General features: G+C 38.0%; 1 protein-coding gene and 1 long non-coding RNA gene across 4 annotated transcripts; one reads left to right on the top strand and one right to left on the bottom strand.

Moving 5' to 3' along the window:
* The first annotated feature begins 18,288 nt into the window (after positions 1 to 18,288).
* On the top strand, positions 18,289 to 18,877 carry LOC119243805 (CDGSH iron-sulfur domain-containing protein 3, mitochondrial-like). The gene has a single exon (XM_037509722.2). The coding sequence runs from the start codon at positions 18,290 to 18,292 to the stop codon at positions 18,662 to 18,664; it is 375 nt and encodes a 124-aa protein (XP_037365619.1). The 5' UTR covers position 18,289; the 3' UTR covers positions 18,665 to 18,877.
* A 1,144-nt stretch (positions 18,878 to 20,021) lies between these two features.
* LOC129145596 (uncharacterized) lies at positions 20,022 to 51,310 on the bottom strand. 3 transcript variants are annotated; one of them, XR_008551378.1, is made up of 6 exons: positions 51,122 to 51,310; positions 50,060 to 50,289; positions 28,811 to 29,010; positions 22,796 to 22,923; positions 22,013 to 22,034; positions 20,022 to 20,283 (listed from the first exon to the last, which is right to left on the bottom strand). It is a non-coding gene; the product is annotated as an uncharacterized LOC129145596 (long non-coding RNA). The 3 variants fall into 3 exon arrangements; XR_008551377.1 differs by lacking the exon at positions 20,022 to 20,283 and having other exon boundaries at positions 21,916 to 22,034; XR_008551376.1 differs by lacking the exons at positions 20,022 to 20,283; positions 22,013 to 22,034; positions 22,796 to 22,923 and having other exon boundaries at positions 28,621 to 29,010.
* Between the last annotated feature and the right edge of the window lie 20,779 nt (positions 51,311 to 72,089).

Below are 72,089 nucleotides of genomic sequence, written 5' to 3' on the forward strand. Positions count from 1 at the left end.
TTCTTGTATAAATAAATAAATAATCTTAATTAAAAAAAAAGGATCATTTTCAAATATGGCACTAAATCTTGTCATAGTTGCATAGTTAGTTAATTATACTAGTGCATTTTTGTAGGAAAGAAAGATTCTCATTGAATAAATGTAGATAAACATATTTTCTTCAAAAGGAAAGAGACCTCCTAAAAGCATTTGAATTCTGAGGCTTAGTGAGTAGCAGAGATAACTTACCAAATGTTTCATTTCTACCTACTAAGGCAAATCTAATTTAAAAGTTATAGATAAATTAAAAAAAAAGAGCTTTCTCATATACCAATTAGAAAATAGAACACAGGGCCTCTCCTGGTGGCCCAGCGGTTGAGCGCTGGGCTGCGAGGCTGCCCGCAGCCTCTGCAGCGCCGGTTTGTTCCCCAGCCACCAGCGAGGGTCCCACCAAAAAAAAAAAAAAATAACACAAAAATACTAAATATATTCCAAATGAACTACAGCTAAATTTCTCTCATTGGGGCATCTAGTCCTTTGTGTTATTAATTTTTGTTTCACTTTCATGAAATTATCTGCTTCTAGAGCAAATTCTGACTGCAGGAATAATTACCTAAGTGATGTCAATGTTAAGCTCTAAAGCCTGTGAGTCTGTCTCTGCTTTGAAATCTCTAATGTAGACATTTCCATGAGTCACTGAGACTTTCCTCTCTGGAAGATACAAATTCATTTCTGTAGCTTATTGCAGTCTTCAGGTAAGCATCAGGGTTGAGTCAAAATCTGTGATAATTAGGCTAATGGCTATGATTAAGTTATTAAATTAATAATATAAAGATTTAGGAGCAGCAAATTCTCTAATGCAATAAGATACATAAATCTTTGATGATTCTGATCAATAGTTCTCCTGAGGGTAAGACATTGAGCTCACTAACAAATATTTAGATCCTTTCTTTCATTTCTGGAAGGTAATGATTTTCAAACTTCATCAGGCACTAGTATGTAGAGGGTTTATTTAAAAGTTGGATTTCTGGGCCTACTGGGAAAATTCAGAGGATTTGCATAGGAGCTCTAAAATTTGTATTTCCAACGAGGTCCCAGGTAAGTTTGATGCTGCTGATCTCAGGACCACACTGGAAAAAGACTGTTGTAGAGGGTATAATCTCTGATTCAATTTGGTTAATAGTGCTTAATAGGTACACATCCTTTGACAGCTTACAACAGGGTTGAGCTAACTGAGAAATATTGAACCATCCAAACATGTCAATCATTTCTAGCTTCTACTTTTATTAGGCAAACACTGGGAACATCCAGAGGCTGAGTGGGAAACCACAAAGTTAATTTTAAATGATAAAAATTGTCTTGAAATTTCTGTTTTCCTCATGTGGCTTCTGATCTTGATAATGCAAAGTCAAGATTTGTTAGAAGAGATTTTTCATTGGGCTAAAATAGGATCCCTGGATTCCTGAGATTAAATGCTTCCCTACTTCTCTCACACCTTCCCTCTCTCTCTGGCTATGTGCTCTTGCCTCCTTCTAGCTAGGTGTTCTCATGGGACATTTATGATCCTGCAATTCCTAGCCAAGAAACAAAAACAGAATTGTCCAATTCCACAGTGGGTTCAGATGAAAACTGGTAATAAAGTTAGATGCAGTTTGGGGAGGAGACAGTGTGGGGGAGCCAAGCTGGGTCTGGTTTGTAGGGGATCACATGCAAGATGGCATATTCATGCTGTGCTGAGGTCAGTAGCATGTACCATGTCATGCTGTGGGCATTACTGCTTTGTGGACACATCATCTCTTGGTCTGCTTCTGTACCTGCCTGGTGATAAATATGTGAGCTCTAGGAATGAATAAATGAATGAATGAAAATGAATGAATGAATGCTTTGCTGCTATTTAATGAAGGTAACAATACAACATTTCAAAATGAACATAGTAGAAAGTAACATCACCTTAGGGGATTGTGGTGAACATAGAGATAAGCTTCCCAGGATACTGTTCATGAAGGACTTGTTGCCCAGCTATCAGCATGCAGCTTCAAGCTGTTAGATCTTTGTGGAATTTTCTCAGCTCCAGTGACTACCTTATCGAAGTGTATTCCTTTTCCAGGGTGGCACATATCTAGTGATCCCAGGTGTAAAGGCCTGGCCATTTTGGCTCAACTCCGCACTCGTCTGTTTTCCTGAACTCTCCGTGCACTGGTCAAAGCCTTCTGTGGCCTGCAGAACTGTTCTCTGCCATTGCGGTATTCTGCAGCTGCCCAATCCTTTCTTAGAGGGGGATCCCTAAATGCCTAATTGTCTCATTAAGTGCTCTTGAAGAACCCAGCCTCTTCAACAAGTGAATAAATTTTGCCTCCCCCCACCCAACTCTGAAAACATAATAAGCACATCATTAAGCAGCACAAAGCACAGACTGTTCCTTGTGAGTATGGAATTCTCACAAGATTATATAGGGGTAAGGAGTACCATTTACTACAAATTGTTAAGAATATTTCAAGATTGGTTGTCATCTTAATAGAGAGAAAGTCAAGTTCTAGTTTGTAGTAATACAATATTTGACAGTAAAGGGTTTTCAAACTCTTTTTACAAATTAATTCAAGAATAAGCTCATTAGAACTAAGCAAACTTTGTCAAAATTCTAACACATTTCATTACTTTTTTTCAGACTCAGGTATTATAAACCAAGAAAATAAAATCGAGTTCCCTTAAAATATCTATACCTTGCTATACAACCCCCAAATTTGTTTTCCATTATGTTTCACATTTTGGAACAAACCAACACTTTCCTTTAGGACAATTTTATTCTTGTTTTCCATGAAAAACAAAATCACATTCCATGACTTTGCATAGTCAATTGTATTTCTCTAGTGTCCATGCTCCTGGTATAGTCTCAGTTTCTCATATTAAACCTTTCCTAAATAAACTAACTTCTATTTTGCTAAGAGGAAGGTAATTGATGATTGGCAATCACATAATCACTTTAACAAACAAAGAAGCAAAACTCAGTCCCTTTATTCACACAATTAAGTTTTGTGTGTTCTTTTTTTTTAATTTTTTATTTATTTTTTAATAGAGGCATGTTTTTATTTGTTTATTTGTTTGTTTTGTTTATTTGTACATGCACGGGGTACAGTCAGAAGCGCGGGAGGGTGAGAGAATTCACCAGAGCCAGAGCGGGGAGCAGAGCAGACAGAAGGACCGAAGTACACTGCTGAGGGGAGCAGCGGGCGGCAGGAGAGGTCTGCGCGCCATGTGGGACCCTCCTCTGGTGGCCGGGGAGCAGCCGGGGATCGAACTGGCGCTGCAGGGGCTGCGGGCAGCTTCTCAACCCAGCGCTCAACCGCTGCGCCACTGGGGAGGCCCAGTTTTGTGTGTTCTTAAAGTGACAAGAATGAACACATTTTATCATTATCCAAAATTATAACCACTCTATGGAATCTTCCAGGAAGTTGAAACAGAGCTGCACCAAGAAGAGAATCCGTTGCTTTGTTCATAGGCTCCAGAGACCTCCAAGGGAGGTGGGGAAGCTGCCTCCATGGGCAGGACTGGAAAACCTGGAAAAAGAAAAAGCCCTAGTACCCTCGAGAAGAGGAAGCCCAGGTGGAGTCTGATGAGACCAACTTTGTTCTTGAAGCCTACGTGGACCAGATGTCAAAAGTTGGCTCTGATCCTTTATGGAGTATTCCAACAAAGCAACTCAAATTGCTGTTTAGTTTTTCTGCCCTGTGATTTTATGCAAAAATAGGTAATATGGTTTAAAAGTAGGTTTGGTTTGCAAACTTTTGCTATGCTGTTGAAACAATTTGGGATCAAGGTTGAGAGAACCTGTTTATGCATAAGTTGAATCAATTTTAATATTTTTCCTGTGATTTGATACCTTTGCTGTTTTGTTTTGGCTAATGTCTCCATTTTTTTTTTTTTTTTTTTTTTTTGCTTGAACTGATAAACTATTTCCCAGGAATGGAGGACTTTTGCTTTCCACAATGGACAATACCTGGAGAGACTGGTTTGCTTTCCAATGGGAACCCTGAGAAAAATTTTCATCTGAGACTGTACCCCAGCATCCATATATTTGATCTTCAACACCATGGAAATGATGGCAAAAAGTGAAGCTAAATCCATACAGGCTTTGTGGATGCCACCCCCACTCCATCAAACACCAGGAACTACAAATCCCAGGATCCCTAAAGGGAAGTGGCGAGGACCTAAGGGTGGAGTTAAGCAGCCATTTTTTTCTGCTTGTAAATAAAAACCAGCGGCGTTAGTGGGGTCGGGCACACTTGGCTCGTGCTCTTGGCCCTTTGGGATTCCAGGCTGGCAGAACAGGTAGGACACACTTAAGAATTTATCTTCCTCTTTTCTCCCTGAGTTGTACATTACCTCATTCCCCTTCCCTTGTAAATAAACCTTTTGTTAACCTTAAAAAAAAAAATAATAAAAAATCAAAAAAACAGAATTATAACCATTCTAACATTAAAAAAAAAAAAAACAGGGTACATATATTAAACTTGTTCCTGTGCTGGGGTTTCAGTGTTCTCTTTTATTTAGAAATTTTCGAAGTATCAAAAGATTATCCAATAATTAATTCTAAGATTTTTAAACTAAGGAACTAGGAAATTACGTTTAAATAAAAACTCTATAGAACATAATTATGATAAGTATCAAAAGCTTATCAGAATTATAATCATTTAGTTGATGGTAATTTTATGTATTTTATCATCTTAAAAATATAGGCTTAGTATCAATTTATTAGATCAACAAGTGTAAGATGTTTTGTAAATTCATGAAAACAAAGTCTAACAAATTATTATATAATACTAAACTAATATAAACATGGGAAAGATATATCTTTTTTTTAAAACTACTATTACAAAGCTTATTTGCCCAGTGGTTTAGCTTGATTATGTAAACTTGGATTCTTAAATAAACGCAGTTTTGGACTAGTAGTTTGTTTTGTATTAAAAGATTCAGTTTCTTTATTTTCTGGGAGAATTTCAGGAAACTTCCATTTATGTAAGCACATGTTAATCTCTATAAACCAACACAAATTAGAGCCCTCTATTTTGAGACTTTGTCATCTAATTTATTAATACCCTTTGGAGTCAGGACAACATTTCCAATTTACACAGTGAGAGGTTAAAGCTTGTCTCAATTACAGACACAGAAAGGTGTTCACTTATTATCTGAGCTGCAGGTCTAAGTAAACAGAGGAACACAAAAACTCACCATTTTCTTTTAAGTGCTATTTTCTTTTTAATGCACACAAAATATTTTCTTAATTGATGTGAGTGCATAAAGGAACAAATAAAAAATTTTCATCTCTTCCCCTGACAGGGCAGATGATGTTCATAATTTTAATACAGACAACCACACTGTCAAACCATAAAACCAGATTGCCATTGCTGTCACTGATGGGAAATAATGTATTGGCTGTGACAAACTAGAATCAGAACCAAATGTGATGGAGAACCAGAAACAAAACAATATCAGGCAGGAAACAAAAAATGAGACAGAGTCAGCACGAGTCTCTGGCTGCTTTAAGATTCTCTCTGGGAGCCAAGTGTAGATGAGCCTGGGCTTAAGCAGCACAAGAAATTGTACTTCTTGACCAGCAAGGTTTAATTGGCTCTGGCACGTAGTGCATCTAAGCATCTCAGAGGAATCTCCGAAACTGCCAAAGTGAAATTCTCAAAAAAAATTAAAAACATGACTCTCAAACAAATATAAAATGAATATATGTAATGCTTTTATTCAACCTGTTGCTTAATGAAAGCACCTATAAAACAAATTTAAAAGAAAATTTGAGAAATGGAAAATCATGTGGTGTCAAGTAACATTCATCAGAAGAGGTGTGATCCTATACCTCTGAATCATACACAGCATTCTAAACCAATGTACCCCAATAAAAAAAAGCACAATAAATTTGCTCGTTGATGTAAAGTTGGCTAATTCCTTACAGGCGACACAACTTTAACTTTTAGAACTCTCTTTATAATGGATAGAAATCTATAAATTTACATGTAACTTTACAATGTCTAGCTTCTAACTATTAAATAACAGATACTTTTCCTTATTTAATATTAAAAGATTTCTTGGGCCAGCCTATTAAACAATAGGGTTGAAATCATCTATACTCTAAATTTGGGTTTAACTAGCAAAAAGTTTCTGATAAAGAGATGATGGATCTGAATTTTCTTTGACAACTTTAGTTATGTTAAATCAATTTACACAATACTTATTTGTGAAGTCTTATTTTTTCTGCTGTAATGCTTTGGTTATAAAAATAGAAAGAACTCAAATTGGCAGTAAGGATTAGTCAAACTAGCCAATAATTAAAACATGCCATTAAATTTTGTGTTTTAATTGAAAATCCTTCCTTGCAATCCCCCAGATGCTTGCACAAAAAATCAGATTCCTGGTAAGATCTCAGGTTTACTAAATCAAAATGTTTATGGATATGGCCTTCAAATATGCATTCTAAGGTTATTCTACATGATTCTTAAATCACATCTTTTTTTTAATTTTAATTTTTTTATTCAAGCACTGGGTACAGTCAGAAGTGTGGGAGGGTGAGAGAATTCACCAGAGCCAGAGCAGGGAACAGAACAGGTAGATTGACTGAAATACACTGCTGAGGAGAATAACAGGCACAGCAGGAGAGGTCTGCGCGCCATGTGGATCTCTCGCCGGTGGCAGGGGATTGAATCAGCGCTGCAGAAGCTGCGGGCAGTTTCGCAGCGCAGCACTTAACCACTGCGCTACCAAGGGAGGCCCCTTAAATCACCTCTTAAACCTATATCCACCTGTCTAGGGGTGATGGAAAGATGCCTGCCTAAGTTAATACCAAGAAAGGCTCAGGAAAAACAGACCTAAGTCATTTTTTTCTCTAGGGATTAAGTCACTGTTTGAGTAAAAGGGTTATTGTTGACAGACTATTCTAGGGTTAAAATCTTTTTTTTTAAAGACTTGTTTATTTATACAAGAGCCAGGGTACAGACCAGATGTGCGGGAGGGTGAGAGGATTCACCAAAGACAGATAGACTGACTGAAATACACTGCTGAGGGGAGCAGCGGGCGAGACAGGACAGGTCTGCCATGCCATGTGGGTATCTCCACTGCCGGCCGGCAGGGATTGAACTGGCACTGCAGGGGCTGCAGACAGCTTCACAGCGCTGCGCTCAACCACCTGCACCACCAGGGAGGCTCTCTTTTTTTGTTGTTTAATAAGATTTATTTATTTACTCATACAAGAACTGGGGTATAGGTCAGAGGTGCGGGGGTGGTAGTGAGAGGATTCACCAGAGAAAGAGTAGGGAACAGAACAGGCAGATCGAAATATACTGCTGAGGGAAGCAGCTGGCAAGTCAGGAGAAGTCGGCTGTGCCATGTGGGTAGCTCCCTGGCCAGAGATTGAATTCATGCTGCAGTGGCTGCAGATAATTTCATAGTTTGCATCTTAACCCCTTGCGCCACCAGGGAGGCCCCCTCCAGGGTTAAAATCTTATATATAATTAAGGGACCTTGTATTTCACTAAGGTGTTGGTGTAACTGAACATTATTTATGTAATTTTAAGTATGATATTGAAAACTCTTGTTGGTTTACAACCATTAATTTAACAGTCATATAAAGTTGATGGTAATCCTTTGCCAATGGAAAAAACCCAGTCTTCAAAGAAAAGAGGGCTAATTTGTCACAAAATATGTGTGCATCCTGGGACAGATTGAGAGGAATTTTCTTTAGGAAAGGTATTGGAAGATTTCTCCTTTTGCTTTACCTTCTTTGATGCTAGTCTATGTAAAATATGAACCATTACATTTTGTGTTTCAATAGAAAAATTCTAGAATCTGTACAAGAATTGACAAGATTAATTGTAGGGCCTGGTAGAGCAAGTGGTTAAGTCGCAACCTATGAAGCTATCTGAAGCCACTGCAGCATGAGTTCGAACCCTGGCTGGCCAGGGAGCAACACACATGGCCCAGCAGACCTCTCCTGGCTCACCCACTGCTCCCCTCAGCAGTGTATTTCAGTAAATATGTCTGTTCTGTTCCCCACTCTGTCTCTGGTGAATCCTTTCACCACTTGCACCTCTGGCCTGTACCCCAGTTCTTGTATGCAAAAAATAAATAAATCTTTAAAAAAAATTAATTGTGACTAGACATTGATTACTTTAAAACATAATCTCTTAGTATATAGTCTGCATCAAAATAGACATTGTGTAAATTCTTAATAGTTAAATATTATTTTTAAAGGACTACAATTTTCATCTACTGCTAGTTAATGGGTGTGGGTGTACATTTTTTAAAGGGAATATGAAAAGGAGGAATGTGCAAAATGGGAAGAATATACATGCTAAAGATTGAACGAATAGAATTATGAAGTGAAAAAAAAACATAGTGGAAAGTCTTAATCCCTAGCCCAAATCATTTTAAAAACAATTTATTCTTGGTCAAAACCTCTAGGCAATACCTTCAAGGTGATTGTAAGTAGTATTCTGAGTTATTCTGCTTTACTCTTGAAAAATTATTATTTTTTAAACATCTCAAATTCCTTTCCTTTCCTTCCAAATCCTTTATCAGCAGGCATAGGAACAACAACAAACAGGTTAGGGAACGTGTCTTCAGTAGGACTTGAAGTTTGAGGCAAGGAAAAACACAGAAAATCTAAAATCTTTCCATGGAACTATTAAAGTAATGCTGATTTCATAGAAACTGAGTTTTATTGACTTTGACCTGATTTTCCTGCTAGAGGTAATCAGTAGAATGCTGGTAGCAGGAGTTCTAGAGGCTTAGTGGGTTTCCCATTAGCCACTTATTAGCTATGCATCTGCTTATTGTCATGTGGGATCCCCAAAGACCACACACTTTACAGCAGGGTTTACTTTCACAGTTCAGGCAGCTTCTTATGACTGCAAAGGCCCAATGATATGCAGATCTTTAAAGAAAGATTTAAAGAACTAAAAAAGGTATTGTGATTGTCAGAACTGCCCTGAGACCTGGATAAGAGAAATCCTTTTTTTGAAGCCCCTGCTTTAAAGGGCCTTGCTCAGGCCTCCTTAGACCTTTCCTCCTCCGCTCCATGAGAATGAGTCTTTAGCCAAAGGGATATATATACACCAGCTTACCTCCCATCCCCACCCCCATTCCAGACAGAGCTTTTCTATCCATTTACAGTTAAAATCCCTTCCCCCTTTTTAATTTCCATTTTTTTTTGCTGACCAGTACTTTTGTAAAATACAAATTTCTGCATTTAAATGTTGCAGTGCTGTCAAATTGCTATCAAAAGCTCTAAATGCTTACTTTCACTGTCTGCATTCATTGATGGTGCAGAATACAACAATTCAAAGATCAGCACAAGTCCAAAGACTATACTTTGAATACCTTCTAGACACTTGTGGGTCCCCAGAATTCTCTATGTTAAGTGACCTGAGCTTGCTTCCAGGATCTGTGTGGAACTTTTCCCTAAATTCATACTCTGGAGGCAGACCACACTGGCCAGTGACCAAAGGGACAGCTGTGTGGGGGCTGTAGATGGAGCTTGGATATGTGGGATGACATGACCACATATGTGTATGCCAGTCCCTTTGCAGTGTGGGATGAAACCAGGGCTTAATAGGGTATGTACAGAAGGAGAGGTGGGGAAGAGGCAGGATGCTATGCGGAGGGATTCTAAATTTGAAGCTGGCCTTCCAGTCATTATAGAGTATATATATATCAAGGCACGAGTATAGAACATATTTTATTTAACAGCTTGCTAGATTGATTTATTACTCTTAATATTTAGACACATGGTATGTGGATTTTCATTTGTATTCTTGTCCAGGACCCTACAAAAATGTTAAAGGCAGTCCTGGTTATGGGCCAGAATGCCTACTTGCCAGATAACACAGGCCCTTTTTATGGCTATTAATAAATGTCATCATTTAAAAGTGCTTGGGGGAGCTCCATTTTTCTATTTTTAAGACTATGAGCTTTAGAATCAATAAGTGGATTCAAGTGAGATATCTTCTTAGTTTCACTCATTGTTGTGTACGAAAAATATAGGCAAGTTGCTTTACATCCTGGTTCTTAGCCTATTCATCTGTAAAATGGGCATGATAATTTACAGTATCACATAAGGTTGTGTTAAGATTAAACAAGTCATGTTTTTTAAGTGCTTGGTACATAGCACAGAAATTTTACCTGACATTTTTAAGAGGAAGTCATCTAGCAACATTGGTTAAAATCTCATTTTCCAGATGTAAAGTTAGGGTAGGCTGGGAACCTTTATGCCAACAAGTGGTGTTTGGAACAATAACTCTTCTTTCCAAGACTGATGAATCTAGCTCAATGTTCAATACGGCAACCTATCACAAGAAGAGATGGCCTTCTGTCAATTTAAGAATTTGCTAATTCTGGGAAAATGGTAACTTCAATTGTTTGAGTTTGAGGATTTTTTTTTCAGAACTTTTCCTTGACTAGATTACTCCAGATAAATCACTTGCTTATTCTGGTCTTAGCCCTCTTTTGGCTAGCTTCTAAATTGGGGTTAAATTTTAACAAACCCTCAATTGTGTGTGTTTATTGCATAATGTTATATCAGACCTTATAAATAATTTCTAGGCAATATTTAAAATGGCTTCAAGCCATTTTTATACTGGCTGAGAATTATTTACAATACCCTACTCAAATACTTTGCTTGTCATTTATTTTTATTAAAATCCTCAAAAGCAGTGAGGATACCTGCTACTCAGGCATTTATTTCTATATTGAGTTAAGGTATTAGAGGAATGAGTCACCCCTTGACATTTTTACAGAATCCACTTCCATCTCCACACCACAGAGATCTCAGAATTATAACTCCCAGCATGTTATGAACCTGACTTCCTCTTTGGGGGGCTTCTAGGAACAAGAGGTGGAATAAAGTGACCACACTTGGTTTGCAACTAAACACATGTCATGCTTGGTCTTACTCTCTTCTTTTACTGGCTTCATCTTGCACCCCAGCACTGACGGAGGCTTAAAGTAGAAAATTTGGAGGGGGGGGGGGAGGCTTTACAAGGCCAGAAAGGAGGTGGTGTAGAAATGATTAATATAGTCATTAAACTACCTATAGAATGAACAATCCTCAGGTGCAGACTGCTCTAGAACATATCCCTAGGCTTGGACCAGAGGTGGGGATATGGAGATTGAGGGCCATTAGAGAAACACTAGTCTTTAAAAATTAACCCAGTCACATCCTAGAAGTGATTGATTTAATAATAACAACAATTTCACAATGGAATGAACCTGTTCCCACAAAAGAAACACTGTATCAGAACAATTTCTGCCCTGGTAATTTTCGGGTCTCATCTCTAGACTGCCTGCTATGTCAATGCAGACACCTCTCTTTTTCCCTTCTTTTCCTAAAAACCTGCCCTTTTTAAAATGTAGCCTTTGCCTGCCTGTGTCTGTGCAAGCGTCTTTATCTCCTGGGTAAACTTACCATGTGCTGCTGAAAGGGGAATTCTGTGAACACTTTCTCAGAGTTAACACAAGAACACCCTCACCGAACCCTGCCATCTCATTAGAACCCCATCATCAACTGATTAGCGGCGATACCTGGAAGTAAGACAAGGGGTGAGAGACATGTGGAGAGGCTGCTCCTGGCCCTTGGCAGAGACAATGGCAGCCATTATTTTGGTGGATTATGTGACATATTTTGTATTGTGAATCTCTCCTTCTGTCTCAGCTCTCTGAGACCTGCCTACCCCCATTTTTGTGGTCTCTTGCCAGAAGGTAACTTGGACATGTGGCAAGTTTTTGGGCCCCAGTGGTCCTGCTTTTGTCCAAGCCTATTTGACTGGGCATTTGCCTATGAGGGAATAGGTAATTTTTGAAAGTTACTGTTATTCGAAATCCTTTCTTCCCTCTTTCTTCCCTCTCTTTCTATTAATATTGCCATACTGTCAGTCTGTTTCCCTTGACTTTTTGCGTGCAAGATAACTGGATCCCTTTTTAAAGTGTGTACCCCTTAATAGTTAGGGTCCCTTGCTACTCTTCAATTGTACTCTAACTAAGGGCAGTGGTCTTCATTCCAAAACTTAAATGAACTTGCAGTTTCTTGAACTCACTCTTATCTAATTTGCCTCCAGATTTTTTTTTTTTTAAAGATTTATTTATGCATACAAGAAGTGCCGGGGGTGAGGGGTGAGAAGATTCACCAGAGACAGAGCCGGGAGCAGAGCAGGCGGATCTACTGAAATACACTCCTGAGGGGAGCAGCAGGTGAGACAGGAGAGGTCTGCTGCACCATGTGGGTCAGCTCCTTGGCCGGCGGGGGATCGAACTCGTGCTGTGGAGGCTGTGGCTTGCTTCACAGTGCTGCGTTTAATCCCTTGTGCCACTAGAGAGGCTCCTAGTTTGCCTCTAGATTATATAGCTCAAGCCATGTCATCTTTCTTCCTTTTGTTTTCTTCATTGCCATCTTTTCCAGTCTTTTTTTTTTTTTTTAAAGATTTATTTATTTATTTATACAAGAACCGGGGTACAGGCCAGATGCACGGGAGGGTAAGAGGATTCACCAGAGACAGAGCGGGGAACAGAACAGCAGACTGACTGAAATACACTGCTGACGGGAACAGGGGGTGAGACAGGAGAGGTCTGCCGCGCCATGTGGGACCCCAGCCGGTTGGGATCCAATCAGTGCTGCAGAGGCTGCGGACAGCTTCACAGCGCTGCCCTCAACAGCCTGTGCCATCAGGGGAGGCCCTCCTAGTCTTTTTTGCTAATTCATACTGCTGTTCCATAGAGCCTTCCTTGACCTTAAAATTTAGTTTACTGTTTCTTACAAGCAGGTTAGGTTTATCTCTATCATATTTACTGCTCTGTCTTACCATTAGAAGAGAAGCTTATCAAGGACAGATAAGCTCCTATTGTGTACAGGAGTGATAGTAAGAATATTAAACAAGTCATGGTAAATATTAACAAGCCTGACAAGCTGATAGACTAGGATCCTGGAGGAGGCCTGCTGCTGTGGTAGAGTGAAGGAGATATTGTGAAAGACTTTTAAATAGATCAAAAGATTGGTAGGTGTGTCCCATGGAACACTACACAGGGTATAGAACACATTCTTCTATCTGATTCTGAGGAGTTTGGACCTTTCATTTTCACTGGACTATCCTATAACCTGTAGAGAGAAATTAACCAGCAGAAAACTGATAGCAATCCAAATCATTCTTTATTTTAACATGCAAAATATTCAATGGACTTCTCTTCCCCACTGTGAGAGAAGCCAGTCTTGCACATATTAAGCAAATCAAACATATCTTAGGGGCTTCCATGTTTGTCTGATCCTTGAATTCTCCTTTGAACTGGATGTAACACCTTTTTCAGTTCCTTCATTAACTAACGAGTTAAATAAAATATTTGAAAGGTGTTTGTTTTATGTTGTTTGAGAGTCATTTCACCTCGTCTCTCTTTTTTTAAAGCACCCTTAAATAATTGTGGCGATCTTCTGTTAGATTATTTAAAGAAAAAAAATGCCTATCAAAAACAAAGCCTCCTCTCATGAAAGAACTAGTTTTTTTTTTTTTTTAAGCTGTGGTATTCTTATATTTACTTTTAATACTTTATTGTCACTGATTAAATGTGTAATTAAGCATTATTTCTCTCAGATATCTATTAGAGGTACTATAATACCTGATTTCTAAATGTCCTCTGACTTTTAATTTTTGTCTTCAAAATCAAATTTTAAATAAGGAAATTTTAGTGGGCAGAATGAGGGGCACCCTGGGACCCCCAAATCTACATGCTCTAAATGGATTTTGCCATCCACTGCAAAAAGACAAAGCATGTTCTCTGTATGCAAGGCCTTTAACAGAAAAGAACTTTAATAGAATTGATATGCAATAGAGAGAACAGAAGAAAGGATAATAGTTTTCAATAAAGCACCTAACATTACCCATTCCATTGTGGGTAAATGCCCAGCAAAGCAGGGTTGGAGCTAAGTGTGGCCAGTGAGACGCGAAAGCTTGCCACGCGTGTCTAAGGCAACTTCTGGTGGGGACCCATCAGAATGGGGCAGAAAGGGCCAGGCAAGTCTGGAAGGAAAAGAGCAAAATCAAAGAATAAAATCCTTTCAGAACATATTCTCTTATTCTGATATACCTGAAACTATCTTTGAGATTTCCCAGAAGATCTCTGAAAAATTACAATTATTTGTTCTTATAAAACAATGATAGAAATAATTAATTTGTTTAATGAGCTATTGAATCAGAAGACATGCTTAGATTTCCCTAGGTTATATTTGAATACATAAAATGTATTAATATAAATATACCTGAAAATTCCTGAAGATTGGTCATGGCCCTCATTGTCTATAATATATTCCCATTGCTCAGAATTCAGTAGTAGTTTGACAGATATTAGGCAACAACAATGTAGTGTTGCCAGTCAATTTCAGTTATTATTTATAAACCACCATTCCCCTACCTCAGTTTTATAGAAATAGAAATGACATGATACTGTAAAATAGAGGTGTATAATATGATACGATGTACTGTCAGGGGAACAGTGAGAAGCAAACTCCAAGCCAGTGAATGATGCTCTGAATGGGCTCCACCCCCATCTCCTTGCCCAAGATCACAGGTGCCAAGGATTACAACTCCCAGAATGCTGTGAATCTGACTTCCTGAACAGGCTTCCACTGGGAACTAGGGATAGAGTTAAGTGGCCATACTTGATTTAAAACTGAACAGCATGCATACTTTCACTCACACTATGTTGCTGGTGGGAAATGTCATTGGATTAATCCTCTCTCTCATTACCCCCTATTCTCTCCCTCCCTCTTCTCATTTCCTTGGAAATAAAATAAACCTTTTTAAAAATTTCTCTCTGTATGTCTGCTTTTGGGTCTTGTTCTGAGTTCTTAATTATGCAGGTTGAGAACTCACAACTTGGGTCACCCTATTTCTCCAGAGGAGGCTGTTTAACATAAATTAGTTAACATTTCCATTACCTAACATGACTATCTTTTTTGAAATGAGAAAATTTATGATCTACTCTCTTAGCACTTTTCAAGAGTCCAATATAGTGTTGTTAACTATAGTCATCATGTTGTACATTAGATTCCCAGAACTTATTCATCTTTTAACTGGAAGTTTGTACCCTTTTTGACCAACATTTCATCCATTACAGAGGCGTTGCAAAACACCATTCTATTTCTATGAGTTTGACATATTTTAAACCTCCATATCTGTGAGATCATATAGTGTTTGTTTTTTCTTTAATTTATTTCATGTAATGTAACACTTTCAAGATTCATGCATATTATTGCAAGTGGCATTATTTCCATCTTCTTTTTGGCTGAATATTATTCCATTATATTTCACTCATTCATCTGTCTATGTATATATTAGTTGTTTCCATATCTTTGCTACTGTGAACAATGCTGCAGTAAACATGGGAGTATAGGTATCTTTTGAGATATATGCCTAAAAGTGGGATTGATGGGTGATATGGCAGTTATATTTTTAGTTTTTAGAGGAAATTTCATACTGTTATCCATAAGGGCTGCATCAATTTACTTTCCCACCTACACAAGTGCTCAAGGGTTTCATTTTTCCCACATGCTCACCAATCCTTTAAGTCTTGTCTTTTTGATAATAAGCTTCTTTCATTTGAATCTAACATCTTTTAGGACAGTTGTTCTAAATAAGAGATGCACATTAGCATTACCCATAGAATTTTGTAAAAAAATGCAGATGTCTAAGCCCTACTCCAGAGTTACTGAATGTTTTCGTATTCTTATATATATATCTCAAGATTATTGTATATACATCAATTTTTTCTCTACATAATTAAATTCATGATTTTATAAATCAAATGTAACATTTGATAATAGACTCAATTATTACCCATAGGAAGTCTGTCTAAAAAGTTATTTTTGGAATCACTTTATCATCTTGTTTTGTATGCAGAGAAATGACCACATTTCCTCATCAGCCACTTTATCCTGAACTTTCATCAGATCTTTCACATGTGAAAATATCAGTAATAAACAATCACACTTTCTTTCATCTGTCATCTATAGGTAGTTTTTGTTTTTCTAATTCTTACCTGTATGGGGCCTCACTGGTGGTGCAAGGGGTTAAGACGCAACCTATGAAGCTATCCGCAGCCACTGCCGCACAAGTTCGATACCCAGCCAGTTCGATACCCATGGCGCAGCAGACCTCTCCTGACTTGCCCGCTGCTCCCCTCAGCAATGTATTTCAGTCAGTCTACCTGTTCTGTTCCCCACTCTGTCTCTGATGAATCCTCTCACGGCCCCCACACCTCTGGCCTGTACCCCAGTTCTTGTATGCATAAATAAATAAATATTTTAAAAAATAATAATAATTCTTACTTGTATGAACTGAGTTTGTATCACAGTTTGTATCTTCAACAAACAAGCATTGTTTCAGCCCTTTCGTATACTGAGCACTTCAAACTATTGACTTTTCTAAGAATAGACTTCTGGGTACAGATGGCATTGTTTGTCAGTGGGCTAAGTCAGGATTTCCAAACTCTCTTAAGTCAAGAAGACAGTGTTCTAAGGCTGTTAATGTATGCATGGTCTAGTAGAACACAATTTAATTACATAGGACTGAATGAACTGATCAGCAAATGGTATTGTGAATATTTGTTTGAAACTTTATTGATGCTCATTTACTGTTCTCTATTCTAGATATATAAGCAAGCTCCTTTGCTTTTTGTAAAGCGCTCTGTAACCAAGAGCAACTTAGTAGCTGCTGCTATTGTAAGTAAAAATGCAGCATTTTCAAACAGTATCTGATTCCCACTAACTCCGTCTCCCTTACCCCCAATGGAAATCAGAAACTCTTACTAAATCTTTTTACTGTTCATGACATTATATATTTACATAAGCTCAATAAAATATGTCCTCCTTTGTGCCATGAGATAATAGGAAATATTGGGGTATACAGTCAAAGCTTTGCCTAGAATGTTTTATTTAAGAATGATTCTCATTTAACCAGGTATGATATCACTTGTAAGGAAATAAAATAGACTTACTTTACTTACTTAGGATTTCCTTATGGGGCCAATGCTTACAAAAGCCTCTCAGGGAGACTAGTCTGGAAGCTGGCTTAAAAGGCCCAGCGTTCCAGGTGATGAGGAAAGCCACTCCTGAGAGATAATGGAACATAGGAGGAGAGAAGTGTTCACCCACGGGGTTTGGTGATACAGGTGAAATTTGATGAAGAGAACTGGGTTTGGTTTTCTAGCCAAAGACAGCAAAGACTATAAACTTTTTTTTTAAAGATTTTTTTATTTATGCATATAAGAGTTGGGGTACAGGCCAGAGGTGGAGGGGGAGTGAGAGGCTTCACCAGAGACAGAGTGGGGAACAGAACAGGCAGAGTGACTAAAATACACTGCTGAGGGGAGCAGCAGGTGAGTCGGGAGAGGTCTGCTGCACCATGTGGGTTGCTCCCTGGCCAGGGGATCGATATCGTGCTGCAGAGGCTGCGGACAGCTTCATAGGTTGTGTCTTAACCCCTTGTACCACCAGGGAGGTCCAAGACTATAAACTTTTAAAGGTTCAATCTAAAAATCCTCATGAAAATTTCCCAACTGAAGTTTATTTTGTGATTGTTCAATAATGTGCAGCTCTAGATTTCCAAAGCAATTCTAAGCAATTGGAAATCCAGCTCTAGATTTCCAAAGCAGTTCCAAAAGGAGCTTTTTAGAAAGGCTCCTATTACACCTTTGCAAATAATGAGGCCAAATCGAATGGACCAACCTTACAGGAATGTTTTTTCTTTGGAACTATTCTTGACCAAATGGGGAAGGTGGCATCAAAAAAATTCTTGAGAGATTTTTCATTGAATAAAAAGATTGCCAGGTAACTCCAAATGAAAAGGATATATTCTTTAGAGCATATCTTTCAGTTTTCTGATTCTGTGGAGTTTGTGCTTTGAGTTTTTTACAATGCTATAGAGATTATGAGTTAACATTAGCAATCTCTAAATAGATAGAAATTCAACTTGTACAACATTGACATAACGCAAATAATTCTTGTCTATAGACTTGCAAAAAGTTTTTGTGCCATGGTGGCTCAATTAACTTTCCTCTTCATTGTGGAAGAAACCAGTTTTGCATTCCTTAAGCAAATTGGCTTCAACAATCCTGATGGATTTATAAATTTGTCCAAACTTACCTTTGGAGTCTCAGGACACCGATGTGTTCAGGACAGTTCTTCTAGTTCCATCAATAATTACTGAGTTAGGGGGGAAGCGGGAAGGTGACCCCGCGCGGGGCGGAGCCGGCCTGGCGACGCGGTGGGGCCGGCATGGGCGGCGCGGGGCTGCTCCTGCGGCCGGCGGCCTGGATGCTGAACCAGAGGCGGGGCATCGCCTCCTGGCTGGCTCGGTGGTTCCCCAAATCCCCAGCTAAGTCTGTGGTGTCCCTGAAGACACCCATCAAAGTGGAGCTGGTAGCTGGAAAAACCTACAGGTGGTGTGTGTGCGGCCGGAGCAAGAAGCAGCCCTTCTGTGATGGGTCCCACTTCTTCCAACGCACTGGCTTATCTCCACTCAAGTTCAAGGCCCAGGAGACCCGCACAGTGGCCCTCTGTACCTGCAAGGCCACCCAGAAGCCCCCATATTGCGACGGCACCCACAGGAGTGAGCGGGTACAAAAGGCAGAAGTGGGCTCCCCACTCTGAGGTAGCTGCTGCCTGGCCCCAGGGGCCTTAGCACCTCCTTTGTGGGGAGGGAAATGGAATGCTGAGCCCAAAAAGGGGTCCTCCAGGGACCCAGTACTGGCAGCTGGCTTGTCTAGGGCTTGTTCTCCAGAACCTGAGGTCTTGGACCTGGGCATGTGCAAACAGAGCCTGGTTTAAGGCTGGCTGGTGTGATGATGGCATTAAAGGCTTGTCCCCGCGAAAAAAAAAAAAAAAAAAAAAAAATTACTGAGTTAAATAAATATTTGACATATAAATAAATGTTTGTAATATATCTGCATAAGAGTAGTGATTCTACCTTGTTTAAAAAAAAATATTCTTTAAAGGTAAACCTTTGTGCTTCTGGATAACAGTGTATCCTCAGGTATTCAAAGAAGGAGGTCACAGGGAAGCTCAAGGGAGTTGCTATTTATCAACTGTTGAGGTAACTGAAGTTTGTTGCTAAATAGATCAAAGATAATGCCCTTTTATCTCCATTTTAGGTGGAAAAAATGAGGCACAGAGCTGCTAACTTGCTCATTTATATTGCCACCTATATTTAAATATATCACATTTCTCCTGGTACTTAGATTCAGTTTATTGAGTTGGTCTTATCAAAAAAATTTTTTTTGTGCCTTTCTTGCAGCAGCATTGTATGGCAGGTGTCATTATCTCCATTTTACAGATAGGAAAACCAAGGTTATATGACCAAAAATTTTAAATATATCCCGACACAGTGTAACTTTCATTGTACAGTGATTTTGGCTGAAATAGCCTGTTTTTTTATTCTGTCAGCATATACATACTCTGCTTGTTAATCTGTCTGAATGGCTGATCCTGCTTTTCCTATGCAATGGGTATGTGATTTCAGATACTTGACATTTCCATTTCTTAACCTTGCAGTGCTAAGCTCCATCCTGGCAGAGTTCTCTTCCTAAGAGAAGCTGTTATAAACTCTTGAGGGTACTTAGGAAAACTGCTGTTTTAAGAGGTCATTTTCCCCTAGTCATGGAAGACACCGAAAATACAACTGACCAAATAAAATTGTCACAGGGGTAAGCCCAGAGATGAGTATTTTAGAGCAGAGTGACCCCTCCTTTTCTTTGCTCACCATGCAATATATAAACTAGTTTCACATGAGTGCTTGTCATTTCCCCTCCCTTCCCCCTTATTACCAGTTGCCAGCACACTCTGTCCACCCCCTCTGCTCTGGCCTTCTGGCAGAATAAGAACCTCAGCTCTGCTGCTCCTGAGCCAATCTTGGTATCGCTCAGTAATGACTTCAGCGGTGTGTTCTTGGCTGCCTCTAGCTTGATTTCAGCTGGTTTTTGTTCACTCAGTGGCAGATTGTTAAATAACATGTGTTTCTTATGCACCAAGTTCCTCATCCATGTGGCATCTGACATTTTCATTACTGTTCATCACAAACTTCACAGCATCTACAGTTGCAGTCTTTAGTTATTAGTTCAGCATTTACTTAGGCTGAATATTCGCTCTCTAACACACGGAGACAATGCCAACCCTTGGGGAGTTAGATCAGTCAATGTGAAAAGTAGGTTTGTTTTATTTCTTGTAGCCACTGTGTGTGTGCTGAAGCTGAGGCTTAGTTCTTCTTCCTGGCACTGGAACACAGAAAACCCAGTCGCTATAGGAGTGGGTGGGAAAGAGAATCCACACTCCCTTTCTTCAGCTTTGGGCTCTTTTCCCTAGCATTTGTGAATGCAATTCAGGCACCCTTGTTGCTGCACGTTTAATATCAAAATCACCTGTCTCTGAATCTCCCCTCATCCTTCCTGCTTCTATTAATGTTAAGACCATTTCCCTTATCCACTTCTTCTCAAACCCTGTAACTGAGTTTTCTACATCCATTTTCCTGCTTGTTATCTGCATGATCATAAGCCCTGCCAATTTATCTCAGCTTAATTCTCGCATCTATCCTCATCTAACCATTCCTTTGCCAATTTTCTATGTTCAGTGCATCGGTGTTGATAACTTTTTAAGAATTACATATAGGCACGACCCCATAGCTCCACACTGTCCTGCATGTAGCTGCTTACCACCATATTAGGATCTAGAGTGATATTTCCATGTGTGTTTGGGAAGGAGTTGGGTGGTCCCCAGATAACTATCTTCTTTATTACTAATAGGGTGTGAATTTCAAAACACTGGCAGCTCTGTTCTGGTGAAGTGAGTTGAGCCATATATGAGTTTCCAATCCCTCTCACTCCTGCTCTTTGTTCTTGCAGCAGAGAATATATGTAGCTTAAGCCATGTATCCCAACTTTTCATACCCGAAACTTAGTCATCTATTTTGCTATTCAACGGGAAGTTTGTCTCCTAAGCAGGAGGATTTCCAGACATTGCTCTGCTGATCAGGTGAATTAGAGTATCTGTCAAATTGCTTAAAAAAATAATTTTAAATGCTTCATGACTCCCACCAATTCTTCATCACTAATAAAGCAGCCCCTTTGTTCTGGATTCTATTTTGTACTTGACAACCCTCTGTAACTGGTAATGATAGGATGCTCAGGGGGAGGGAAGGGCACACACCTGAATAGGAATTGACACACACCCAGCACAGAATGCACGGTATGGGGTAAGGAAAAATGTCAGGCTTTTCTGCCCTCCCGCCATCAGGATAGATGATGGATCCTTGCGGTCCTGAATGCATGTCTGATGGCGGGCACCTGGAGTAGGGTGTGGGCATGGGTAGATGGGATTCACCTGGGCTAAGACTGCTTTTAAGGGCGGCGTCACAGGGACGCCAGCAGAAGCCAAAGGAGAAGCCAAAAGAGAAGCTGAGAAAGAAGTAGCAGAAGCCGAGAGAGAAGCAGAGATCACCGGAGAGCCCAGATAGAGTAAAGACTTGCTGGGGACTGGGAGGCCTGCCAGCCTCCCGGCCCCCCAGGACCCTTGCCTGCTGTGTACTGGGTAAATCCCAATAAAAGATCTGCAAAAACCACTGAGGACTCTGACTCCTCCTTTACCTAGTCTGCATGGGATCCTAGAAAACCTGCACAGTGTCCATTCCTGACTCTACACACGGACACACTATATGACTAATGATCTGTTTTCTTTAAACTAAAACTCTTTAAAACTCTGAGATTTCTGCCCCGCTAATACCCAAAAGAATATGGGGCATGGACACCATCTGATGCACCAGGGTCAAAATAACTGGGGAAGCTGACAATAAGTTCTGGGGGCTAAACATGACAAATACCAGAAACATCAATTGCGATGGGCTGTTCTGAAGGGCTATTTGCTTATGAAAAATGTCTTTGTTTAATCCAATATAAAAAGGCCAGCTTGAGATGAGATGTGAGACCACTTTCTTCAGGGTATTATACTTACCGATCTCTCAGTCACTGGTGATCTGAAAAATAAAAATGCAACTTCTAGTTTCAATTTCTGTTTCTGCTTATTGGCTTTCTGCATGTTATGATCAGGTAGATTATTGTAGGGTAAGGAAAAAGTATCAGGCTTTTCTGCCCTCCCGCCGTTAGGACAGATGAGGGAACCCTGTGGTCCTGAATGCATGCCTGATGGTGGGCACCTGAAGTGGGTACACCTGGCCTGAGAGACTGAGTTTATAAGGGCGGCATCATGGGGACACCAGCAGAAGCTGAGAACCAGCAGAAGCCGAGAAAGAAGCAGAGAGAACGCCAGAGAGCCCCGATAGAGTGAAGACTTGCTGGAGGCTGGGAGTCCGGCGTCTCAGACCAGCCTCCCAGCCCCCCAGCACCATTGTCTGCTGTATACCCAGTAAATCCCAATAAAAGACTGAAAAGCCACTGAGGGCTCCTGGACTCCTCCTTTACCCTGTCTGCTGGATCAGTAAATCTGCACCATGTCCATGTGCGGCCCCTACAATTATCAAGCAGCCCGAGCGCCAAGAACCTGGCCTATTCCAGTAAGAGAAAACTGGGAGAGCAACAAAGAACTAAATGACTCAGCTTGCATTCCATCTTTCTGCCTTGTGCTTCCTCTTGGTTCATGTTATACCCACTGTCAGAGCTAGCTTCTTAAAATGTCAAGTCACTACCTCAACTTCAGTAGCTTTGGAGGCAGCTTGCTACATTCAGAATCATGACAACACTTCCTGGTGTTTCCCCTGAGCCTCTTGCCACTAGTTACCTTGATTAATCCAGGTTGGGCTGAACTGCAGAACACTGCTCCTCATTACTGGAGATTGGCCACTGCATTATTAAGTAGCTTCTCTCTCCAAACCTCTACCTTTGTGTTCTGTGAAGTGGCTCTGCACTCTGTGGGGTGTAAACATGAAAAGGTTTTATTTTTATTTAATCATTGCTTTAAACCATACTTTGTTGACTCACTGTTTTGTCTCTTGATAGCTGAGCACCACTTCATTCATGTTTAGTTATTAAAATCTGGGTCAATCTGATATAGAACTCAACTATCTCACTTCTTGCAGGTCAAGCGTGATTGGTAATCCCAGGGATCCCGGTCTGAAGTGGAAAAGGGATGATCTTCTCTGTCACCCCCTTCCTCACACTCATTGGGGTCTCAAGCACCTTTGGGGTTGTGTTCTGGAATGAGAAAAGGGGAGTGGCAGTGATGGTTTCATGTCACTTAGCCACCTGTGCCTGATCCTCTCTTGTCTGGTGCTTCCCCGTATATTCTCTGTGAAGTGTCATTCACATGCTGTCTTCTTCAATAGGGACCCCCGTGCTGCATAAGTTCTTCAGAAGGGCAGGGGGCGTGTCCAGATCTGCCATGAAAATTGAAGAAGGATTCACCTCTCAGGTAAACTTCAAAGCCGCTTCAAAGTCCTGGAAATCACACCTCAAAGACAGTCAGCAATGCCAAAACTGGCAAGCAGAAGTTTAAGTATATTCTGGGAATTATTTGATGATTATTGGGGTCATCTTTCTATTTAAAATAGCAACTGAAAAAGTTTTTTTTTAAATTACAAAGATTCCAGAGATATACTTTGGGGTGCACAGCTAGCAACACAGTTGATGGCTTTGCTTTAATCTTTGGCTAAGGTAAGTTAGCTGAGAGGACTAAGGGGATGACTTGGCACAGAGTAACTCTTGCTCTGTGTGTGGGAGAAAATTATCCTTTTTTTCTGCTTTACTGTGCTCAAATAGGGAAGACCAAGAACTGGATTTCAGACTGCCCCCTTATGTTTCAAATCCCTGTTTTGTTTTGTTTTTTTTTCCTGTTCCATTCTCTCTTTCCCCAAAAGCTAGTCTCACCATTTTCTTGTATGGAAACTATTTTTTCCCCATATTGAAGACTGCTGAAGCTTGTTCAAGGTGGGCTGATGTCCCAATAGAGTAGAATCAATCAACCTTTGTGCCTTTGGGCCCCTCCAAATCTTGCTGGAACTTTTAGTTGTCATTTTATTCCTAGTTTTCAAGAAGCTTACCTTAAAGATTAACCTATAGTAAAACTGTCCTTTTTTAAAAAAGATTTATTTATATATACATACAAGAACTGGGATTCAGGCCAGAGGTGCGGGGGTGGGGGGAAAGTGAGAGGATTCACCATATACAGAGTGGGGAGCACAACAGGCGGATTGACTGAAATACACTGCTGAGGGGAGCAGCGGCGAGATAGAAGAGGTCTGCTGCACCATGTGGGTAGCTCCCTGGGCTACTGGGGATGGAACTCATGCTGCAGAGGCTGGAGATAGCTTCATAATGCTGACCCTTAACCACTAGCACCACAGGGGAGGTCCCAAATTACTTTTATGAAGTAAATTCTTTGAATTTTCATATATGGATATATTCATATAACCACCTGATAATAAGAACACAGTATAGTTCTACCACCCAAATATTTCCTGTGTGTTCTCCGTTTGTAATCACATCTTCCTCACCCTTACCTCTTGGCAAATACTGGTATGTCATCAGTCACCATAGTTTCATCTTTCACACAAATGCAATCATATAGTCTGATACAGTGACATACAGTATGAACATTTTGAGACAGATATTTTTCACTCAGCCTAATGCCTCTGAGAATCATAAATTATGGAAATGGAAACACTTCCTTTTTATGACAGAATAATATTCCATTGTGAGTGTGTAAGTATGTGTATATGTAATTAAATCTAACATCACATACTTGTATCCATTCATCCATTGTTTCCTTGCTTTGCTTATTGTAAATAATGCTGCATTGAACATGGGATGCAGATATCTTTTTAAGTTAATGTTTTCATTTCCTCAAGATAAATACCCAGAAGTGAAATTGCTGATCACATGGTATTTCTGTTTCTAATTGCTCAAGGAACCCCCTACAGTTTTCCATAATGATTGCATGTGCCAACAATTTTTTCCTATTTGTTGCCAATAGAATTCCATGGTATGGGTGTAATACCATTTCCCAGTGGTGTTTTAGCACTGCAGCTGATTTCTCTGGGGCTCATTCCTGGTTTTCTTCTGAACTCAGTATGGTTTCTCCTCAGACGCAGTTACTATTGATCCCTGTGGAGACATCTTATACCAACTGCTAGTTCTGTCTTGTCTTCATTGAAACAGAATGTATAGCCAGTGGGTGTTTTGTCCTTTCTGTTTCTCAGCTTTCCAACTGGATGTGATTTTCTTCTTGCAAGGGTAATTCTTTTCTTGTTCAGGGCATGTTCTCAAGGAACTGCTGTGAAATGTTTGTGAGGTTGCCCTCTGAGGCTTGATGGGAATTTTTTGAACTCTGAAGGGGATTATATATTTCATTGCATCTTAGAGCAAGAGTTTGGATCCCACTGAACTGATCTCCAAAACCATTCCAGACACTGATTTCAGGATCTTAACTACTGTCTCTCAGAGGGGGCTCTTGTGGGTCTTCCGTGGCATGTCCAAGTCGTGGATGATGTTAGAATAACAAAATATATATTTGTACCTACAGTAAAAGCACTTAATGTATTTATGTATTTAGTCCCATTTAATCTTTATTACAACATGGTAAGGGAGACCCAGTGCCTAATATGTGCCAGACACTTTAGAAATATATATGCATCATCTCATTTAATCTTGCCGGGAATTTTAGAGAAAATTATTCTCATTTTGAGATGTGCAGTTCAGAAGTTAAGTTTACTGCCTAAAGATAGCTAGTAAATGGTGGTATAAGGATTCAAACTCAGGTATTTCAAACACCTTCTACCACGGCTGTTGCAACATATCACGAACCTGATCACTTAAAACAGAAATTTCTTGTCTCACTGTTCTGGAGGCTGGAGATCCAAATTCAAGGTGTTAGCAGGGCCATGTTCCTTCTGAACTGGGTAGTGACAGCGTTCCTTGCCTCTTCCTAGCTTGTGATTTGCTACCAGTCTTTGGCATTCAGTGATTGGCAGATGCATATCATCAATCTCTGCCTTTGTTGGCAGATGGCATTTTCCCTATGTGTCTGGCTTCACATGGTCAGCTAATAAGGGCACTCAGTCAGGTTAGATTAGGATCCCACCCTTGCCCAGTATGATCTCATCTCAATCACTTACATCTGCAACAATCCTATTTCCAAATTAGGTCACATTCTGAGATATTGAGGTCTGGAACTTACACTTATCTTTTTTTTAGCGTACACAATTCACACATAATAGTGCCTGTTGTGTTACAGAACTCTGCTAGGCACAAGCATGGTAATGTAACTATTGTTCTTAACCCCCCCACCAAAAAAATCCTTTACCCTCAAATTTGGCTCCCTCTCCCTCTTTAGAGCACATTATTTTAGAGTGATAATTTCATGTTCAAAATGCTTTCCCACAAGAGTCCTGGTAGGAATTGTAATGTTCATATTTTGGTACAAACTTTATAATTCAGAAAACAGTTGAATTGATCAGTTCTTTCCCTTTGTAAACAATCATATGGATAGCAGAGTAAACTTAGGCTTAGATTTTGTAGTATAAGATTTTATTGTTTACTCTCTGTACTACTTTATCTAATTTTTGCTGTTTATTTTTTTGAGGAGACATCCTTTTTTTGAGCATAAGTTTTGTGATTCTAAATCAGTGAGGCTCAAAATGGCCACTAGTAAATTATGTCTGCTATTCTTTTACTTTATTTTTCTATGACATCCATATTGAAGCAATTTAGCGTTTTCTCAATTTGTAAATGAGAATGCAGAGTGGAGAAGAGGGACCTTCCTATCACATATCTTAATATTTGTCCATTGAGATTTTCTTCTTCAATGTTACAAAGCTATTTTAAAAAACTTTTTTTTTCTTTACAAATCATATTATGGGCATTCTCTGTGCAATAGAAAGTTAATTGGTTATTGCATTTTAAAATTCTGCTTTCCTCTAAGCATATTTTACAAACTCTCCCATGTGACTTGTTGCCATGTTGCATTTGAAATGCCAGCTCACTAGACAAAGATCATGTCTAATACATTTGGTTTACTTGTCAGTCTCACTAAATATTTAATAAATACACACAACTATCAATTTTATTCCTACAGTGCCTAAGCACTTATTCCCATTTCTGTACAGAACCAGCTGCAAATCATCCTAATGATACTGAGGAAGAATATGCTCCAGTCCATTTAGAGCCCATGTGATATTTAACAGAAAATACAAGATGTAAAGATGTCTCCAAAAGCTGTGCATGAAATGCGTAAAGTTTTTTTGTTTTATTTTTAATTGATGGAACTACTTTAAAATAGCTAGTTATCTAGCCCTTTCTACTTCTAGATGTGCACTGTTTGTCTTGCTTCCTCTTGTCCAGAAAGCAGAATCATTGAAAGCAGATATAGGATATTTTACATCAAGCTACTTTTATGAATATTCTCTTTTCTCTCTGATTTTGACCAAATATTCTTTGATGTGTTGATGGAACATCATTTTGCATTACAATATGCTCTCTAGAAATTTCTTAGAGAGGAAAATATTGCCATTTCTAAAATATTTTAGGGTAATTTGAGTCAAGAAAGACAGCCAGTTTTCAAAGGTGAAGTCAAGAGTATGACATAGAAATAAGAATTTAACACCTCAAGGTTTTATTTATTTTTTCACTTTGAGAACATGTAGAAGTTCAGTCTTTTTCACTAATGCCACTCTTGTTATTTGGCTGTTTTTGTACCGTGCAAAACTAAGCTAGAATCCCAATACATTACACTTCTATATTTCCCTTATTCAACCTGAAGCTCCTAGAGATGGCACAGAAAGTAGTAGGGGAGAGGTGACTGGGAATCCCTCTGGAACCTCACTGTCAAGCACTAATCATGTGATCTTGGACCTTGGTTTCCCTTCCTGGGGATTAAATTAAGTGAGTCAAGTTTGAAGAGCAATGACTAATACACAGTAAATCCTATACAAGTTTTATTATTCTCCCAGCATTAGTTTGGTCCTATATTAGCTGTGTGGTCTAGGGAAAATCTTTTAAACTTTCATATGTGAAATGTGAATAATAAAACCTAACTCAAAAGCTTTTCATGGGGATTAAACTAGATCTTTTATGTAAGAAACCCAGTGCTCATTGCTCATTGCCTGTAACTGGGCCAGGACAGCTATATACACAATTCATTGTGTTTGATTGAAGACATTCCAGTGGCCAAAATCATTAGCATGTCTTCAAAGGCTCTTAAAACTCACTGCACCCTGAGAGCTGTTTAGACATTGGGAGTGATCTAGATTATTACTAGTCATTTAACATGGTGTTTGATACTGTATATGTAATACTGAAGTTTATAGAACTATTTTTTGGTCATTATTCAAGCCATTTTTGTTGAGTAGTAGTTCATTACACCACAAAGTGTCAATGTCTATTGAGTAAAAATAGCCAAGTAGGATAAAGAATTATTGTTGCCTCCTACATCATCATTCCAAGACCCATGTTTCATTGAAACCAGTTACTGTTGGTAAAATAACAATTTCTTCTATAAATCCCACCATGACTATGTCTAAAAGTTTAGGGCTTTCAACTTAAAAATAACATTGCACATCATTATGCTTTCACAGTGGGTAGGAAATTAATAGAGTGAGTCCAAAGCACAGCTTACAGTTTTATTGAAAATGGGCAGGTTTAAAATATTTTGTAGTTTCCTTTGAAGTTCATGAGAACTGCCTATATACTTAGGAATAACTTGGGACAATCCAAGATTTACTGAGTTGAGGTGATAATATTAAGTTTGGAGGGTTATGTTCTTTATCATTTGTCCGTGAAACAGTTTTAAGAGTATGATCACCTTGTTTTGCGTTTCTAAGCAGTCTGACTTATTCAGTTTTTGGTTTCCTGGTTCATTACGTGATCATCATTCCATATGGTGCTGTTATCTTCCAGCTCATATTTTCATCAACCAGTCCTAGCTTGTTGCCCATTTAATGATGCAGAAATTCAAATTCAGGGATGGGAGTTTCAGATGTTAAAACACCATTGCAAATTTACCTAAAGAAAATGAGTAAAAGAGCATTTTTATATTCAAAGTAAAATGAGTCTTTATGCTAAGGAAGAATTCTCGATCTCCTCAGTTCTCATACCTTATAAAAACATAATCCAATTATAGAATGACTAAAAAAGAAATTTAGGCTCCTTAGCCTACTCTGAATCAAACTGAAATAAGGATGAATGTATTTTAACTCCAATCATGTGTGTTAGGTTTACCAAACTGCCATAATCCTCTTACTTGTCAAAATGATTCATTTCAGAGAACAAACACATTTCCTCATGTATCCCAGAGCCTACCCCAATTTTTTAAAACTCAAAACTGATTTCTATTAAATCCATCCATGATTTCCATACTTTAAACATCTGGGACATACTAGATGATTGATCTCCTTAAATGGAGATGGCAGAATCTCACACATGATTTCAGTTATTTCTGAGGGGTAATGACAACGACCAACCCAGAGTGGTCCAGACTTTGACACTCAGTCACTCAGGTGAATTCTAAACCTGGTGTGAGGTCATGAATTTTGACATAAGCAGCCTAGAGGGAAACCTGGAGCAATGTGACTCATTGTCTGACACAATTACCAGGCAGGCTGCAGGTAGCATCCTTCCAGGATAGAAGAAGGTTACCCAATATATTTTTAAAAGATTTATTTATTTATGCGTACAAGAGATGGAATGCAGGCCAGAAGTGTGTGGGGGGCAGTGAGAGGATTCACCAGAGACAGAGTGGGGAGCAGTACAGGCAGATTGACCCAGTATTTTGCTTTGGCAGGCAGGTGAGATTTTCTGATGACTTTCAGCCAGTGCCTTTCAGAAACAGGTGACTGGTTTCTGTAAATTGGCCTCCTAGCTTAGCTTTCTCATCACTGCTACCCAGGAATTGGTCTTAGTAGGTTGTATACCTTGCATATTTTAATATTCGCTGTTCATGATATTAAAAATAGATTTCAATCACTTCATTGAATCTCAGCTCCAAGCAATATCTAAGATGGCTAGAACAAGTTGTTAGCAATTGATAGAGAAGACACAGAGTAAATATCTTGTTTCTTCTGAAATGAACATCCTGCCTTGTTTACCTAATTAGATGTTTTATAAATGATTATTTTTAAAAGTAAGCTAATGGTAAAGTATAAAGGCTCATCTATCCTCATTTGAATCGCCTATAGGGGTCATTCTTGATTCTTTTTCTTTTTTTATAGCATATTTTGAATGTTATAATAAGCATTCCATTTTTATTCATAATACAAAACTATGCTTTTAGGTCTTTCTAGATGCTTAAATGTTTTGCAGCACAGAAAGCATTATGTGCTGTAGGGTAAGGAAAAATGTCAGGCTTTTCTGCCCTCCCACCATCAGGATAGATGATGGATTCTTGCGGTCCTGAATGCATGCCTGATGGTGGGCACCTGGAGTAGGGTGTGGGCATAGGTAGATGGGATTCACCTGGGCTAAGACTGCTTTTTAAGGGCAGTGTCATAGGGATTCCAGTAGAAGCTGAAAGAGAAGCCGAGAGAGAAGCTGAGATAAGGCCAGAGAGCCCAGAGTGAAGACCTGCTGGGGGGCTGGGAGGCTGGCAGGATCCAGCATCCCTGCCTGCTCTGTACTGGGTAAATCCCAATAAAAACCTGCAAAACCACTGAGGACTCTGACTCCTCCTTTACCCGGTCTGCATGGGATCAGATAACCTGCTCAGAGTCCTATTCCTGTCCTCTACAGTGCTTATTTGTCAAAAAATGTAAAAAATCTGTATATTTTCACCTGGAGCATATACATATATATGGAGGAAAATTATCACTGGTCCTCACTGGCCAGCTGCTACATCATTTGAGACTAAAATTAAATTTAGTGGGTGGGAAAAAGAACTGGGTGAAACAGTTCTTAATTTCTGCCTTTAGCACCAACTTGCTGAAATATCTGATAATGATCACTAAACTTCTGTGTCTCTATTTTTTTTTTTTTATTTCTAGATGGCAAACATGTATCCCTTTTCTTGCAGATTTGCTGAAGACTTAATTTGGCCCAGCAAAGTGACTGGGTATTGCTCTACAGTCAGTAGACAAGTAAGTACTTCGATTTTACCCATCACATACACCAGCCAGAAAGTCAAGAGGCATTACTTTGCTCTTTCTCCTCTTTGCCTCATTGTTCTCCCATATAAATTTCAAAGACTTTTATTGAAAGGGAAACAATGAAAATAATTCTTTCTTTATAACATCAACAAAAGAGTTATTTGTATATAAATCTATAATTTGTTCCCTAAGGTCATGGTCCAACATTTTGGAGACAATGTCTACAGAACAAGAGGGACAGACATAGATGGTGTGTTAGTTTGGAATATAAGAAAATGATGGGAAGGGTAGCAAAGGATTGTGAACTCTTGAGTGTGTGTATTTCACTGGGCTGAATAAAGTGATATGGATCACATAGCAATTAATGATAATTTCTTTGTGCATCGGTCAAGTGTTCTACCAGCTTTGGGATCTTTGGAGTGCTAGCTTCCACAAAGTAAGAAGGTTTCACTTATGACTCAAGTCAAATGTATTCAATATATGACCACACAATATGAATTTATTGAAGGGAATAAATGTGACAATAATACAAGCATACAATTCAATTGGCTGCAAGGGGGAGAAGTCCATAAATCTCTTAACAAAGCCCAGAGACTGGCAGGCAGAATGGATAGGAGCTGGCATGTAGAGTTCCTGATATCCATCCATCGACATGGAGGGGAGTGCTACTTCTCAGGGTGAGAGCCCCTGGAGGCTCTTGCCAAATGCTGGAGAACGTTTCTGGGCTAAGGGTGTGATGTCCATAAGCTACTCTAATGGGCTTAATTGTGGTATTCCTATGTGTGCCACTTTTCTGAGGTATATTTTCAGGACCACTTGATAATTTTTATTTTGGCAGGGCCTTTCTGCATAATTGGGTTTTTATCTGTCCTTACTTTTCCTATGTCTGTTTATCAGTGTCTTCATAAATAAGTGGTTGCTTTTTAATTGATAACTTAAGTCACTCTATCTCCACTGCCCTGCTTTCCCATCAGTCAGGGTCTTTATAATGCCAACCCATATGACACCTTGATCAATCAGGATTATTACAATAGCAATGGATGTGACATCAAGAACATTTCATTTCATGCATCATTTATAAACTCTGTGCTATGATATCACAATCATTCCCAAACACAAATTAAGCATGAACCCAAGGAGACAAGTCACTTTCTTTTCTGTGGACTACTGATGCCCTGGCATCAGTGTATAGTATCTAGTTGTAATGAGACAGACAACAGAGGAGAGAATGACTCAGTAGATGGTTTTGAATGTCCCACTGTGTAATTGTTGCATTTTACGGTTCTAACCCAAGACATGTTCAGAATAGTTCCCCCTCATTTGGAAGAAAAAAGCAAGCAGAAGATTTTGAATTTCCAAAAATATGTATGGGTGAATTCTGCTTCATTTTCATCTTTTTAGATAACTGTGTAACCTTAATTCAATAACCTTTTCTCGAATGTCTTTTTTTGTGTCATGTAGGAATTTTTATCTGAAATATCTCTACTGAGGTAGACTTATTTCAGGACTGAAGATCATTGCATAGGTTTCCCCCAAATGTCAGAACTTTATACTCATCTTCTCATCCATTCTCAGTTATTCCCTTTGAAAGAGTCATGATGCTTTTCTGCTTTCTTCCAAGGTTTATAACTGATTTATTTTAAAAAAAATTATCATTTTTTTGATCTTTGAAGCTCACCTTTCTAGATCATCTTATGTTATCTCTAACACTATGAATTACTTTCTAGTCTGTAGATTTCTTTAAAAAAAGATTTATTTATGCATACAAGAACTGGGGTACAGGCCAGAGGTGTTGTGGGTGAGAGGATTCATCAGAGACAGAGTGGGGAACAGAACAGGCGGATTGACTGAGATACACTGCTGAGGGGAACAGCGGGCGAGTCAGGAGAGGTCTGCTGGGCCATGTGGGTAGCTCTCTGGTTGGGGATCAAACTTGGGCTGCAGAGGCTGCAGACAGCTTCATAGGCTGCATCTTAACCCTTGGGACTACCAGGGAGGCCCCAAGTCTGTAGATTTCTTTTTATTATTATTTATTTATTTATACAAGAACTGGAGTACAGGCCAGGTTCGTGGGAGGGTGAGAGTATTTACCAGAGACAGATCGGGGAACAGAACAGGCAGACTGACTGAAATACACTTCTGAGGGGAGCAGTGGGTGAGACAGGAGAGGTCTGCTGCACCATGTGGAACCCTCGCAAGCCGGCTGGGATCGAACCGGCACTGCAGAGGCTGCAGACAGCTTTACAGCGCTGCGCTCAACCGCCTGCACCACCAGGGGAGACCCACTCTATAGATTTCTTAATGAAATCTTTGGTTCAATGATGGTTATTCATACCCAGAGATCAAGCATTTCTTTCTGTTATTTCTGCCACAGCTAAACAGCTTATGGGCAAGCATGTAGGATGAAGTAGCTTTGAAAGGAGTAAGAAAGAATGTGGTCAGATGAAGGCTACATGGCTTTCTCCCAAGGAATCACCCAAGAAGCCACTATGTTGTGATGTTACCATAGCCCATGATTTATCCCATTTATCATGCTGGTCAGCATTTTATAGACTGGAAAGTCTGACTCATGCTAATCGAAATTACATGACACTAAAGTATGTAAACCACAATAAGCAATTAGAATTGGGATAAAATTTTCTTATGATGAAGATGAGTACAGTGTATTGGAACTCCTGGGGACCGGAATTAGCCAGAGCTGCTCGCTGAGTGCAATAAATTGGGTAACCTTGAAGAATATTTTACCATGGCTTTTCTGAACCTGTTGAACTGTCAATTGTTATAGATTATATCACTATAAGAATGAAAACTGTGTATCTTTTATAGGATTTTATAAACAAGGTCAACTTCAGAACCTTCTATCCCATTCTTGAGGCTGATTGTCGTCCTTTTGTTCATGTCACTCATCTTTAAACTGGGTACAGTTATGTTGCTGTTTTAATAATGATAAGCAGCATCTAAAGCCCCTGTTCTTTTGTTATTTTCAAGTCTTTCAAGTTTCTGAAGACATGAATTTAAAGATAACCTCCTTGGTTACTCCCACAAAGACAACTCTTATAAAACATACATGGAATTTTCTAGTTTATTAATATTCTATTCCTGGGTAGGTGACTGATCTTTGCTTGGTGACATCATGGTTTCTCATGGTTTCTCAACATATAAATAAAATACAAGCTATAATCCTTTATCACTTTCAGATTGGCAAAGCATTCGTACCTTTCAAACAATTCCTGCATATATAGTACATGGCAAAACAGAAAAATTCAAGTATTTAATGCATATGCATAACAGAGTAATATTAGAGAGTGTATAAGTGCAGTTATATAATTTATTATTGATCATTAATCAAAGAAACTTGCATTTGTAATGAAATTTCCTTTAGCATGTCCCAATTGCAAACCATACTGTGGAAATCTACACTGACAAGGAACCCACAGTTTCATGGAATAATTTAGCATATTTTGGAATGACTGTAGATAATTAGATAATCCTCTATTTTTGATGTTATTGGTAAAAGTCAAAAATTCTTGGGCCTCCCCGGTGGCGCAGCGGTTGAGCGCTGGGTTGCGAAGCTGCCCGCAGCCTCGGCGGCACCGGTACGATCCCCGGCTGCTCCCCGGCCACCGGAGGAGGGTCCCACATGGTGCGCAGACCTCTCCTGCCACCTGCTGCTCCCCTCAGCAGTGTACTTCGGTCCTTCTGCCTGCTCTGTTCCCCGCTCTGGCTCTGGTGAGTTCTCTCACCCTCCCGCTGTATGCATAAACAAAACAAATAAATAAATAAAACATGCCTCTATAAAAAAAAAAAGTCAAAAATTCTTTTATTAAAAGAGAAATTTTCTATCATCTTATAAGCAATGTACTCTTCCATTCAACCTCCATTAGTTTTTTCAGTGTTTTTCTTTTTTCCTTTATTTTTATTCATTCATTTGTTCTTTATTTGCTTGTGAATTTATTGATTGGTTGATTTATTTTTCTCTGCCACCTTCCCTTATACTCCATTGACTGTTTCTCTCTCCCCCTTCCCTCTATTTTTGAATCTGCTTTTGCAATCTTTTTAAAATTATTTTTATTGAGGCAATGTTAGTTTACAACATTGTGTGTGATTTAGAGGTAAAAGTTCACACTTTTTCAGATGTATGTCACCACACTACACCCACCACCAAAGAACCAATAATTCTCTACCAGCCCATAGGGCCCCCTCTTCCCTGTGCTCCTATCTCCTCCCCCTCTGACAGCAAATTCTACAGTCAAATTTCTGGGGTTCCTTTATAATTTTATCTGTTCCTTTGTTTTGTCTATCTATATTTCACATATGAGTTTTAAAAACTCAATGTGTGGAATTGAACAAGTATACAATTTAGTCTGAAGGTACCATGTTTTGATTTTAAGACTAGTACTTTTTAATGCTCATATCACACAGCTGGCTCACAACAAACCTGCTCATGGGTTGAAAGAATAAAAATTATTAAAATGGCCATCCTACCAAAAGCAATATACAGATTCAACGCTATTCCAATAAAAATTTCAATGTCATTCTTCAAAGAAATAGAACAATTATTGATGAAATAGCCTGAATAGCCCTGAATAGCCAAAGCTCTCCTGAAAAAAAAAGAAGGGAATGGAGGCATCACACTCCCAGACTTCAAACTATACTGCAAAGCCATAATCATCAAAACTGCATGATATTGGAACAAGAACTGACACACAGACCAATGGAATCAAATAGAAAATCCAGAAATAAGCCCACAGATTTATAGCCAAATAATCTTTGACCAAGGAGCAAAGAATATGCATTGGAGCAAAGAAAGTTTGTTCAATAAATGGTGCTGGGAAAACTGGGTCGCTACATGCAAAAGAATGAAGCTTGACTACTACCTAACACCATGCACAAAAACCAACTCAAAATGGATTAAAGAACTAGACATAAGACCTGAAACCATAAAATATATAGAAGGAAATATAGGTGAAACACTACATGATATGCACATCAAAGACATCTTTACAGACACATCACCCAAAGTGGTGATAGTGAAGGCAAAGGTAAACAGCTGGGACTACATCAAATTAAAGAGCTTCCACACAGCAAGAGAGACAATAACCAAAACAAAGAGAAACCCCACCGATTGGGAGAACATTTTTGCACACAACACTAATGATAAAGGACTGATCACAAAAATCTCCAAAGAGCTGATGAGACTCAACAAAAACAAAGAAAATAATCCAGTCAAAAAATGGGCAGCAGAGCTAAAAAGAAACTTCCCTGAAGAGGAAATGCAAATGGCCAACAGGCATATGCAAAAATGTTCAACATCACTTGTAATCAGGGAAATGCAAATCAAAACTACAATGAGATACCATCTTATACCAGTGAGAATGGCACATATTAAAAAAAAAAAATAGCAACAACAAATGTTGGCGAGGTTGTAGAGAAAAAGGAACTCTCCTGCACTGTTGGTGGGAGTGCAAACTTGTCCAACCACTATGGAGAGCTGTGTGGAGATTTCTTGACCTACTAAACATAGAGCTTCCATATGATCCAGCAATTCCACTCCTAGGTATTTACCCAAAGGTCACAGAAACATCAATTCCGAAGAGCACCTGCACCCCTGTGTTTATAGCAGCACTATTTATAATAGCTAAGCTTTGGAAACAACCCAAATGCCCAAAAATAGATGACTGGATCAAGAAGATGTGGTCCATATACACCATGGAATATTACTCAGCATTCAAAAAAGAAACACATGCAATTTGCAGCAACATGGATGGCGCTGGAAGGGCTCATGCTCAGCAAAATAAGCCAGAAAGAAAAAGAAAAATACCAGATGGTCTCACTCATAGCAGGAATCTAGAAAACTTATATAAGGGACCAGGAAAAAGAATAACTATAAGAAAGAAAATATCAAAATCAACAAATAACTATGAACCAGAGACACTCTATGGGGGGTGGGGGACGGGGAAAGGAGGGATTGGGGTCAAAATAAGGGGGTTGTAATTGTATGGGAATATAAAAAAAATTTAAAAAAAACTGTGATTAACAAAACCAAGGTACTTTTTATAAATCCAGTGTCAAACCAGGTTTCTTATCCTGTGATAATACCAAAAATTCCTTTTATTCTAAATGCAAAAATCTCTAAGTATAGAAATCTCGATGTGCTCTTGTTATATGTCATTTTATTATGTGGGTCTGACCTTTTATTCCTTCAAGTTCTTTTTAATTCTTATTTCTTCCTTCACTATATTTATCCAGAATATGTAACCTTATACTGGATAACTTGAAAGAACACACACACAAGACACAACAACAAAAACCAAAACACTCGAAGTCTTCTTTATCTCTATATAAGACATCAATAAATATATGTTCTAAAAGGCCAAAGAAAGCATATTGTATCACAACATAGACATAGAGTGTATCAATATTTTGTTAACTAATTCATCCAGATATCCATGGACACCTACTATATCCAAGCATTGTGCTAGATTTTGTAGATACTTGGTGAATAAACAAATGAGGTCTTAGCTTTTATGCTGCTGATACTTTAGTGGAAGAGAGAGAGAATAAACAGTGTGGTGGGAAATAATCAGGAATAAGATAGAGAATGATAGAGCTGGGTAGATGGTCATCTAATTTAGGGAGAGGTTGTGCGTAGGTGGCATTTAAACAAATCCCTTCATATTGAGAAGGACTCAACTACTCAAAGAACTAAGAACATTCCAGCCTGAAGGGAACAGCAAATGCAGGCAGGAAGGAATGAGCTTTGGTTAAGAATAGAAAGTCACCAGTGTGACTGAATCTTAGTAGAACAGGAGAGAAGTAGGTGGGGCAGATCCTGTAGGACATTGTAGATCAAGGTGACAGTTTAGCTTTCTTTTTTTCTTCTTCTTCTTCCTGGATTGTCAATAACTTTTGAGTTTGTTTAATTAGTAAACAATCCATCCAATTATACTTTTATTTAATCCATATTTGTCCATGGTTCATGAGGATAACATGTTAAACTGGAAATATAGTGGCTGCATTCTCATTTTTTGTTTCTTCTGATGTACAATTCAAAACAAACTAACAAATACTTTTAGGATTTGTTCCTAGTTAGGTTTTTCAGTTCTTCTAAACCACTGTTGATGATTCCATTATAGACTTTTATAAGGAATTACCATCAGGTTTGAACAGTAAAAATTTCTATAGTTTATGTTTTTGAAATATAAACTAAGAGTTTTGCATCTTCATTTTATTCAAATTTCTTCTGTTCTCCTGGATTGCACAGAGGTGACCACAAATATTTCTTGATTGAACTTACTTACATGATATCTCAATATTTGGCAATATAATTCACTCTACTTAGGGTAGCTAGACTCCTTCTTTCTCACTACAAATATATCAGACTTTTTTCTTGCTCATCATGGTTCTAAGTTGAGGCACTTTTTCTTAATAAAGAAGAGAGAACTAGAATTGTACTTAACTGTTCTGTGCCCTTCACACACCTAGCAACTTTACTTGATGTGTTTCAATAGCTTATTTCAGGACCACCAGCCCAGGCCAACATTACCTTACTTTAATTTAAGCATAATTAACAACTGGTACTAAACTAAGATCCTTTTACAGATAACAGTTTTCTTTTCACAGAAATATTTTATTTGTGCAGATAAGATGCTTAAATCCCAGAATGTTTTTCATCAGAAAAAACACCGGAAAAACATATATAATATTTTACTTCTCGAAACAGAGAAAAGGGCAGACAATGATATAAATGTGTTGAATTCATCTCACATATAACCATGAAAGTTGGAACCTACTTGGCTGTAAATATGAACTTTCTAGTTGTGGGCACTGTGCAAATTGTACTTACCTTTGTGGTTTGCTATACTGAACAAAGCAAATCTGCAATAGAAATCATAGAAATTTTGATGTCTAAGCTATCTCATTAAAGAGCTAAAAATGAAAATGTCTACAAATCAGTTAAATTATCTGGGGCCCAGTTTTCTCATTTGTAAAATGGAAAAGTCATCTCTGAGACTCCTAGCTGTGATACTCCATGATTGTAAAAAAAATTGTCTTTCTCTTGAATAGGAAGTTAGATCAACTTTGTGGATATTGAAGCTGAGCAATGATTCTTTCTTTTTTATCTTTCAGCAGTTTCATGTGCAACTTTTATATAAAGTGCTAGAAAATTAGATCTTTTTTTCTGGAATTTTTGAAGAACTTTCAAAGTATGTACCATTTATCTGTTAGTATCCCCTCTATACCATGTGAACCATCGATGCTGATTACTAAATATGACCAAATATCTCTCTTTTTTAAAAAGATTTATCTATGCATTCAAGAACTGGGGTGCAAGCCAGAGGCTCAGGGGGTGAGAGGATTCACCAGAGAGAGTGGGGAGCAAAACGGGCAGATCTACTGAAATACACTGCTGAGAGAAGCAGTGGGCGAGACAAGAGAGGTCTGCTGCGCCATGTGGGTAGCTCCCTGGCAGGGGATTGAACTTGTGCTACAGTGGCTGGCAATAGCTTGATAGCACTATCTTTAACCCCTGCACCACCAGGGAAGCCTTAAATATGACCAAATTTTAGGGAATTACTCCTAAGTCATTTCTCCATTGAACAATTTTTTTGCTACCATATTCATAGTTTCTTGTAGTCAAGTACTGTGTTTGTAAATGTTTATTCAATCTTTAGAATCTTTTTGTGTTGTCTAGTTTCATTCATAGCAATTTATCTGTGTATGATTGGCTGAATAATAAGTGTTTTTAAGCCTTGTAAAATTTTAGAAATGTCTTTGAACAAATAGTGCTAAACTCTTTTATGGATATTGGTTCTTCTTTAAGTTGAAATATTCTCATTTTACCCAAAGGAAAAACAAATTACCACCAACATAAATTCCAGTGGAACCTCATGTTTATTTTTTACACCAGAGTCTGAGAAACAAATACAGTCATAGAATGTATCCCAGTGGCACAAGGGGTTAAGACACAACCTATGAGGGTATCCGCAGCCACTGCAGCACAAGTTCGATCCCCAGCCAGGGAGCTACCCACATGGCGCAGCAGACCTCTCCTCCCTCGCCCACTGCTCCCCTCAGCAGTGTATTTCCATCCATCCTCCTGTTCTGTTCCCCACTGTCTCTGGTGAATCCTCTCATTCCCCGCACCTCTGGGCTGTACCCCAGTTCTTGTATGCATAAATAAATAAATCTTTTATTTATTTATTTTTTTATAGAGGCATGTTTTATTTATTTATTTATTTGTTTGTTTGTTTGTTTATACATGCACTGGGTACAGTCAGAAGCGCGGGAGGATGAGAGAATTCACCAGAGCCAGAGCCGGGGGAGCAGAGCAGGCAGAAGGACCGAAGTACACTGCTGAGGGGAGCAGCGGGCAGCAGGAGAGGTCTGCACACCATGTGGGACCCTCCTCCAGTAGCCAGGGAGCAGCCGGGGATCGAACCGGTGCTGCAGAGGCTGCAGGCAGCTTCACAACCCAGCGCTCAACCGCTGCGCCACCGGGGAGGCCCAATAAATAAATCTTTTTAAAAAAGAATGTATCTTAGATCAGCCAAACATTAAAAGTAAAACTACTTTTCTCAATGGTCTTTTTCCAACCTCCTCAGTTTTTATGAAATATTTAATTGAAGATCGTCACGTGGGCTATTCCTGATATGGAATGAGTATAAAGATTAAATTTCCAAAAGAAAATATTCCATCTTTATAATTTGTACCAAGTTATGAAAAAAAAGGTGGTGTCACTCTATCTTCTGATTTCAGAAAGAGGAAGGGGAAGAAGACAAGAAGATAAAATAGTGAAGAAGTTTATTTTCCTTTATAAAAAAATTCTGTTCATCAAACGCTGTCACTATCTTTTTCACGGCTACTTGTTTCTTCTGAGTCTTAACCAATCAACTTCTATTGTAATGTCTTTGATTACTGAAAAGTAATTTGCAGGTGTTTCATAAATCTTGACCAGAGAAACTAATTCTTCCTAGCTAATTGATACTGAAACAGGATATAAAGGCTATTTCAATACATTTAATTAGGTAAATGGATGATGCATTATCTCCATTAATTGTTGTAGCATGCAAATGTTGGTTTGGACTCAAAATGAATTCAGTGGGTCTGACGTGAGTTCTCGCTCCGATACAGGCATAAAAGGAGACTGTTGTATATTTCCTTTCCTTCATTAAAAAAGAATTTGGTGACATTAAATTCTTTAAAAAGCAACACTGTGAGCATGTAAGTCTGGTTTTGGTGTGAAGCAAAATATTGGGTGGTTGGAAAAGTCATGATGTATTTTATCTATGTTTTCTATGCAAAAATGCATCATGACTTTTCCCACAACCCAATAATATGTACTGCCCTCTTCCGTGTGTGTGTGTGTGTGTGTGTGTGTGTACGTATCTATGTGCAGCACGCACACATCATTATCCATTATTGCCACCACCACTGGCAACTTTTCTTTTATGACTACATTTCCTCCAAAGCATGTAAGAATGCTGAAAAATGAGAGAAAGAATTTAGGTCCTAATATTAAGTCCACCACATTTCCTATTGCAACACAGACACACGTTGTTGAACTTTCTTCTCTTTAGCTGGCTGTGAACACAATGTGTTATTTGTTATTCTCTTTAATCCCCCAAAAAGTAAAAGAGATGCCCTTGGCCAGTTTAATAGAGAACAATCCATGTCTGTTGAGGAAAAGTAGTTAGGGCGTTTCTTGCATGCCGTCAGCCTCTGCATTCTGCCAAATTGTAACATCCCTGGAACCATCCCTCAATGGACTGAGTTCACAGAGCCCTGAATGAGGGGTGGCCCACAGTCCTCGTGTGACTACAGACTGTTATTCTAATGGGTTCCAATAAATTATAGATTCTTATAAATAAAACTATTTTGTACTTTTGTTCCGTGTGAACTGACATGGTTTCTTTACCATCTCACATATAATTGTTGTGAAAACTTATCTCAAGGATACCCCATATCTAATTTTCACATTTTCTCCAAGAAAGCATCTGCTTCATGCAGGTGCTTTTGAAATGTTATTTTATTTTTTTCCCTCTTTCTGCCTAGGAACAGTTGGTGTTACATTTATTGGGGGCATCGATGTTACATTTTTGTACGATGACAAGTGTGGTACATTGCCAAAGTGAGAAACTCTGAGGTCGGCTATTCTAGCTGTATAGCACTTTCTGGTATTTGTGCTGGTGCCTGTGAAGTTCTTAAAGGGAGTTGTAATGAGGAACACACCCAGGCAGAAAGAGTGATGTGGATTAAATGGGTTTCCTGGAAAGGTTTCTGAGCATGGCATATTTTCCATGATTTTCTGCAATTACAGAGAGCCCAGTTCTGGTCAAACGACACAATGTATTCTAAAAAGAATAATTGTAAGGAACATAAAAATAAATGTTTAGCACAATATTGCCCTCTATTCTCTCTATTCTTTATCACGGAAGGAAAGATGGAATCTGAGTCTTTTGAGGTTGGGGGAATCGGTCAAATCATATATAAAACTAAACTGAAAGTTTTCAGATTGGAAAACAAAGAGTACTTGTGGTGGAAGAAAGAAGCGCTGGTTATTTTTGGAAAAGCTGGTTTGGAAGTATGCACAAGCTAGTAGCATGTTGACATCAGAGCAGCTAAAGCCAGGCTGGCCAGAGTGGGATAGTACATTACTTGCTCCAGTAAGAATTAATCCCAGCTGTTCAGCAATAAGAAAGCCAGAGAGCCTGAGATTTCTAGTTGGTCTTGGGTAAATAAATCATATGCATTATTAATAAATTAATAAAGATAGCTTCTGTCTGTTATAGGAAAAGAGGGTGTGGCTGATGGGAACTAGCTAGAAAACATGGAGTTATTATCATAAGCAAGGACAGTAACTCTCAAACCTGCTTGCATATCACAATTGCCTAAGAAGAGGTTTAAAAAATAGAGGCATAAATAAATCTCACTTCTAGAGCTTATGATTTGATAAGTCTATATAAGTATTCAGGAACCTATACTTATAAAAGTGCCCTGGGATTCTGATGTGAAGAAAGATTAAATGAACCATCATAGCTTGGGTTGACAGAAGGGAGAGGGACTCAGTTGAGAGTCAGCTGAGTGAACACCAGTTCTCCTGCCCATGGTTTTCTGGTAGGTCTCTTTATTGATCTTTCATCAGCCATTTACCAAAACCAGATCTGGAAAAGGTTCTGTGAAATCCTGTGAAAACCAGACTCTTTTATGTGTTGCAAATGCCAAGAAAATATTTCAAGCTCAAATAAAAAGCTAGTGAAATGAAAACCAAAAGTCTAAAGAGTTATGTATGTATTTAAAGACTCCATGGCTTTACTTAGCCTGAATTATCTAGCTACCTTTTAATTTGCAAACACATGGGTAAATTTTTACTGAAGAATAGGGAAAAAAAAACCACACAAACAAACTATAAATCTTCTCCATTACAAACATGGGAGCAGATATAAATGGATTCAATAAATCGGAAATACAAGTGCCTTGGGTACGATTGAGTATATTAATCTATTGTTATCAAGTAACTGCTTGTGAGTCTTAGCAGGCAGCTGCTGGCACTATTTTATAATCCTATGCAGGATGCAAAGGCTTTGGAAGCCCTTTGGATAGAACAAGTTTTCTTCTCCTGGACGGGGGAATAAAAGATGGGAAGTGGCGTGGATAATATCTCCCTTCCAAGCACATCTTGTTCTTATTGTCTAGTGACAGAAATCTGAAGTATGTTGTCCCTTTCCCTTTTTTTTTAAAGAATTTTTTTTTTTTTTTTTATGCATCAAGAACTGGGTACAGGCCAGAGGTGCAGGGTTGTGGGAGGCCATGAGAGGATTCACCATAGACAGACTAGAAGGGGAACAGAAGAGGCAGACTGACTGAAATACACTGCTGAGGGGAGCAGTGGGTGAGGCAGGGGAGGTCTGCTGAGCCATGAGGATCAGATCCCTGGCTAGTTAGGAATTGAACTCATGCTGCAGAGGCTGTGGATAGCTTCACAGTGCTGTGCTTAACCCCTTGTGCCACCAGGGAGGCCCTCGCTTACTTTTTGTAAGTATTTGGGATTTGAAAGTTTCCCCTCCCCATAAGAAAAATAATAATAATAAAATCCAAACACATTGAGGGGGAGAAGAAGAAATGAACGGAAGGACACCAGGAATGTATTTCGGGAAAAAGTTTGTATATCTGTTTTCTACTGGGAGTGGAAAGAAAACCACCAGCAGCAAAATTATTTTCTCTTCTGCTGTATGAAGACAGGAACAGGGTTACAGATAGATCAAGACAAAATCATTCACAACTATAAAAGGACATGTTTTTAAATTTTAAATTTAAATTTTTTTATTTTATTAAATATCTCTCAGCTCATGTATTAGTTCTTGTAAAAGGACATTCCACTGTCTAATGAGAGTTCATTCTTATTTTTGAATATTTAGAGAATTCTGAGTTTTGGTGTTTTTGAATTATTACTCTAAAGTTGAAAGTTTCGGGCCTCCCCGGTGGCGCAGCGGTTGAGTGCTGGGTTGCGAAGCTGCCCGCAGCCTCTGCGGCGCCGGTTCGATCCCCGGCTGCTCCCCGGCCACCAGAGGAGGGTCCCACATGGCGCGCAGACCTCTCCTGCCGCCCGCTGCTCCCCTCAGCAGTGTACTTCGGTCCTTCTGCCTGCTCTGCTCCCCGCTCTGGCTCTAGTGAATTCTCTCACCCTCCTGTGCTTCTGACTGTACCCAGTGCATGTATAAACGAAACAAACAAACAAATAAATAAATAAAACATGCCTCTATTAAAAAAAAAAAAAAAAAAAAAAAAAAAAATAAAGTTGAAAGTTTCAGGTTTGGTTCTACCTCCCAACAGCAACTGGTTAGAAGTGCTGATGATTTCTGCCTAGGTTTATTTTTAGTCAATGATAATGAATAATTTCACATTAATGTAGGCTGACACTTGTCCTTTCATGTTTTTTTTTTTTTTTCTGAGAAGGAAGTCTCATTCTACATTGATCATTTGGGTAGACGTGAATAAATGTAGGACTAAAAAAGAAATCCTGGGCCTCCCCGGTGGCGCAGCAGTTGAGCGCAGGATTGCGAATCTGCCCACAGTCTCTGCAGCGCCAGTTGGATCCCCGGCTGCTCCCCGGCCACTGGAGGAGGGTCCCGCATGGCGCGCAGACCTCTCCTGCCGCCCGCTGCTCCCCTCAGCAGTGTACTTCGGTCCTTCTGCCTGCTCTGCTCCCCGCTCTGGCTCTGGTGAATTCTCTCACCCTCCTGTGCTTCTGACTGTACCCAGTGCATGTATAAATAAATAAATAAATAAACAAATAAACAAACAAATAAATAAATAAATCTTTAAAAAAAAAACAAAGAATTCCTGTTCAGTTTACAAAATTCTTATATCTTGGAATAGACTGTTGCATAATTTCTCGATTCCTTAATTTGTACCATACATATACTACCATTTTGCATTCTTAATTATTATCTTTGGTAAGAATAAATGGTAACGGAATGAACAAATCAGTTAAGGCTGTTAGCAGACCTGGGTGTACATGAGAAGCTTAGAGACCAGTGACTCAGAGAAGCAGGTGGTTGAGAACAGGGAGTAAGTTAATCAGCTGCCAAAAGCCTGCACATTAGAGGTGTCTCTCCAGAGTTGAACTTCAAAGCAGAACCCCTGAGGTATGATGGACCTTCAGGATATTTTCTATGTAGGCAGACACAACCAAAAGGCTCCCTTTTCCTGGACAAATTTTGAGAGAAGGCAAGCTGTTGATATCCAGGAAAACCTGTCTGCCCCTTCCTGTTTCCTTCCTTAGCTCCAGTTTTGATGGAAACCATCACTCTTGATGGTGCTCCTGCTGGCTCACCTATGGTCCCAAGCCCCCACCGTCTCACGGATATAATGGAAGAGGCCAAGGGAACATAAAATCTTCCTCCCTTCCTGGTGAGGAGGGGCATGTGGGAGGTGGGTTAAAAAAAAAAGAGATGATCCTGGACCAAGACTAGCATAAGAGGGAGCCTTGGAAAGAGCTCCACCTCACCCCTCACTGCTATGACGTTCTCCCCACTCCAGAATGTATGAGGAACTGGGGATACAGTCCCTTGCAGTCCCCTGCAGGAACTGTCCCTACCTCGTGGAGGTGAAGTAAGCTTGAGTCTCAGATTGACCTAATCTAATGACAATGCCACATGATTGTTTAAAAAATGCTCATTAAACACCTCATCCAGTGCCTGGCTCATAGCAGACAATCCTTTCTTCCTTTCTTCCTCTACCCAGCTTGAAACTTAATAGCCTATGTAGAAACTTTGAAAAACAATGAACAGATGGTCAGCTGCAGATTCCTTGTACATGTAATCAGCACTCCAATCCTTTCCTTATCATCTAGTACTCCCCCTTTCTTCTACCACAAGTTTCCAATTGATGATGATTTAATTTCTCCTCCAAAGTTGTCCTTGATGTTCTTTTTAACCTAATTCCACCCACATACCATATGCTGGAGGGTGGTGGTATAGAGGAGAGATGCTGAGATTTGTTCTGCATCCTGCACCTGCCCGGGGCTGGACCTGTCTATATATAGATAGAAATGAGCAGCAGGAATCTGTAAAATGTCAAGCTGAGGGAATAGGCAGGTCCCTTTGCTCTGTTTGGGAGTGTGTAGAGTGGTGTCAGTAGACTGGCAGGACAGTGCTCTCCAACCCCCACACACAGCTACAGTGACTCCATTCTACTCTTTGAATCTATGTTCATTCTGAGTTGCCTCTGATTCTAAGGACTGGGGTTTTACAGTTGCCTTTATGATTGAGTGTGTAGGCTCCAGAGTCCAACTGACTTGGTTCAAAGCCACCTCCACCACATTCAAGCTGTGTTACCTGTAGCAAGTTCATCATCAGTGGAGATGCCTATATGTCATAATCTTTAATTTTGACTTTTAGTGGCAAACTTCATCTAGTACACACACGTTAATTTTTAGTGATGCACCCCTGAAACTCATGTAGTGTTAAAATGCAGTGTTACTTCAATAAGAAAATAAATAAAATAGTATCAATAAAACCTATGTCTTGTAATCATGCTCAGATCACTAAATGGGAACTTTATTCTTCTGTTGCATCCATTAAAAGTTTTGGAGTTGTCTCTGATTTTCCTCTTTCTCTCCTCCAATTTAGCTATCAACATATCCTGTTGACTGTCTTCTATCTACATACATTAAGTATTCAAATCCAATCACATCCCTCCTTTCTATTCCCAATGCATATTTCCTGAGTCCTGCCCTAATTATTCAGCATCATATCTATGTGTTTTCCCCCTTCTCTGGAGTTATTTTGTCGTGGATTTCTTTCCATTTAATGTAATGTGTATGTATGTATGTATGTATGTATGTATGTATCTATTTTCTGTCTCCCCCACTAGACAATAAACTCCAAGATGAAAGGAATTCTGTATGTTTTGTTCATTGCTATATCCTCATCAGTCAGCACATCATCTGGCAGTGTTGTTCTTGTGAGGATCCATGTTGCATTTAGTCCTTTGATTAAATCAGAAACTGTATGTAAATCACCTGGCAAAGTACCTCTGTGTCTCTTTTTGTTCTGCATTTTGAATCATAGGGAGCTTTTCTTTGATACAATCAGGCAGGGACACAGACTAACTTCAAATTCTAGGACACTGCTCCATGAGAATTTCCCTAAGGACAAGTTGCTAAATCACTTTTAGAAGGAAAAAAAAAATATCAAACTTAATATGCCAAAAGCAATGAAGAAAGCTTGCATTGAAAGCTGTGATGCTGGCGGATGTTACTTTTTGATATCAGTGTCTCTGAATACCTGGTCGCCAAATACCAGCATCAGAATCACCTGCGATGTGAAAGAACAGATGATGTCTATGAACTGCTTTAAAGCCATGTTTTGCACATTGTTATTGTTAGAAATTTGCATCAACAGCAGCATCCCATGTCACCAACTGTCAGAGTGCACTGAGTATCCAGTAAGAAAGCCAGGAGGTCAGGTGCTGAACCAAGAAAAATCACACCATCCTTGATTGAACATAACAGCACTGGATCAATCAGAATGAAAGCACAAAACTTACACATGAATGTGAAGACAGGTATTTTATACCCTGAGTAGATTAAGAGGATTGGATGAGTAAGTAAAATTATAGTTCATTATGCAAAGAAAAAGACAATAAGCCTCTATTTAGTACTGTCAGAACTGTCTAATGCAGGAGAAGCAGAGGGCCATGATGGAAGTTCAGAAACTATTTTTGAAAAATTCGTATGATTATGCACCTATTTTTTTCATGAATTTATAATGTCCACATGGAAAATCTTCTATTTCAAAGAAGAATGTAGAGCAGTAGAGGGTTAACTGTATAAGTGTTCCAAATGATCAGAATCTTCATTTAATACACCTAACATATTTCGATATTGACTGTTGTTACACCTGAAACTGAACATGATAGACATGTATAATTCATTTTAGTGGTAGAAAAAGAGAATTAACATTATTAACTTCCATTTTTTTTTCCTCAGACAGTGTGCTGGAAAACTTTTCATTGAAATATAGGAAAAGAAAAGTATTGTCAGTATGAAAATTGGCAATTTTATTAGAACTTACAGGAATTTCTAGGTGAATAGAGCCCTTGCCAGAATCATAAAATCCTAGGCCCAAAACCTAGGATTTTAGTCAAAAAACTTGTAGTCAAAACCACTGTGGAGTCTGTCACTTGATGATGAAATGAATTAAAATTTGACTCTGAAAAGCATCAAGTTATATCTCACCAAACACAAAACTCCACTCAAGATGGATTAAAGCTATGAACGTAAGAACTAAAATCATAAATATGTAGAAGAAAACAGAGGCAAAACACTCTACGTTATTGGTTTCAGGATATCTTTGGGGACTTGGCTCCAACAGCAAGGGACACAAAAGTAAAAACAAACAAATGAGACCTCATCGAACTATAAAGCTTCTGCACAGCAATAGAAACTTTCCTTAAAAAATAGACGTCTTACTGAATAGAGAAAATATTTGCACATTGTGCGTTCAACACAGGACTGATAGCTAAGATTTACAAAGAATTCATACAATTCAACAAAAAGAAAACCAATCAAAATATGAGCAAAAGAACTAAACAGACACTTCTCCAAAGAAGACACACAGGTGTCCAACCCACACATGAAAAACAAGGCTTATCATCACTTACCATCAGGGCAGTGGGATATCACCTCACACCTGTGAGAATGGCCCATATCAAAGAGACCACTGACAACAAGTGTTGGCGAGAATGTGGAGACATCGTAATCCTCACACATGTTGGTGGAATCTAGATGGGTGCACCCCCTATGGAAACTGTCTGGAAGTTTCTTAAAAGATTAAAAATAGAACTACCATAGAGCTGCCAATTCTACCCCTAGGTGCTGGAGGGGTTTATGATAAGCAAAATAAGTCAGAATGAGAAAGACAAATACTGAATGATTTCACTCATATGTGAAATGTAGAGAAACCAAAGGAACAGACAAAATTTAACCAGAACAAACCCTAGAAATATGATTGCAGTATTGAGGCTATGGGGTGGTGGCAGCTACTATCGGCTCTCATTTTATGTGGTGAGAGTAGTGGAAGTCAAAGGGGAAGGGAGCTCAGTGGACTGTGGTGGAAGGTTCTGGGTACTCTGGTGGTGGGTCTGGTGTGGTAACACATCTGAAGAAGTGTCAGCTTATACCCCAAAATATTATACTATATTGTACACCAACATTACCTCAATAGAAATAATACAATTTAAAATAAATAAATGAATGAGTTATTTTCCATAAAAGAAGTCTGCTAATCTCTAAGAAGTAAAAGATTGAATGACTTTTATGTTTTTACTAAATATATTTTGCCAGAGTGATTTTTTTATAGCCCTCCCTACTCCCCTATATCAAGATAATTTTGTTACATGATTCCAGAATGGACTTTAGACCATATACTAAAAACCTTATTATTTCAAATTCATAAACTACAGCTCACCATTTCTTCTTTTCATCATTATTTCAAAGTCGGCTGTACCAGATAGTGGCAGATATATTTCTTATTTTGTAATAGTGCTTGGGAGCTTCCATCCGATTCCCTAGGCAATTTTGGAACCCTGAAAACAGATCTTGATAATTTGGTCTGACTGGAATAGACATCTGGATGGAGTCTTGGCAGCTGAACAGAAGAATGAATGACAGTCTTGCATGAATTTTTTTTCTTTATTCCTATTTGATTAAAAAAAAATAGTACAACTCCTAAATAAGAGCATCTTTAATATTCCTCTCAGGGAGAAACTAAGGAACAATTCTAGACTTGAAAAGGAGGATCTGAAAAGGTGGAAGGGAGGGCATATCTTAAAGCTGCATTTAAATAGATGTCCCTATCTCTTTCTTAGGATATATGTAACCAGACAGACAAAAGACCAAAAACCTTCTCAAGAAGCTTCTCAAAAATCTTCTCAAAAGGGCCTCCACAGTGGAGCAGTGGTTGAGCGCTGGTTGAGAAGCTGCCCGCAGCCTCTGCAGTGCCGGTTCAAACCCCAGCCACCAGGCAAGGGTCCCACATGGCGCGCAGACCTCTCCTGCCGCCCGCTGCTCCCCTCAGCAGTGTACTTCGGTCCTTCTGCCTGCTCTGCTCCCCGCTCTGGCTCTGGTGAATCCTCTCACCCTCCCGTGCTTCTGACTGTACCCAGTGCTTGTATAAATAAATAAATAAATCTTTTTAAAAAAAAAAGCTTCTCAAAAAAATGCCATTAATTACATTTTATATAAGATTGGGAAAATATCACCAGTCTATCCATATCAAAGAAACCAGATCACCAAGAGGGTAGGGAGTGACATGTGGAGATTTTTGGGGTAGAATTTTATAAGTTACCATTTGTTGTTGCCATTGTTGGAAATTATTGAAACAAATCAAAACAAAGCATTGCTACATGGCTGACTTAGTAAATGTGAACTGACATGCTGATGGTTGGTGCTTTCTGGGAGAACCAGGTTCTCTCATTGGTCAGAGGAAGCTGGGCATGGTGTTCAGAATGGAGACAAGAGTATGGCTTACCTCTGTGTAGATTGAAGAACTATAGACCAAGAAAGATGCCCAGTCTTTGATTTCCTTCCAAATGTGGTACATAGGTCATGTTTCCATAGTGTTTCATATGACATTGTTTCATCAGATTTGTAAGTGTCCTGCTAGTGTAGGACCCTGAAAATTGTTGATAAGACTCCCCTTTAGGAATGCTCAAAAGAGCAATTGTTCTATCTGTTCCCTTGGTAACAGCACTTCTGGTGGGATGGTCACATGAAAAAGATTAACTGGGCAGTGTAATCTTTTGATTCACTCCTCAACAACTCTGGTTCCAGAGAAAATTAAATTTGTTAATCACAAAAGTCTTCCTATATAATATAGTTTTCTTTTCAAACAAATTTGTAAAAAATATATGTTGTAAGAATGTGTTTTATAGTATTTACTGTTCAAATTTGATTGCAACAAGGTCTGTCCACCGATGTCTGACATGTGTGAACTGCAGTTTCCACGGCCTCTGTGATTGTGGTCTGGAACCTGGGAATGGGCACATATGTCACATCTGAAAACCTGAGATTGTTGAATGTCAGAATACATGGAAGTACCTATATTGTTACAGAGCTATGAATCACACAGTTTACATATGTCAGTGGGTTGATACTCTAATAACATTTTAGGATTCAGCCTTCTATAAATAAAAAATGAGAAATTGGATGTGGTATCTGTGATTTCCATTACTTTCTTCATTGTTAGAATTTTATGATTTATAGAAGTATACAAAATAAGAGGAAATTTAGTTCTTGCCTCAGTTCTGCTTGATGGTTTTGGTGGACCTACCTAATAAGTAGATCCACTTTTTGGTGGACCTACCTAATAAGTAGATCCACAAAAAGAGCCAATGTGGACATCCTAATGAAGCAATAGGTGAAATGATTCAGACCCCTGAAGTAATCTGTTTATAACTCAAGCTTATCCCCAACTAAAGTACAGATTCAAAGTCAGTTTAATGTATTTTATATTTGTGAGTGATATATTTTAGTGCGAATTTTATTTTTCAGTACTATTAGATAATTTTGTCTTACTGAGTAAGATGACATTTATTAAAAGAGAAATAAATAAAAAAGATTTTTTTTTTGTTTCTCACCATATTTTGACCCTGTAGTACTGTTTTTATATTTGGGAAAATAAGATTTTCTCTTCATCAAACTGTTGAAGATATGTGTCAGCAAGAGAGAATTCTATGAACCATGAAGAAAGATGTCAAAATTCACACCATTGCCTAATTAAGCATTTTCTTCAAACATATTCCCCAATGCTCTACAGTGTTTGTAAATTGTCTGTTACTTAGTAATAGAATGACATAATGAAATTAACTCTTTAACATAATCATGATAGATAAATAAGTACTATGACAATATAATTATGAAATGTCATTATTTTGGTCTCTCAATTGTCATGTTCTTTATTGTGACAGTAACTGCTACAGAATGGAAATATACCCTATAAGGGCACTTGATAAAAGCCATGAGGAAGAAAGAGACAGTTTTATTTTTAGACTATATAAATGAAGTAATAAAAGTAAACTATATTTTATATGCCATAGGCTAGCTTATAATTTAGAGAAATCAAAATTTGAAGTATTCTGTTTAATATGAGAAATAATTTTATTATTCTAAAGTATCTGCATTTTTTGGTATTATCTTCTTTTGTGTTTGATATTTTCAAGGCCAATCAGACCTGTGGACATGGATCTTAGAACTCAGTATAGTATGTAGTTTGACAGATAGAAAATACACTGCAGTGTACTTTAACAGTTGCTATAGTATCCATCATAAAAAAATAGCAATTTCTTGGAATTAATTATCCTTTATATGAATAATCACTACACTGAAAAAACTATTAGGTTTATGTTAGGAAAACAATAGATACTTAAAAGCAAGTGAGTTTAAGTCCAGAAATGTAGTATGAGGACCCTAGGCTAAAGGAAACTCAGGAAGAAAGGACAGAAAGAGAGGGATGAGAATCAAATAAATTAACCCTCAAATGACTCCATTTACATAAAGGGAAATTTATGGAAATCTTCAAGAGCACATAGCTGCTTTCTAAGTTGTGAAGATACTCAAACCTGACACACTCCTATAACTCCTTCACTTGAAGCTCGTGAAAAGAATGTCTAATATAGTAGAGAAAGGCAATGAGCTAGCTGTAATTATCTTTCAAATCAGAATAGATCTGCTTTTGTAAGCTTGTAATTGACCTTTTTAATGTTCTTTTACAAGAGAAGCTTCATGAATTTCTTGTTTTCCTTAGAAAATTTAGCCTTTCAATTTGTGTTGCTGTTTAATTACTGTATATTTGTTATAATTTCTATAGTAAATAAATATGTGCAATCACATAATTAAATTAGAATCAGTAATTATGATGTATAATTGTGATATAAAATGTTCTACTTAGCTTTGTCAAATGAAATGTCCTAAGCATACACATCACATTCAAATCTCAGTGGATAACTTTCCTAATTTGTTCCTTTAAAAAACCATTGAGTGATTACTGTACTTTTTGTTTAAAATAATTACCTTTTATGTAATTTGTAAACTGAATTACATGTGTTCTCATTAGCTCCTTGTGGAGTATTATACGTTTAATACTTGCTTTTGGCCATTTGTAGAATAGAATTGTTGAGAGAATATAGTGCTACAGGGGACTGTTTAGCTGCATGACAACCAGAGGTAGACTGACCCAGGAGACTAATAAAGGCAAAGCAAAAGTGTGCAGACAACCTCCGAGACCTGGACAGTGGCCCTCCCCATGTCTTAGCATAGCTATAAAAGTGGCAGAATTTTTGTTTTTCCAATCTAATGTCCTCCCGTTACCACTTCTCATATTGGATGGTATGGGGGGTGGAGGATTGTGCAGACATCTGGCTAAGGCATAATTGAGTTAGGAGCCCCTTGGGTTGAGTTTGAGTCATGCATTTGATCTGGTTTTCCTTCATTTCTAAATATAGCTAAATGATGCTTGTGCTGACACAGCGTGGCTTCCTGCAACACTGCTGTCCACTGTGTCCAATGACCAGGCACAGTGACACAAAGGCATTGGGTGACCTGAAAAGATGTTGTGAAATGTTTCAATGATACATGAGAAATTACAACCTGATTTGGGTGTAATTGATGAGTCCCTTCTTTTGTCTTCTTTCAAGTTCTAAGGAATTAAGAGAAATTTCAGATTGAAAGAAAAATGTAAATATGATATAAAATGATGAAGATTAGTGGTAGAATCAATAGAAATTATGCTAACATTGAGTATATAATCATAACTATAATTTTTCAGAGAATGGCAAAAGCAATAATGAAGAGTAATCACAAACTTCTAACAGAAGTGAGAAATAAGTTCCTGAATTGAATTATATGAGTGAATGACATGAACATGGTGGGGACATAATAAGCTTTTTTGTGATTTAATAATGCAAAATACTAATTTGACAAATATAATAAAATTCATGTAATACCTTTATATTGAAGATGTCAATAACAAACTGGTTCGTGTATATCATCAATTTAAAGAAAAAATTAGTCACAAACCCAAATCTCAATATGTTCATATATAAAATGCTTTTAATCAAATTTGACAATTATCATAAAACATACACATAAAAATGATGTGAGAAGCTGAAATTAGCTTTTAATAATAATAATACACAGATTTCTATTAACTGTAGTAGAATAAAGATCAACAAACTACAGTTTTTGTATGACTCATGAACTAACAACACTTTTTTAGATGATTGGGAGGGAGATTATTTCATAGTATGTGAAAGTGATCTAGATTTTGAAATTCAGGTTTCCATACATAAGTTTTATTGAAACATAGTAATTTTCATTCATTTATGTATTGCCTATCTATGCTCTTGTGCTATGATGACAAAGTGGAGTAGATATGACAGAAATTGTATATTGCAAAGCCTAAAATATTTACAATCTGGCCATTTGTAGAAAATGTGTAGCACCTTCTGATGGTAGAGGAGTGACTAAATTCTCTCTATAATAAATATAATATCTTTATTGTATAAACAGGTGATCAAAAAGTATGCAGCAAAAAATATGTAAGGAAAAATAGCTAATTTTTAAGAGTACTTGTTATCCTTCTGGGTTCTATGATATTTGTGCTATTTACAATTTCAAACTTTTAGCTTGATTTTTCTCATTCTAAATATTCACTTTTGTTTCTAATTAAAATTTCATTTAAATTAAATTAATTGGCATATTGAGATGGTTTACAATTCTGTATAAACTTCACTCCTCAATAAATGTATATAATATACCACTTCACCACCAAAGACTTAGTTTTATTTTTCTCTTAAATTTGCCCTCTCAAAATATTTAAACTCCAGATTAAACACAACTAAATAATAAACTACATTTTTTTAATCAACTAGAGTTTGAAAGCAGTTCTCATGCTATGTATCTTTCCTATTTATAAACATCACACATTAAACTGAAATTAGATTTCAGAGGGCAAACAAGCATCTAAGATAAAATAAAGAAAAAAAATCTGCTAAATATTTTACCTTATTAGAACTTGACCCCCTGCCAATTTTTTTTCAAATGTTGTTCCAAAACAGTGGAACCTGCTTGTTTGAGTCTTGCAGTGGTACATTATTACTCAGGGGGATTTTTTTGTGACTAGTTTTAAAATGGAAATGCCGACAGGTTTAATTATGGTAGTGTTGCAGGGGGCATAGCCTATTAACATTATTGCATGAAAAAATATCAATCTGTTCCATGAATACATTGAACACATTTAATATTTTCATTTGCATTTGTAAAAACTCACATTTATATTTTTCATAAAAAGTAAGACTTTATCAAAAAAGACCCTCAATATCTTTCAGTTTGAAATCCCTTGTTTTACAAAATGTAATGAGAATGTAAAAGTTATGATCATTGATACAAATCAAATGGGCCTGTAATTCTTCACTATGGCTCTTCTGAGTATCATACTAGACCTGTTTTTCTGAGTGGTAAATGTTATTATAATGAGCTAATCGTTCAACTATTAGGCATTTAAAAGAAATATGGGGCCTCCCTGGTGGCTCAAGGGGTTAAGCACAGCTCTGTGAAGTTCAATCCCTGGTGGCCAGGGAGCTACACACATGGCTGAGCAGACCTCTGCTGTCTCACCCCCTGCTCCCCTCAGCAGTGTATTTCAGTTAGTCTGCCTGTTCTGTTCCCCTCTCTGTCTGTGGTGAATCCTCTCACCCCACCCCCGCACCTCTGTCCTGCATCCAAGTTCTTGTACGCATAAATAAATAAATCTCTAAGAGAAATGTGGTTGAAGACAGTGCTATAATAAAACTAGATGGAGTCATTGGTTAATATATTCAGGATCAATTATCTCTCCTTTTTTTTCTTTTTTAAGAGCTTGCATATAGGTGACAGAACCAAGAACTGCTATATGTATAGGATATTTTTGTATTGTCTAAAAATTTGGCTCTGTTCTGCAGTAGAAAGTATTTTCATCTGGGCCTCCCCTGGTGGCTCAGCAGTTGAGCGCTGGCCTGCGAAGCTGCCCGCAGCCTCTGGCAGCGCAGGTTTGATCCCCGACTGCCGGCGAGAGTCCCACATGGCACGCAGACCTCTCCTGCTGCCCGCTACTCCCCTCAGGAGTGTATTTCGTCCGTCTGCCTGTTCTGCAACCTGCTCTGGCTCTGGTGAATTTTCTCACCCTCCCGCGCTTCTGATTGTACCCAGTGCTTGTATAAATAAATAAATAAATCTTTGGGGGAAAAAAAAAAGAGAGTATTTTCATCTGAGCTTTAGTCTCCTCCAAGTCACTAAATGGCTATGAAGGTCCTAACTAGTTCATTGCCATGATAATGAATGTCCCTTTGTCCAAATTCTTGCATAGCATCTAGAAGCTTAAGCCATGATGATTTTTACCCCATCCCACCCTCCTTAAAATGCTTACCTGGAAAACCTGCATTACAAATCCTTTTGCTGTCATTTGAGAGGTAATTCTTTTACTACCAATTCTTCTACTACCAAAATGGTCTCCTCAAGGTCCTAGGAACTGTCTCCTAGAAATGTGCACACACGGAGTGAGAACACCCACAAGCTCCCTTTTCAGTACTTGAAGAGGACAGGGACTGAATTTTGTGGACACCTTTCTCCAACTTGCACCATTATCCTTTCTACCATTAAGACACAAGAAGGTTGTTTCTCCTTTGGGTAAGTACCACTAAGCAAACCCAGTTGCCTTGTCACATGGAGGCCCCCCTGGCGCCCTTAATGCCCTTCACTTCCTTTCCTTTAGCACACCCCATCTTTAAAAAGTCCCCTGTTTCAGTAGATTTGAGTTCCAATTACACTGGTTTCTCTCCTCTACTATAACCTTTACTACTGTATAAAATCTGTCTTTAAGCTTCTAACTTTTAACTAGTGCCCAGTTTTGTTTATCTTTGACACTAGATTCATTTAAAACAAACTAATAATGATAATCTTTAGCTTTTTATTTCTTAAAAATCTTAGAATAGTCAATCAGTAGGGACCCATTTATTTCAACTCTTTTGCAATAAAGACATTGAAACTGAGAGCAAATGAAATATGGGCCAGTGACCATGGAGGGCTACAATCAGCAGCCAGAGCTTCCAACTTTCTCTCTTCTTCCCATTTCCAGGTCCCTAGTTTTGGTGCAGAATTCCATTATCTACAAAACATTTTTTATGGTAGAAGGAAGGATGGCATTGGTGTGTTAGCAACTTTTGAGCCAAAAAAGCTTTTATTTTTTCAAATTTAAGTGTAAAATATTGTAGGCATTATGAAACATGACATTCTTATGCTAGATAACAAAAAATAATTTGAGATTTTCTAAGTTAAGTGAAATGCAACAAATTGATCTATCTAATGTCCACTGAATTAAATATTCCATTTGTCTACATTGTAGGGCTGAAACAAAGATATACCTCAAATTAGAATAATATTAAAGTGTATTATGCTTTTTTAAAGCATAGCTCTAATTCCAAGGCTCTAATTCCAACACAATTACTTATGCATTTTCTTTCATGAAATTTCTTTTTTATGTGGGTTTTCTACCCTTAAGAAAAGAATATGTTTGATATTTTTAATAACAACGGTGGGGCAGATCTCAAATTCTTTGATTCTTTTATCTACATTATAAATATGAGTAAGTAAACTAAATTGTTACCATAAAAGAACTTTAAGGGAAAAAAGGGAAAAAATGGGAAAAACAGGCTTTCACATTTGAGATGTCTGACTTTTATCCTTACTCTAAATTTGTGAAAATAGCAAATAATAGTCTACTAGGTATATAAGTCATTCACTGCATTTAGCTTTAAACAACTCTGTCTTGGTTACACCATGTGTATCTGCAGGCACTGGACTGATTAGGAGGAAAGTGGTACAATTGCAATGAAAGGCAAAATCCAGCTCTTCTAATGGTTTAGAATTGAGATCAATGATGACATAGTTCAATTACAGCATTAGTTCTTGATGTCAGAGAGGGGTTAAAAATGGATCATAATGACTCTTCAGCAGATAAATTTGGAGCAATTAGAGGTTTGAAATAGTCTCTTTATGTAACTAAAAAAAATTGCTCTTAAATTATCTGGGCTGCTGAACTTTTGTATGTTAGAAACTGTTTTAAAATTCTGTTGTTTCATTCTGTGGACTTTAGTCAACTGAGTTTCTAAACCCAAAATTTCAAGTGAGGACAGATTAGATTTTAAGTTTACTCCTGACTATATGCATTTTAAAAGATTGGTAATTAAGCATATAACGGAAAAAGAGTTCCAAATTTATTTTATTAAAACTTCATACAATGGGGCCTCCACTGGTGGTGCAGAGGTTGAGTGCTGGACTGCGAAGTTGCGCGCAGCCTCAGCAGAACCGGTTCGATCCCCGGCCACAGGGCGAGGGTCCCACATGGCGCTCAGACCTCTCCTGCCGCCCGCTGCTCCCCTCAGCAGTGTACTTTGTCACTCTGCCTGTTCTGCTCCCCACTCTGGCTCTGGTAAATCCTGTCACCCTCCTGCGTTCCTGACTGTACCCAGTGCTTGTATGAATAAATAAATAAATCTTAAAAAAAAAACAAAACTTCATACAATGCCTTGCACACAGTAGACATAAAACAAATAAATGTTTGAACTGTATGTTCCTTTTTAAAATATTCCTCAGGCCATACCATCTAGAACAACTATATTGTATCAAAATAATATTTGTATTTTGTTTGATGCATTTAGACATTGAATAAATTTATGGACTAAGCAAACTCAATTACTTTATTGTAGGTTTGACAGGGTGAGACTCATTTTCTCATTTGTTGCTCTCTGAGTTCCTAGTCTGGTACTATGACGTCTACAGCATTGCTGAACTCAGAAACACTTGTCATTAGCTCTTTGTTTTTCCCTATTGTTAGGATTATTAAACTGACATCTTTATTGCTTAATCTCTATCTGTAGGTAAATCTTAAGGAGGAAATCTAAGGTAAATTGGTTGTTTTGAGTTGTACAAATTAGCAAAATTTTCAACAGAGATTCTTTAAAACACATCCAGAGAGTACATATACAACAGACAAGGTTATAACTCCTCCTCATTCCCTTTGTTCTTTTTGTATTTCTGTTTTCTCTACACTCTTTAATCTGTCACTTTGTTGTGGCATTTAAATTAATATCAATATGAAGAAGACAAAGTGGAGCTCAGATTTCTTGTTCATATTTTGTTCATTGATGTTGTATATTATGCAAGAGTCTCTGTATTTTCTCCCACAAATACAAACTTTCTCTTGCCCTTAAAAGTTTTGTATATACATCTCTTTTTAACAACAGAAATAAGTAAGCAGAACTTGTAACAAATGAATACCAAATGTTTCTGTCATGCTGATCATCTAATTTAAGTCACACATCCAATGCTTAGAGCTAGGTGCTTACTTTTTGTTTACAGATAAAGAAATTGAGGCTCAAAAAATTAAGTAATTTGTTTATTTTTTCACAGTTGGTATTTTGCCTGGTTCACTGGCCAACTTGAAAAAGTAGAGGCATTAATTCATGAATTTTTTACATTGATAGTAATATGTAGATTAGATGTTTATGAAATATTACCAAGGGCCATAGCTTATTTAATTCCAGTGGAATTCTTTTACTTTATGAATTGTATTGTTGAAGAGTTTTAGAAAATTCCTCAGTGCCTGTCTCCCTGTATTCACAACAACACATATAACTAGCCTATTTTTCAAAGCTGTCTGTTTTGACTTCTGGGACATTCTGAGGCTGAGTGTATCTGCATGAATAGAATCCCAGTTCTTCTAAGGCCAGACTCACCCTCAATATGTAATATGCTGATCTTATGTCTTTTAGAGCTAAGGTAACTTGCATTATACATTACGGAATTGAATGGATAGATACAAATTTTTCTTTTTTCCCAGGATGATGTTTCTTAAGAACAGAAATCTCCCTTCCTTTTTAACTAAAAAATAACTATAAAAATATCTTCTTCTGGACTCTTATGCTATATTTAAGATTGCTAACTTAATGGTCTAAATATTAAGCAACATGAAAATTAAAGACTGAGTACTTATCATGTGTGAGTTACTGTTTTTCCTGGAAATTTAAAATTACTTCCCAACAAAACTAAAAGTGTTCTTTTTAGGCAATTTTAGTTCATGTGTCTATATTCAGACATGAAAATGTCCCTTAAAGACCAATAATATGCTGAATATTTAATTGTTTTTTCAGTGAAGGATAAAGTAGCAAATCTTTTAGATTTATGTTGATTATAATAACCCTGTGATTTGGGGAAGGATCCTAGTATGTTAGCTCATTTCAGTAAACAGAGAGAAGCACTATATTGCAGTTTCTATGCTCTGTGCTGGATTTACAAAAACCAGAGACACACTACTGGGGCGGGGGGCAGGGAGGAAGGGAGGAGGGATTAGGGTCAAAATAAGGAGGGGTGGGAATTGTATATGGAACATAACCAAGATGAAAATGCACACATTGTGCAAAAATGAAAAATGATGTAAAAATATATACAATTTAAAAAAATAAATAAAATGAATATGACCTATTTTCTTTTTTTTTTTTTTTTTTCTTATTTTAAAAAATCATTTTTTTTTTTTAGTTTTATTTATTTATTTTTTTTAATAATAAATTTTATTGTTGTATTCCCCATACAATTGCAGCCCCCCCATTCTGACCCCAATCCCTCCCCTCCCGCCCCCACCCCCCTAAAAGTGTCTCTGGTTCATAGTTTTTTGTTGATTTTGATTTTCACTTTCTTATAGTTATTCGTTTTCCTGGTCCCTTATTTAAGTTTTCTAGATTCCTGCTATGAGTGAGACCATCCGGTATTTTTCTTTTTTTTTTTGGCTTATTTCGCTGAGCATGATCCCTTCCAGCGCCATCCATGTTGCTGCAAATTGCATGTGTTTATCTTTTTTGAATGCTGAGTAATATTCCATGGTATATATGGACCACATCTTCTTGATCCAGTCATCTATTTTTGGGCATTTGGGTTGTTTCCAAAGCTTAGCTATTGTAAACAGTGCTGCTATAAACATAGGGGTGCAGGTGTTCTTTGGAATTGATGTTTCTGTGTCCTTTGGGTAAATACCTAGGAGTGGAATTGCTGGATCATATGGAAGCTCTATGTTTATTAGGTCCAGAAATCTCCACACAGCTTTCCACAGTGGTTGGACCAGTTTGCACTCCCACCAACAGTGTAGAAGAGTTCCTTTTTCTCCACACCCTCGCCAGCATTTGTTGTTGCTAGTTTTTTTAATATGTGCCATTCTCACTGGTGTAAGATGGTATCTCATGGTAGTTTTGATTTGCATTTCCCTGATGGCAAGTGATGTTGAACATTTTTTCATATGCCTGTTGGCCATTTGCATTTCCTCTTGAGAGAAGTTTCTTTTTAGCTCTTCTGCCCATTTTTTGACTGGATTATTTTCTTTGTTGTTGTTGAGTCTCATCAGCTCTTTGCAGATTTTTGTGATCAGTCCTTTATCATTAGTGTTGGGTGCAAAAATGTTCTCCCAGTTGGTGGGGTTTCTCTTTGTTTTTGTTATTGTCTCTTTTGCTGTGCAGAAGCTCTTTAATTTGATGTAGTCCCAGCTGTTTATCTTTGCCTTCACTATCACTGCTTTGGGTGATGTGTTTGTAAAGATGTCTTTGATGTGCAAATCACGTAGTGTTTCGCCTATATTTCCTTCTATATATTTTATGGTTTCAGGTCTTATGTCTAGTTCTTTAATCCATTTTGAGTTGATTTTTGTGTATGGTGTGAGGTAGTGGTCAAGCTTCATTCTTTTGCATGTAGCGACCCAGTTTTCCCAGCACCATTTATTGAACAAACTTTCTTTGCTCCAATGCATAGTCTTTGCTCCTTTGTCAAAGATTAGTTGACCATAAATCTGTGGGTTTATTTCTGGATTTTCTATTCGATTCCATTGGTCTGTATGTCTGTTCTTGTTCCAATACCATGCAGTTTTGATGATTATGGCTTTGTAGTAGAGTTTGAAGTCTGGGAGTGTAATGCCTCCATTCCCTTCTTTTTTTTTCAGGAGAGCTTTGGCTATTCGGGGTTTTTTGTGATTCCATATGAATTTCATCAATAATTGTTCTATTTCTTTGAAGAATGACATTGAAATTTTTATTGGAATAGCATTGAATCTGTATATTGCTTTTGGAAGGATGGCCATTTTAATAATGTTTATTCTTCCAATCCACGAGCAGGGGATGTCTCTCCATTTCTTTGTGTCTTCTTCTATTTCTTTTAACAGTGTTTTATAGTTTTCTTTGTATAGGTCCTTTACCTCTTTTGTTAGATTGATTCCCAAATATTTGGTTTTTTTTGTTTCAATAACAAAAGGGATGGTTTTTTTGATTTCTTCTTCTTCAGATTTATTGTTTGTGTATAGGAAGGCTACTGACTTTTGCGTGTTGATTTTGTATCCTGCCACTTTACTGAACTGATTGATGAGTTGAATTAGCTTTTCTGTGGAGTTTTTGGGGTTCTCTATGTATAATATCATATCGCCTGCAAATAGTGATAGTTTGACTTCTTCTTTTCCTATTTGGATTCCTTGGATGTCTTTCTCTTGGAATATGACCTATTTTCTGCTCTCAAAGATCTCACAAGGTAGTGGAACGTCAGACATAAAAACATAAATGTCAGAGGAGGATCACAAATGGAATTTAAGAAAAACCCTGACAGCTAACTTGATGGCATATGGCTCATTAGCCTTTCCTCAGTGTTCTTTAATCATCAATTCCTTACAAGCTGTGCACATGTGAAAGCGGACATGGAAATTTTCAGGGAGCACATGAGAATTCTTCAATGATACTTTTTGGTTGCTCAACTCCCCAAGGCCAGAAAGATCATCCTTTATCTGGGAAATCTTCCCTCTTCAACCAAACATGTAACTTCATGTAAAGAGAGTAGGAAAATGGGCATATTGATTAACTCATGAGTTCTACTTTGCTGGTGAATCATCTTCATATCTTTGTGCTGCAGGGCATTTCCTTGAGAGATACATAAGAATCCAAGAACAGAGAAAAAGTCGCATTCTCAAATCTGGCTCCATTGTTTTTGAAAGAACATGGTTTGAGTCAGTATACATAAAGCGAAAGATGGATTGAATTGATTGGGGTAGTTGGATCCAATGTACTAATGTCCATGGGTCTGTCCCCCACAGGGGTAAAGATGAAGTCTGTCCCAGGAGTTAAGATGAAATAAATGAGATGATGGATAAAAACACTAATAGAGGATATCAGGGCAATCTGGGATTAATGGAATAAATTGGCAGCAATTCCAATTAAATAATCTTGCTGTGATATGTTGTGATCTCCATAGCATTGATATAGATAGATAGATAGATAGATACATAGATAGATAGATAGATGATAGATAGGCTCAGTGCAAGGTCCCAGGATTAAAGATGAAGTAGATGAGATGATGGATAAAATCACTAATAGAGGATATCAGGGCAATCCAGTATTAATGGAACCAATAGATGAACCAATGGATAGAAAGACTTTCTCTATTGTCTAGTCTTTGCTGCCCATCATTTTCAAAATCTCTCTCTCCTCTGCCAACACCCTTGACAGATATAACATTTATCTAAGTATGGAACAGCTGTCTGTGAGGATATAACACCTTCACCTCCCACATTATGGTACCAAATATGCAGCTCATATTCCCAAAGGAAGCTGAATTGGAAAAAAAAAAAAAGAGCATGTGTGCCACCCCCATGGTTCCACAGGACACTGGGACGTGCAGAAACCTAGAAATGTGTCAGCTAAACAGTCTGGCTGCACACACTGTCTGAGAGGCTGGATAGCACAAATGTTTAGCTCCATGACTGAGCGCAGCTGAAAGTATGAGAGCTGATGATGCAAATGAGATTTGCTTCAATTATAGCTGTTGTCTCCGACCAGCCTATTTTAGTAGTTTCAGGTAATACAGCCTTTGAACATACCAGTAATTTTCTCTGGCTATTCTTTTCATTTTCTCTTGTCTTGAGTCCTAGTCCAGTTAGAAGACTTTCCTTTGACAACCAGGCTTGAGAGGTTAAATGGAACAATTGAACTCTGTCTCATCCTTCTCAGAATTTCTTGCTGTTCTGAGAAACTATCGATAGTTTATCCAGGTTGATCAAATGTAATCTTAGTGTAAAGCTTTTAGAGTTGGGGTCACCCTTAATCATTAGTGGTATCACTTTCTTATTAGAAATATTTTATATCAAAAACCTTTTGCATTTTGCGTATTTGTGATTCAATAGAAATTGAGTAGCTTCTGCAGTGAAGAGTTGTCTAGAAATCTTTTGAATTAGACATGATCCCTAAATCAATGTAGCTACATGGATTTATTCTGCTGAAACATCTCCATATGCAATGAATCCTTTGAAGGCAAAGTCCCTGCTTTATAAATCTTTGAGCCCCCACATTTCTAGCCCTATACTTTAAGCACAGAAGATTCACAGTATGTAATTGCTGGTAAGACACATGTGCTTTTGAAGCAATATTTTCTTGTTTTGGAGAATGAGCTATCTCAGGAAATTGTAGAAGAATGAAATATAATACTTAATTAAAAAAATCTTGCACCGACCTCTTAAATTAGTTTCATCAGCATTAAAATAATATTTGTAAGGAGTTCTTTGCTAATAAATTCAGACTCCAACATCCCTTCAGAATTATGTTTAATCTGTTTGGGGAAGATAAGAATGAGGATATATTACTATTGGTAAAATGAAAACTCAATCTGGATTTGGCACTTGTCTCATATATATATATATATATATATATATATATATATACATATATGTATATATAGGTTCTTACATCCTAGAGTACAATTGCTTTTTAAAAAACTGTTATGTAAAGAATAAAATGTCTTTTGTAAAGTTCTCAATGTAGATTCCCCCTCCCCCTAAAATCATAGTTTCTGGAATGACAGGATTATAGCGCATTTCTTCTTTTTCCTGCTGGCTACTGCTTCCTCTCCTTTGTACCTCTTAAAACAACGCTAGTGAGAATTCTGTTCATGTGTGTGAGGTGAATTTTTCTTTACTTAACACACATGTCTTTGATGCTGTACCAGCAATGCTATCATACCCTGACATTTTTCTTTTACAGTTCTCAATTTACTTTTTCATTTACTGTAATCCAGTTTTCCCAGCTAGAGGAAAATTCAAGAATTTGGGGCTAAGGTCAGTGCTGTGACCTAGACCACTCACTTGGAGATGAAGGGACAATTGATGTAGCATCTTCTTTTCCTTTCACTGCAGGAGATTGCTGTTGTACTATTGCCCACATGCAGGGACACACACACACACACACACACACACACACAATGTAATATGTCCTGCCCATCTTCAACCTTACACTAATTTGGGATTCCCCATCTGATGGGCACTTGCACAATGCTCTCTTTCATATACAGGGTGGTAATTTCACACTAAATACTTCAATTATTTATAAATGGATCTCAGAGACAGCAACCAGCAGCTGGGCTATAGAAGCTGCTCTGACTGAGGCGTGGCCAATAGAACCACATGCTACTTTAAACAGTGTTATTAATATTTATGTGAGTTGATGAGCTAGTTTAGATGCAGGTCTTCCCTGGGCTGTGTGGAGGAAGCCTTCCTATTTTCACTTGCCTCTAATTATAAGCTGATTCTTTTCTTTGGCAAACTTCAGGGGTAAAGGAAGGTCATGCCCCTGGCTCAAAATTGTGCTAAACACATCCATCCAAAATTCTTCCTCTACTTTGCCTTCAGGTATTTGGAGTCAATTAAAACATAGGTTGAAAGCAGAGAATCTGGAAGCTCAAATTTTCAACCTTGAAGAAAATTCTGGCTTTGACAGAGTAACATTGTGTATGTGAATGGCAATACGTAATCTGACATAGGAAAGCATACCTGGACAGACTAAGAGACTCAGATTAATAAATTTACAACTTTGAAGGAGAAATACATCGATATATAATAAATATGAATGTGGTGGATAATCAGTACATTTAAAAGGCTCTTCAGCAAACCCAGGCCTTGCTTGCTTTCTGAGATATATCGTTCTTGATTTCAGTGAGAAAGTAATATATTACAATATAAAGACAGATCCTGGTATCCCCTGGTGTATTAATGAAAGGGTAAATGGTAGTGACTTTTGAGAGCTCCATAATTTCTGAAGTGAAAAGTGTAAAAAAAGGTGATGATTCCAATGCTGATTGAAGAATATGATCCTTTCAGGAAAGATAAGAGACTCGCTTAGAGTTTATGTTCTGTATTGTGTGTATGGTAGTTCAACAGCTGGTAGTTCAACAGCTTAGTTCTGGCCACCTGAAACCTGTAAGGTGACAGCCATGAGAGGGCAGCACAGCAACATTTTCTTAGCAGGAAACCAGAGGGAACCAATGATAAAAATATTCTTTGCAGAGGTCTCCCCGGTGAAGGCTGTAGTCTGGGCCAAGAGGACTTTCCCCACTTCCCCTATAAGACAGATTGATAGTAGAAGCACAGAGTAACAAATGAAGCTGTATGAGTGAACTGTCAAAACAGGGAATGTACTTTAACTGTTGTGTAGCTATGATTCCTTATACAAAATAGAAAATCACTTTAGAAGCCTTTTCTGTCTTATCCAAACAACAGTTGACCTTTCTGATTTAGCTTTTATAGTATCATTTGTCCCTTAGGGTTCTTCCGCCCTCCCTCCCCACCCCCCTCCCCTACTCCTTCCTCTCTTCTCTCTGGGACTGCGCATGTGTACTTTGGAAAACTAAGCAAACACAGATTTTCACCTCCATAAAGTCTAGATTATCAAATCTTCCGTGACCTAGAACTGCAGCACAGATAGCTATTATGGAAAGGATGGATTTAAACACATACAGAACTAATGACCTGCAATAATGACAAATCACCTTGCATGTTGTCTCATTTGCTAGTTTGTTAGTGACAGACATCTTAGCTGCAAGCTGCCAAGGAGATGAGATTGAGTAAATAATCCATAATTACAGTAGAGTAGATGAAGATGGATTGGTAAAGGGAAGTTTTATCCATTGGGATCAAAGAACTTCCTTTGACTTTCCTGATGAATTAGTTGTTACAGGATAAACACAGTGTAGCGTGTTACACACAGAAATACTTCCTGCCGGTTTACCTATCTCAGTAGATAAAAGAATGTCTCAGGATTAGGAAGGACTTCAACAGCTGAAGGGGTGGAGCACAAAGCCCAGTCAGTGTCCCAGAACTGAGTGCTGACCCACGAGCTCCCTCATTCCACAAGCCAGTGGACCGGAAACTGGGGTAATGAGATAATTGGCTCAGTCTGTGAACAACCAGAGCCAACATCTTTCCCAATTCCTTGCTCTTTTCTCTGATTTCCCAGGATCTTCTGCTTTCTGCTCAGGCAAGATTTGACAGAAATATTTCAGGGATGCTGAGTTTGAAAATAGAAACAAAATTTAAATGTAGAAGGATGATAAGAATTGAGTTAAACTTAAGAGTGTTTGCAGCTAATTAGTATGTAGGCAGCTTCCTCTCACTGAATACTGTGAGATTTTTGCTTTCTTTTTTACAGAGTGGGAATAAGTGGTAAATAAGAGGTGGGGAGATTTGATTGGGTGCCAGAGGCTTCAGTGTATACCACCAAGGGAAATAAAAAAGGTCAAAGAAATATTCAGTACACAGTCAAAAGATTGAAAGAAAGCTTGTATCACTGAATTAGCTTTTCAATCAACCAACCTTACTGTTAGTCAAGACCAATGTTCTCACTTTTTCCTATGTACTTTGACATCATTTTTGACTCTTTCAAGTACTAACAGCTTTGGCTGAACTGTGCTTTAGGGAGCTTGACAAACTTGAAAACAGACGGCAGAGCCTTACACACACACACACACACACACACACACAACTTGACTCACTGTAATTCTCAACTGCCACTCTCAATCAACACTGTTATTTTTAACCATTAAATTGTTATATACTGTGAGTTTAAAGCAGATCATACCTTTGCATTACTCGATACAACACTGTCATGATCTATGCCACTAGAATTCACTAACTGGGTAGTGAATGCAAGGCCTCATGCATTCCAGTGATGCCAGCTATTCAAGCACAGTTATCTGGGATGAGAAGTATAGCTATGATGTGTGATGATAAGGAGTGACTTTAAAGGAGGAGAGAAGGAAGAGGTTGATGAGTAGCTTGGCCATCATATCCCTATCCCAAGACTCTTTACTGAACTTGCTATAGGTTTTTTTTTCCCACTTGAGACTAATCCTAGATATCTCACCTGGTGGTATCATTTATGACATTGGATGTACTTATCTGTTTACTCCTCTTGTCCATTAGACTAAAAGGTCTTTGCAGTCAGAGGTAGTGAATTAGTTTGCTACGGTTGCCATTTGAATGTGCCACAAACTGAATGGCTTAAAACCAGTTGTTTGCTCTCAGTTTTAGTGTCTATTTGGGAGGTAGATCTGGATTTCTCCTGAGAGCTCTGAAGGAGAATGTGTAACGTGCCTCTCCCAAGCTTCTGGTAGTTTGTTAGCAATTTTTGGATTACAGGAGTATCATCTTGAACTCTGTTTCATCTTCACATGAGGTTCTGCCTGTGTGTTCACATCGTCTTCGCCTTATACCTATATGTTGTCAAGTTTCCTTTTTTTGTTAAGACACCAGTCATACTGCATTGGGACCCACCCTATTCTAGTCTGACCTCATTTACAATGACTCTATGTTCAAAGAAGGTCATATTCTGAGGTACTGGGGGGGTTTAGGACTTCAACATATGAGTGGAAAAGGAAGGACACAATTCCATTTAACAGGAAGGAACTTGATTAATAATGCCAATTTATTTTAAGTTAAAGTAATTTTTTAGCCTTATAGTTAGCCCTTTACACATTATCTATCCAGAGTAAACAATAATATCATTTAAAGAGTTATAATAGAAATACTTTTATGATGGTTTATGTATTTCTTGAATTTTTTAATAGAAATTGTGTATTTTTCTAAATAGTATGGCTCTAGCTGTTTCTTGGAATTAATATAGCCAATCGAGAGAATCAGAGAATATTATTTTGCTCCCATTCCTTCAACAGAAGAGCTCTTCAGACAATTCAAACCTCCCACAGCACCTCCTAACATGTCCATTATAATGCTTAATAACCCTCAATATCACCAATTGCTCTTTGCTTCTAAATCCCCCAGGCTTCATGTTAAGTTGCTTCCTCTTGTTCTGCTTCCATGAATACAAAGAACAGTTGGTCATTGTATTTTGTATTGATAGAACTCTTTATCTACCTGACAAGCATTATTAGGTTTCCTCTGTATATTTCATCCCATAAACAAAATAATCTTTCACTTTGGTTTTATTTTAACTCTGAATCATTCTTGTGTCTCTTCTAAAAACCTCTCCATGATCTCCTGATACTCTTGAGCTAATTCTCTCAGAATGGAGGTAAATCTCCAGTTTATGTAGAGTAGGTGAGAGGAGGGCAAACCACTCTGGATTCAGGTGTGGCTGTCAGGATTTTTTGCAGGATTGTCCTCCGGTGAGGAGTCAAATCGTCCTCTGAATCTCACACATATCCTCCCCCGTGAATAATCCCCCATTTGTATTTCATTTCTTTTGAAATATATTTAATGTTTTCTGTAAGCTTACAACTGGGACTAGGAGTGATGATCTGATAATGAACATAATAAGACACCTGGAGACAGAGTTTTAGTCCAGAGCAGCAAATCCCAAGTCTTCTTAGGATTTGATTTCAGGACCCTATTCTCTAAAAAATGGTTAAAGACATTCTTTTGTCTTTCCGTTGTTGAGTATATCTTTTTATATTTCTTTCTTTTTTATTTCAAAATTTTCCCCTTTTGTTCTGCTTCAATATCCTTTATTTATTTATTTATTTATTTATTTATTTATTTATTTTTAAAGATTTTTCTATGCACACAAGAACTGGGATACAGGTGTGGGGGGTGGGGGGTGAGAGGATTCACCAGAGAAAGAGTGGGGAACAGAACAGGCAGGGTGACTAAAATACACTGCTGAGGGGAGCAGCGGGCAAGTCAGGAGAGGTCTGCTGCACCATGTGGATTGCTCCCTGGCCAGGGATCAAACTCGTGCTGCAGTGGCTGCAGACAGCTCCATAGGTTGCGTCTCAACCCCTTGCACCACCAGGGAGGCCCTCTTTTTATATTTCTTATATTAGAATTAACGCTGGAAATTCAAAAATATTAATTCATTTTAAAATAGCACAAAAGTAAAGGGCCTTCCTAGTGGCACAGAGGTTAAAGTCTCAGCACTATCAAGCTATCACCAGCCACTGTGTTCGATCCCCAGCCAGGGAGCTGACCCACATGGCTTAGCAGACCTCTCCTGTCTCACCCACTGCTCTTGTCAGCAGTGTATTTTGGGAGATCTGCCTGTTTCGCTCCCCACTCTGTCTCTGGTGAATCCTCTCATCCCCCCACCTCTGGCCTACAAGCCAGATCTTGTATGCATAAATAAAATAAATCTTTAAAAAATAAATCAATAAAAGTAGCACTAAAAGTCATCATATGTTAACAGAAAGACATCTTAATGAAAAATATTTATAGTTTTTGACAAAATAAGTTGAGTGATAAGAGTGACATAGTTTAATATTTTGCAAATATGTTTTTAATGCATGGTTGAATAAAAGCTAAATTCTCTTACTTTCTTTTCAGCCTGTTGTGGTATGTTACTTTTAAGGTTCAAGAATAAGAAGATAAGTAGTAGGAAAAAGAATGAGTATTGCTTTTCAGGTAATTGTAGATAATCTTTGATGCTACAACAAACTCAATAAATGGTTGTTCAACAAATATTAGTTGCAGTGTGGATTTTGAAATCATAGACATGCACATTTCATAGTCTGTGAAATTACTGGTAGTTTTACATTAAAGTCCATTGGTTTATTTTATATTTTGAATGAATATTTTACCCATGTATTGGTTATTTGCCAAGAACTGTTTTTTTCTTTCATTATGCAGACTTCCTAAATGTTAACATGTTTCATTATACTTTATCAAAAAAGTCATATTTGTTAATATCATCACTGATTCTCAGAAAAATCTTGAAGTATTGAGAAACACAAGCTCATAGTGATGTAGATAAGTTTTTGAAATTCTAATTTTTTAGAAAGGTTGGATTTTATGGATAATTAATATTATCCATTTTTTTGCCCCTGATTTGACAGAATTACTTGGTTTGTTTTCTGTAAAATACCTTCCAGATACTCATGTCTGAATAATTACTTTTTCAATCATTCTCTTAAGTGAAAGTAGAATTCTGTGAAAAAGTGACGCCTTTGATTGCTAGACAAGTGCTTTTCCTTTAGACACCCTCATCGTTTGGTGTACACTGAAGTGCTTTATGCTTAACTTCTCATTTCATCAGAGACTATCGAAAAGATGTGTGCTCAAGGACTAAAGTTTAATTAAAATACTAATTATTACTGTTTCATCTGGGAATTCT

Source organism: Talpa occidentalis, unplaced genomic scaffold (genome assembly GCF_014898055.3).
Source record: "Talpa occidentalis isolate TD23 unplaced genomic scaffold, MPIMG_talOcc4v2.1 talOcc4.13, whole genome shotgun sequence".
In the NCBI taxonomy this organism is placed as follows: Eukaryota; Metazoa; Chordata; class Mammalia; order Eulipotyphla; family Talpidae; genus Talpa; species Talpa occidentalis.

Coding starts and splice junctions, on each gene's coding strand:
- LOC119243805 (XM_037509722.2), top strand. CDS start 18,290: ATGGGCGGCGCGGGGCTGCTCCTGCGGCCGGCGGCCTGGATGCTGAAC.